The 72,089-nt window shown below is 45.5% G+C and overlaps 1 protein-coding gene across 1 annotated transcript; it reads right to left on the bottom strand.

Annotated features, from left to right (window-relative positions):
* Positions 1 to 42,478: 42,478 nt before the first annotated feature.
* exosc1 (exosome component 1) lies at positions 42,479 to 42,897 on the bottom strand. Its single transcript, XM_068032515.1, is given in 3 exon segments — positions 42,479 to 42,704; positions 42,706 to 42,834; positions 42,836 to 42,897. Coding segments are annotated over 3 exon segments (417 nt in total).
* Between the last annotated feature and the right edge of the window lie 29,192 nt (positions 42,898 to 72,089).

Here is a 72,089-nt window from a genome sequence, read left to right as displayed (position 1 = left end):
TATATAAATGATTTGCAGGAAAATGTAGCTGGTCTGATTAGTAAGTTTGCGGACGACACAAAGGTTGGTGGAGTTGCGGATAACGATGAGGATTGTCAGAGGATACAGCAGGATATAGATCGGTTGGAGACTTGGACGGAGAAGTGGCAGATGGAGTTTAATTCGGACAAATGTGAGGTAATGCATTTTGGAAGGTCTAATGCAGGTGGGAGGTATACAGTAAATGGCAGGACCCTTAGGAGTATTGACAGGCAGAGAGATCTGGGTGTACAGGTCCACAGGTCACTGAAAGTGGCAACGCAGGTGGATAAGGTAGTCAAGAAGGCATACGGCATGCTTGCCTTCATCGGTCGGGGCATAGAGTATAAAAATTGGCAAGTCATGTTGCAGCTGTACAGAACTTTAGTTAGGCCACACTTAGAATATTGCGTGCAATTCTGGTCGCCACACTACCAGAAGGACGTGGAGGTTTTGGAGAGGGTACAGAAGAGGTTTACCAGGATGTTGCCTGGTCTGGAGGGCATTAGCTATGAGGAGAGGTTGGAAAAACTTGGATTGTTTTCACTGGAACGACAGAGGTGGAGGGGTGACATGATAGAGGTTCACAAAGTTATGAGCGGCATGGGCAGAGTGGATAGTCAGAAGCTTTTTCCCAGGGTGGAAGAGTCAGTTACTAGGAGACATAGGTTTAAGGTGCAAGGGGCAAAGTTTAGAGGGGATGTGCGAGGCAAGTTTTTTACACAGAGGGTGGTAAGTGCCTGGAACTTGCTGCCAGGGGAGGTGGTGGAAGCAGATACGATAGCGACGTTTAAGAGACATCTTGACAAATATATGAATAGGAAGGGAATAGAGGGATATGGGCCCCGGAAGTGCAGAAGGTGTTAGTTTCGGCAGGCATCAGGATCGGCGCAGGCTTGGAGGGCCGAATGGCCTGTTCCTGTGCTGTACTGTTCTTTGTTCTTTGGAAATACAAATGCACTACATCTGCTGGTTCCCCTTTATCCACCCTGCTTGTTACATTTTCAAAAATATCAAACATGATTTCCCTTTCATAAAACCATGTTGACTTTGCCTGATTGCATTCTGATTTTATTTTATTTAGAGATACAGCACTGAAACAGGCCCTTCGGCCCACCAAGTCTGTGCCAACCATCAACCACCCATTTATACTAATCCTACATTAATCCCATATTCCTACCACATCCCCACCTGTCCCTCTCTTCCCCTACCACCTACCTATACTAGGGGCAATTTATAATGGCCAATTTACCTATCAACCTGCAAGTCTTTTGGTGGTGGGAGGAAACCAGAGTACCCGGCGAAAACCCACGCAGACACAGGGAGAGCTTGCAAACTCCACACAGGCAGTACCCAGAATTGAACCCGGGTCGCTGGAGCTGTGAGGCTGCGGTGCTAACCGCTGCGCCACTGTGCCGCCCATTTTCTGAATGTCCTGCTCATAGTTCCTTATAATGGATTCCAGCATTTACCCAATGACAGATGTTAGACTAACAGGCTTGTGGTTTCCTAATTTCCGTGTAACTCCTTTCTTGAATAAAGATTTTCAATCAGTTTCCAATCCGCTGGGACCTTTCCAGAATCTAGGTAGCTTTGGAAGGTTAGAACCAATGCATTCACTATCTCTGCAGCCACTTCTTTTTAGACCCTCGGATGCAGACCATCAGGTCCAGGGGACTTGTTAGCCCTTAGTCCCATTAGTTTTCCTAGTACTCAATTACTCTTTCAATTACTAACCCAATTATTTCCTCCTTCACTATGACTTTGGCAGCATCTTCTTCCTTGGGAAAGACAGTAGGAAATACTCATTTAGTACCTCAACCATGCCATCTGCCTCCATGCATAGTTCCCTTTTTAGTCCCTGATTAGCTCACCCCTCGTCTTACTACCCTTTTACTCTTTATATGCCAAGAGAAAACTTTGAGATTACCCTTTATGTTAGTTGCCATTCTCTTCTCATACTCTCGCTTTGTCTCACTTATATCCTTTCTCACTGCTTCTCTCAACTTTCTGTATTCAGCCTGGTTCTTGCTTTCTTATCATTCTGACATCTGTCTTATGCACCCTTTTTCTATTTCATCTTATTTTCTATCTCTCTCAAGGTTGGAAATAATTACAGATTTGATTTGCTGCATTGAGATTCTAATGTATGGTTTAAATAATTGCATATTCATCCTTAATATCTGAGCTCACGCTGCTGACAGGAACCTTACTCTCTGACAGCAAGAAATCAGAAAATTTGCCCGATTGTGGATTCCAGGCAAACCTGTCTGCTAAAGAACATCCATTGTGTAGAACCAAAAATATGTTCATTATGTAGAGAACATTTATATGAAGTACAGAAAAACAATTTTCATATACAAGTTGCAATGCAATTTGGATGATGCAGTAACATAGTGGGGGAGAAAGTGCATCTCTTTTTTCGGTGCAGAAAGAGGATGAAAAAAAATCCATTTTCACAGGGCTAGAGTATTTTGGCTGTGGTGATATTCAGATGTCCCTAGTAGTTGCCTTGAATCAGTGGTAGGCCCTAGTCATATGATAAAGAGTGGTCGAACACATGTTTAATGACCTTGCTTTGAAACAGGTTAACATTGAGATGAGCATGTGGCGGGAATGCTGTACCCAGGTTTTCCTCTTTTTCTTAAGGCCTAACTAATGGTCCTTAAAGGGATTGCTGGAGGCTGCCAGCAAAAAGATACGTTTCTTCTTTTAACTTTTTTAACTTGCCTTTATGTGGAGTCAGGAAAAGCAGGAGTGCTCCTCCTGGTTCTATGGTAATTCTGAGAGCTGTTGCTAGGCTACACTTGCCTCTCATCTCTTCCCTCCCAGGACCTACATGGGAGCTGCTGCCAGTGTTGTATCCACCCCAAATTAGTGGGGAGCCAACCAACAATTGGTGAGGAAAACCATGAAAGCTGCACAATGGGGATCTCCTTTGGAATTCCTCTGTACTCATGCTATCTAGAGAAAAGGGAGAAGGAAGAATATGAGGATAATGAACAGGAAGCTCTTTTCTAAACAAATGCAGTTAGGCAGCCCAAGTGGAGGAGAGCACTGACTTGGAGGTACCCAGCTGAATTGCTTCAAATTTCCATTTGGACATTCCTGAGTCTCAGCAAGTATCAATGCTTTCAGTGGCTCCAGTTTAATAGGGAGGCGGAGAGTTATACCAGAGGATCTGAACCCACGGTCCTGAGTTTCCACCACACTATCTGTGCCAGTGAAGATCAGTATGATAATCAATTTCTATGCTGTGGAAGTCTTCAGGAGCTACCAGGTGTATAGCTTGCATAAAATAGTTGGCAGTGCATAGGAGCATCCACTAGATTATGGGTGTCTTGTTGTCAGATATCAATACATCATGTTCCCAATGGATGCCAGGGAGTAGCAAGAACATGTTCTTGGTTTCTTCTGACTTGCACAAGGTGCAGGACATTAATGTTTGACTCGCATGTGATCATTGTTACAAAATTATGCAAGTGAATTACATAGAAATTACAACACTATTTTATTGGCTGCAAACTGCTTTGGGATGTTCTGAGGTCCTGAAAGGTACTATATAAATACAAGTCTTTCTTAGTAATGCAGAAACAGGTCATTCATTGCATCCAGTCCATCTTGGTATTTTCCCTCCACATGAGCAGTCGGCCGAATTCCATGTTCTCATTTCCCTCTTCTCCCCTTTCCTTCGACGATCTATCCAACCCATTCTTAAATGTTGACATAGTTTCTGTTTCAATCACTAACTTTAGTGGTGCATTTCACAACCTCACAATTCTTTGTATATGAAAAAAACTCCTGCTTTCTGTCCTTTCATTTAAATTTAATCTTACATCTGTACCCTTTCATTCGAGACCTCTCAGCCACCGGAAACAATCTGTTTCAATCTATGCTGTCTCATTCATTTAATATTTTAAGCCTTTCCATAAAATCATCTCATAATCTCTGTTCTAATGAAAACAGTCTCATTTTTTCCAACTTTTCCTCATTTATGTATTTCCTCAGGCCAGGTAGCATGCGAGCGAATGTGCATTTCTGTGCTGTACCCTCTCAATTGTTTCAATATCTTTCCTGTAGTCTGGAGCTCACAACTGCACACAAAACTCCAACTGTGATCTTACTAAGCTTCTATATAGAAAGAAAGGACCTGCATTTGTAAAACGCTTTTCATGACCTTAGGACTTTCCAAAGTGCTTTACAACCAATGAAGTACTTTTGAAGTGTAGTCACTGTTGTAAGTAAGGTTCATCACTGCATCTCAGCTTTGATATTGTGTACCTGTTACTGTAAAAGCCAGTATTCCATTAGCTTTTTTATAGCCTTGCCCAATTGCTGTTGCATGTCACTCAGCCTCCCACCCCCATTCAAAGTGTAATTATTACCTTTATTTTAAAAACTGCAATTATCACACTTACTGACATTGAATTCCATTTGTTACCTATTTATATAGATCCATTATACCATCTTGTTAATATTTCCTTGTAGCTTTCTTTGGTCCTAGAAATGTTTACTGTGTCTCCTTTTAGTATTGTCTGCAAAATTGGACACCACTCCATCTAGCCCTATATTTAAATAAATTATATATACCCGAAACAGAAAAAAGACTTACATTTATATAGCACCTTTCATAACCTTAGGGTGACCCAAAACACTTTATAGCCAATTAACTACTTTTTGAAGTGTAGTGACTGCGGTAATGTAGGAAACATGGCAGCCAATTTATGCACATCAAGCTCCCACAAACAGCAATGTGATAATGACCATGCAATCTATTATGCTAGTAATGTTGATTGAGGGATAAATATTGGCTAGGACACCACGGGTAACTCCACTGTTCTTCTTCTAAATAGTGCTGTGGGATCTTTTGCACCCACTTCCAACCACTCTGAGAAGTTTAACTCCAACTATGTTTCCTCTCTTCAAACCAATTTTTGATCCTATTTGTTATCTTTCCCCTAATTCCATACCCCTTAATCAATTCCAATAGTCTCCTGTGTGGCACCTTGTAAAGGATTTCTAAACATTCATTACATTTTTTTTATTCATTCATGGTAACTGGGCGTCACTGGCTATGCCAGCATTTATTGCCCATCCCTAATCGCCCTTGAGAAGGTGGTGGTGAGCTGCCTTCTTGAACCGCTGCAGTCCTTGTGAGGTAGGTACACCAACAGTGCTGTTAGGAAGGGGCGGTAGTTCTGTGGAGAGACTGGAGAAGCTGTGTTGTTCTCCATAGAGCAAAGAAGGTTAAGAGCAATTAGATAGAGGTGTTAATAATCATGAACGATTTTGCTAAGAGTAAATAAGGGCAGGGGTGTGGAATTAATGGATAGTTCTTTCAAAGAACCAGCACGGACATTCTAATTCACCCTCTGAAAACCCTTCATAATTTTAAAACATCTATTAATTCTCCTTTTAGCATTTTCTGCTCCAGTGGAAACAGTCCCAATCTCTCAAATCTCTTCTCATAATTGTAGCTTTAGGCATTCCTGTCGAAAATTTTGCATTTGGCCATAAACGTCTAATTATACTGCTTTGTAATATTACAATGAAGTTTTGCCTTTTTATGGAGGCAGTGCGAAGGCTTACCTTAAAATCCAACTGAAAAGCTGCATGAGGCACAGAATAGATGGAGATCCCATGAGATTTATTTATTTTATTTATTAATTTAGAGATACAGCACTGAAACAGGCTGACCAACAACCACCCATTTATACTAACCCTACACTACCCCCATATTTTCTACCACATCCCCACCATTCTCCTACCACCTACCTACACTAGGGGCAATTTACAATGGCCAATTTACCTATCAACCTACAAGTCTTTTGGAGGTGGGAGGAAACCGGAGCACCCGGCGGAAACCCACGCAGACAGAGGGAGAACTTGCAAACTCATTGCATTGTGAGCAGTGAATACAATGGGGTTGGTCCGATTTTCCTTACCATGTCTCCCCAATCCTAGTTCTGATCCTCTGCAAGTAGCGATGAAAACAAGAAACAAAATCTCTACACTTTCCAACTCGACTATGGAAATGGGCCAATAATGCTCCAGTGCTGGAAGTCAGGTGCAAGATGCCTAGCAGAGGAGGGATTCTAATGGTACCCAGGGTCTTTGTTCAGAATCCTGATGGCTTCCAATTGGTTCAGTGTTCAGGGCCAGATAGAACGTCCGGCATCACACACTGACATCACATCAACCCCCTGTAGGTGGGGCTGAGGGGAGTGAATTCCCACACTGGGAATTTTCTGAACACCAGTCTCCTGAACTCAAACTATCTGAACATGGAAATGAACACTTTCTACAGGTCGTCTGAGCAGTAGAGCCTGCTTTTTTTGTGCGATTTGTGGAACATTCCTTGCTCTAGTCCTACCCGAGCCCCCTCCCTCACCTATTTTACTGGTGCATTGATGATTGTATCAGTGCCATTTCCTGCTGTCACTCTGCACTGGAAAATTTCATCAACATTGCTTCCAATTTCCACCCTTCTCTCACCTTCGCATGGTCCAGCTCCAGCTCTTCTCTTTGTCTTCATTTCTGGCATTAGGCTATCAGCCAATATTCATTATAAGCCCACTGACTCCCACATTACCTCAACTACACTTCCTTACACCCTGATTCCTGTAAGGAATCCATTCCATTCTTCTAGTCTCTCCATCTCTGTCACATGTCTGGTGGTGCAACTTTCCATACCAGCATTTCTGAAATTTCTTCCTTTTTCCTCAACTGAGGATTCCCCCCTCCACCATCACTAACAGGTCTCTTGACCATGTCCATCCCAATTCTCACACTTCTGCACTCACCTCTTTCCCTCCCTCCCAGAACCACGATAGGGTTCCCCTTGTCTGCACCTTCCACTTCACAAACCTCCATAATCAATGGATCATCTGCTGCCATTTCGGCCACCTCCAACATGATGCCACCACCAAACACATTTTCCCCTTTTCTTTTAGCATTCCAAAGGGACTGTTCCCTCCGTGACACACTGGACCACTCCTCAATCACCCCCAATGCCCCCTTGCCTTTCCACTGCACCTTCCCATGCAAGCACAGGAGATGCAACACCTGCCCTTTTACCTCCTTTCCTCACCATCTTAGGCCCCAAACACTCCTTCCAGGTGAAACAGCGATTTACATGTACTTCTTTCAATTTAGTACATAGTATTCACTGCTCACAATGCAGTCTGCTCTACTTTGGAGAGACCAAATGTAGATTGGAGACCACTTTTCAGAACACCTACATTTAGTTCACAGGTGTGGCTCTGAGCTTCCGGTCGCCTGTCATTTTAATTCTCCACCTTGGTCTCATACTGATCTCAGCCTCCTACAGTGTTCCAATGAAGCTCATTGTGAGCTCGAGAAACAGCACCTCAACTTTCAGTTAGGCACTTTACAGCCTTCTGGACTCAACATTGCGTTCAACAATTTCAGACCGTAATCTTTGCCCTCGTCTTGTTTCCTTTCTCTTTGCAGGTTTTGGTTTTATTCCCATTTTTCTCTTGTTTTTGCTTTTGGAAACAGCTATTCATCATTTTGCCATTCACACCTCCTTTAGACACATCTTTTGTTTCTTTACTTGTCCCATTACCATTCTCTTTGGGCTTGCACCAGCAACATTTTTGGCATTTAATCTCTTGTACGACCAGGTGAGAAAGGGGTATAGGGTCCCTTCTCAGCCTTTACCTGGTCTTACCGTAACACGGTTTTGTTTTAAACACACCATTTGTTTAGCTCCCCCTTAGTGAAACCTTGTTCACCGCTTTCCAATTATAAGGCAAAGAAACTAGCAAGACAGGCTTTCTTAGGTTTAAAGAGAAAAGGTTGAACTTTATTAAACTTAAACTCTAATTCAGTTAACGACTACGGATTTGCAATGCGCCCAAACTAGCATGCATATGCGATACACACATGCAGAGAGAGACAGAAAAGAGCAGAAGAAATAAAGTGGAAAGGTCTGAGGACATATCTGAAGATGGTTTTGGTTACTGTTCTTCGAGCTCACTGTAAAGTATTGTAGGTATGTCTTGCTTTTCGTTGGGACCCAGTATTCTCCTTAAACCTTGTTCGATGTAGGAGACATTTCTCTGTTGAAGTTCATGTGTCCTCAGTGGGTCCAGAGGCTTGTGAGAAAGAGATGGGAGCAGACAGGAGAGGTCTTCTCACTCCAGGATTAAGCAGTCTTTCTGAGTTCAAAAACTCTGTAGCTAGTTCAAAAAACCCTGGACCAGTCAGTTAGTCATGTGACCAACTGGTTTAACCAGTCCTGGCTTCTTCTGACTTGCACAAGGTGCAGGACATTAATGTTTGACTCGCATGTGATCATTGTTACAAAATTATGCAAGTGAATTACATAGAAATTACAACACTATGGCTTTTGTGGATTGTATCACCTCAGCAGACTCTGGAATACTCTTCCTTACACTTTCAATGTCTGGTGATCCAAATCCATTGTGGGCTGAATGTCAGGGAATGGTCCTTTTGTATTCACAAGCACTGTCTGTTAGTATGCAAATGTTTTTCAGCTAAGTGTCTGGCAGCCCTTGTAACAGGCCTTCTCTTTGTCCCAGCAAGTTTAAAATCAATGTTTTATTTATTTTATTTATTTAGAGATACAGCACTGAAACAGGCCCTTCGGCCCACCGAGTCTGTGCCGACCAACAACCACCCATCTATACTAACCCCAAAGTAATCCCATATGCCCTACCACCTACCTACACTAGGGGCAATTTGTAACAGCCAATTTACCTATCATCTGCAAGTCTTTGGCGGTGGGAGGAAACCGGAGCACCCGGAGGAAACCCACGCAGACACAGGGAGAACTTGCAAACTCCACACAGACAGTACCCAGAATTGAACCCGGGTCCCTGGAGCTGTGAGGCTGCGGTGCTAACCACTGCGCCACTGTTTCTATGACAAAATTAATATGCCTCATTTTCGGCAGGTGTAAGTCTGAATGACACTCTCCTGTCTTTCACCCATCTTTTTTGCTCTTTTTCCACCCTCTCTCCTTTCACTTGCTCAAAACCTAGTACATTTCTAATTTTCCCAATTTGGATGAAAGGTCATTAACCTGAAAAATTACCAATCTATTTTGATCGTGTTCATTGAGGGATTAATGTTGGTAAAGACACCAGGACAACTCCCTACTCCTCATTGAAAAGGTGTATTCACCTGAACAGGCAGCTATAGCGTTAATTTAACAACTCTTCTGAAAGGTAGCACCTTTGATGAAAGATGCAGCACTCTCAGTGATACAGTGAAGTGTTAGACAAGATGAAGTGCTCAAATCTTAGAGTTGGGACTAAGCTTAGGTCTATCAGTGAGCCAGGCCAGCACCAATAGACAATAGGCATTAGACAGCACTATTCCCTTCACAAGGCTGTGATTTTATGATATACATTGGATCCTGGAATTTTGTGGCAACATCACTGGAGTGAAAGGACATTACTTCAATGCCTTGGGTAGTGTGGGAAATGAGAAATTATCACACTAACGCCCTGCAAGTGATTTGAACCAGTGTAGATAGAAAAAAGAGCTGAGAACAGTGCCAGTACACTTCTGAATGAAAAAGAAACAAATAAAGACTTTAATTCACAGATTCATGTATGGTACTACAGGGCTCCAGTTTACTTTATGCATTGCATTTAAAGTAATTATTTGCACTATGGAAAACACAAAAATAATCACCATAGTGGAGAAAATTGCTGTGTAGTCATAAGAGCCGAAATTTTAATGTAACTGATGTGGCTGGAATACAGCGGGTTTGAGTTATTTGACGGCTTTAGAAAAATGTAGTGATTATTTTACTAAACTAGTAAACCAGAGGTCTGGATTAATGCTGTACAGACATGAGCTCAGCTCCAACCATAGCATTTAAGGAATTTTGAATTTAAATTCAGTTCATAAATCAATCTGGAATAACAAACCGGTATTAGTAATGGTGACCGTGAAAATACTGGATTGTCGGAAAAAGCCCATCTGGTTTACTAATGTCCTTTAGGGAAGGAAATCTGCCATCCTTACCTTGCCATCTTGGTTAAACATGATTTCCCTTTCACAAAACCAGGTTGACTCTGCCTGATTACCTTGAATTTTTCTAAGTGCCCTGCTATAACATTTTTAATAATAGCTTCTAACATTTTCCCTAAGACAGATGTTAAGCTAACTGCCCTGCAGCTTCCTGCTTTCTGTCTCCCTCCATTTTTGAATACAGAAGTTACATTCGCTATTTTCCGATCTAAAGGAACCTTCCCCGAATCTAGGGAATTTTGGAAAATTAAAACTAATGCATCACTATCTCACTAGCCACTTCTTTTAACACCCTAGGGTGAAGTCCATCAGGACCGGGGACTTGTCAGCCCGCAGCTCCAATAACTTGTTCAGTACCACTTCCCTGCTGATTTTCTTGAGTTCCTCCCTCCCTTCCATTTCCTGACTTATAGCTAATACTGGAATGTTACTTGTATACTCAGTAGTGAAGAACATATGACACCCATATCCCATGAATGATTTTGTACTCCATTGACTTCAAAGGATCGTCAAATTGAGTAGGGTGTAAAACAGGCCTCTGAGCCGAAGCCACTTCATTCCCATGGGTGAGGTTTAAATCTGGTCTATAGTTTAAATAAAATTGAATATGACTTGAAAATAACTGAGCCTAGAAGTAATTATTCAGTAGTAAAAATAGTTCTTAAAGAACTGCTGGGCTCCAAGCAGTAACAGGATCAGCGACTGGAGACTTGTAGGGCAGACCTAAGGCCAGGCTGACCCAAAACAGAGTTAAACCAATATCCAACCACTAGATTGATCGAAAAATCTATAGTTTCATATAGTTCTTCTTCCAGATCAAGCATTAGAGATTAAGATTAGCAAGCCGACCACAGAATCATACAGGGGAAGGGTGATGGGGGCAGCAAGATTGCTAAATTCCACTAAAACAACTGCAGTTTGAGCCTCTCCCTATGTGTTCAATTAGAAATAAGTCACATGCTTAAATCCAATAGCCAATGACAAATTTGCAAAGAACAAATGATTACATCTTATGTCAGGATTCCTGGAAAGGTGCTTATAATGATCTCCAGTCACTGAGTCAATGATCTAATGCTATCTAAGGGTTGTAATTTTGCTCGACCCTGTTTTATTGCAGCCAATATTCAAAATGAAAATGTGTAGGCTAGAACTACTTGACAGCACAAAGAATTCTGAATTTAGTATGACATATGGAGGTAATTTGAATGCAGCCCATCAGGCATGAAATCCAAGGCATTGGATGTCATGCCAGTGCTCAGTATTATTCTGTATTGACTTCAATGGAGAATAAAATCAGGCAGGGTGTAAACCAATGTTGTAAATCCAATCCTATTGTCTTAGGTTTAAACTCCCCAAAAGCTTCGCAGTGATTATGAAGAGTAGCATGTAAGTGGAGTACACAGTGGGCTGAATTTCCTTGGGGCTGCTCTTGGTCTGCTGCCATAACTTCAGTAGATACTTCATTTATGCATGTGAGCCGTATTTCTGTTGAACTTCTACCAACGTTACGGCAACAACGAGAGAGAATGCCGAAGGAACTGTATCTCCCAAGGTTAGTCAATAGTGTTCAGACCTCTAGGAGAGGTACTGGGGATGGTGTAAAAATTGTATTGGGCCATGAACTTAACAGACCAATAGGCCTCAAAACAACTCAGTCCTCATAGCAGCAACAATAGGTGGGCGGCAGGATCACTCTGCTAGCTGACCACTCAGTTCGCACCGAAAGTTAAAATTGTCCCCACAATTTCATCATACTTTGGATACTTTTTATGTTTCATCTGCAAATCAAAGACTATACCTAGATATGACTAAGGCCCTGAATTTTGCCAGACTTTGTGCTGCTTCTCCACTCTGACTTCATTGGAATTGAAGTAGAAACCCTGTTTACAGGCATAAATGGGGCATCTGCCAAACTTCCACTGAAGTTACAGCAGCACAGTGGCAGAAGGTCCATGATAATTCGTGAGCCTAAATATTCTCATCTCTTGCTTTGTTGGCTCCAGATCTGAATATTTGACTGCTCTCCTGGCCGGCATCTCGCCTTCCAACTTCCGTATACTTGAGCTCATCCAAAACTCAGCTGCCTGCACAAGAACGTAGGAACATAAGAAATATGAGCAAGAGCAGGCCATTCAGCTCCTCGAGCCTGCTCTGCCATTCAATAAGATTGTGGATGATCTTATTGTGGCCTTAGCTCCACTTTCTTGCCTGCCCCCCATAACCCTCGACTCCCTTATCAATCAAAAATCTGTCTAATTCAGCCTTGAATGACCCAGCCTCCACTGCTCGCTGGGAAGAGAATTCCAAACAGTAACAACCCTCTGAGGGAAGAAATTCCACCTCATCTCTGTCTTAAATGGGAGACCCCTTATTTTGAAACTGCGCCCCTAGTTCTAGGTTCCCCATGAGGGGAAACACCCTCTCAGTATCTACCCTGTCAAGCCCCCTCAAAATCTTATATGTTTCAATAAGATCACCTCTCAATCTTCTAAACTCCAATAAGTATTGGCCCAACCTGCTCAATTTTTCTTCATAAGACAAAACTCTCAGCCCAGGAATCAGCCTAGTGAAGTTCTCTGAACTACTTCTAATGCAAGTATGTCCCTCCTTAAATAAGGTGACTAAAACTGTACACAGTACTTCAGGTGCAGTCTCACCAATGCCATGTAGAGTTGTAGCAACACTTCCCTACTTTTATATTCCACCCCACTTGCAATAAATGCCAACAATCCATTTGCCTTCCTAAATACCTGGTGTACCTGCAGGTTAACTTTTCGTGATTCACATACAAGGACACCAGGCCCCTCTGTACTGTAGCATTCTGAAGACTATCCTCAAGTAATTAATATTCTGCTTTACTATTCTTCCTGCCAAAGTAGACAAACTCACATATTCCCACATTATACTCCATCTGCCAAATTTTTGTCCACTGACTTAACCTAGCTATATCTCTTTGTAAACACTTTGTGTTCTCCTCACAATTTGCTTTCCTATCTATTTTCGTATCAGCAACAAATTTGGCTACTGTACAATCGGTTCCTTCATCCAAGTCATTAATGTAAATCGTAAGTAGTTGCCTGCATTTTAAATTGTGCCAGATCCCATTCACCCATCACCCCTGTGCTCGTCAAACTGCATTGGCTCCTGGTTAAGCAATGTCACAATTTTAAAATACTCATCCTGGCTTTCAAATCCCTCTCTGGTCTCATCCCTCACTATCTCTGTAATCTCTTCCAGCCCCCAACCCTCCAAAATCTCCAAACTCCTCTAATTCTGACAACTTGCACATCCCCAATTTTCATCACTCCACCATTGCTGGCTGTGCTTTCAGCTGCCTAGTCGCTAAGCTCTGATTTCCCTACCTAAGCCTTTTCGTCTCGCTACCTCTCTATTGTCCTTTGACATTCCTTAAAACCTACCTCCTTGATCAAATCACTTGTCCTAATATCTCTTTATGTGGTTCAGTGCCAAATTTTGTCAGATAAGTTCCTTGGGATGTTTTACTATGTTAAAGGCACGATATAAATGCAAGCAGTTTTTTTGTTGTTCTTTGATAGATGAATGCAATGCCAGTGATGAGTGTGCCTCCCCTTGTATTATCTAGTACCCCTTGTGGGCCAGGAGGAGCAGGACTATAATCTTTTCACTTCAGTCTTGTCATGAGTGCCGGCCTCTCCAACCCTCCAATTGCTGAAAAGCGATCTGAAGGGTTCTCTGCTGTAGCCTCAAGCGTTGGTTTACCCTCCCGACCACTGACCAGACTGTCAGTTTGACTGGCTGCTGGGTAGGAAATGGGTAGGAAAAGTCAGTGGAGAGTAATATTGGGTGGAGTTTAGAACCTACATTCTACCTGAACCTGTAGGTTCCCACCCAGCAAGTTAGGTTAAAATAAACACCCCTCACTTAGATACAAAAATACAGCTGAATTTTATGACCCCAGCGCGTGTCCTGGTAGCGGACCGGAAATGGGTTCTGTCACCGCATGTGACACGTGTAGCCGATCGACTGTGATCACACGGTACGCGGCTACTTACCATATGGAGGCTCGAGACCCATCCAATTACATGATGGGGGCGGGCTCCGAGGTGATGATTGCAGTGTCAGATGACTCCAATGCAGGTGCTGGTGCCATATTTAAAGCGCTGCTAGCCTTGCTTGTATTGCTCTTTCAGTGAGCCAGTGAAGATGGAGTGCTGCTGGAAGACCTGGACCCCCACCTGCACAAGGATTAACAACTGTTGGGATGGAGTAAGAGAGACCTGGCACCATGTCAGAGGCAAGACATTGGGTGGCCCCACTGTTTAGCCATGCGTCCCTGGAAATTCTTCTCCAGGCTGCAAGGGAAAGGCAAAAGGTCCTCTTTTTAAAGGATGGCAAGAAGAGATCCTCCCTCCTGACCCAGCAAGCCTGGACAGAGATCACAGAGGGGGTCATCAGCCATGGGGTCACGCCACTGAACAGGGTCCAGTGTCGTAACAGTCAATGACCTCCTTTGTTCTGCCATGGTGAGTGCTCCATACCTCTCTCCTCTTTGGGGCTTGCATGTGGCTACATGGGAGGGAGCCGACATGGGGAGGGAGTAACCACTAAAGAACTGGCGAGGGGGTGAGGCATCACCACATCCTGGCAGATGCATGGCTGCAGCTCGGCGACAGGGCACTTTCTTTCACAGCTCACCCCTATTATGTCCCCTGACATGGGGTGAAGCCATGTAGGAAACCCCATCAGGGGACGAGGGGCTGCCACTATCATAACTACCCTGTTGCTCTTCCTGTGAAGTGTTACTATGTCCCTCTTTCTACTTGCAGGACAAACAGGCCCATAACACTGGGGAGACCTCGAGGATGAGTAGAGACCTCCCAGATCTTCGGCCTCTGTCGTCAGGTGAAGAGAAGGCACAGGAGCCAGCAAGGGCCCAGGGTGACCATTCAATAGCGAATGGTGAAACTGGAGTCTCAATACAAGAGAGTGAGGATTGTGTGTATGTATTCTCCACCACACTTCTGAAGATCCACACCATGCATGATTGGCATCAGGAGATCTACACAACCTAACCAACACATGTTTGTGTTCCCTCATGCAAATCGTGCCTGCTGACGCTGCGACAGGGAGACAGCCCTCGACATCTGAGGAGAAGGAGCAGTCAGAGGATGCACCATCACATCATTCTCCTGCATCTTCCATCAGGACATATACTTTCACCTCGGTGGACTTAGATTCAGGGTCACAAGCTGGTGAGAGCACCACACACGTGCCTGAGCTGCTGATGGAGGGTGTGACAGCAGAGGCCTCTGACAGTTGGAGGACTGTGGATAGCCAGGCCCATGCTGAGCCCCAGGCTGATGATGAGCCTCTGGTGTCAACAGCAGAGGAAATACTGGAGTTGCAGAGAGAGGAAAGGCAGCATTTTGCAGAGTTGCAAGAGGCAATGCATGGCTATGAGTGAACGATGGAGCAGTCCATCCATGCCTTGAGTTTTGCCATGTCTCAGGTGTGTGAACGTACGGCTTTGTCCATCAAGAGGTTGGCGAGCCACATGGAGAACCAGACCCCACAGATGAGCGCAGACCTGCAGACCATCACCTTAGCCATGAGCTCAACACAGCAGTAGCAAGGTGAGAGAAGGACAAGGTGCCTGGAGTCTTCTCCAGGTCCGCGTCTTTCTCTGGTCAGCAGGGATGTTCAAATGAGCCATGAAAGGGAGGAGGAGAGGGGCTCCCCTCAGGGCGCTCTGAGTGTGGACAGCAGCTTCCCAGCCCCTCCACCAGTGAGTCCAGCTCCAGTAGTCGTGACATCTGAGGAGTGTCCTACACCTGTGCAGCAACCCCTCAGCCAGCCAGGGCCCTCCACACCTTAGGCAGCCAGAGGACATCTGCCGAAGTCATCCCAGGCCAAGGGGCAGCCTGATCAGGAGCCTGCCTCCACCCCAGTTGCTGGTGCAGGGGTCACACCTCATAGAATGTATAAAGAAGAGCAGCCCAGAGGCACTTGGGGATTCACCGATGTTTTGCATTTGGCCTTTATATTGTTTTCTGCACTTTTGTCATAAATAGAGTTCACATTCATTGTTGTGAAATGCTCATTCTTTCATGCCTGAATTGGGAGATGCTGCATTCACCCTTGCTCCCTCATTGGCCTGTCAGTGTTGGCACAGGCCGGTTTTGCTAAGTGTCTCAGATGTGCCAGAGTGCTTCGTGAAGCTGGGCTCTAGGCACAGAATGCAGACAGGAGGGAGACACAGGCAGATTACAGTGGGGTGAGTCTGTATTGAGTTCACGTTGAGAGGCCATCATGGTGGCAGAAACCAGGTATGTATGAGATTGCCTCTTGCCTCTCTTGCGTGGCTCGCAATGTGCCTGGCCTCAGATGCAAGAGGTTCAATATCCAGTGTTGCCTGCTCAGTAGCCTCCTCCATATCTTCCTCATCAGTTGAGGACTGGCGAATGTTATGTCATCTTCATGTAAGACCCCCACCCCTCTGCCACGCCGCAGAGTTAAGAGTGGGTAGGGCACAGCAGACCACCATGATATGTGCGACCCTCACTGGGGTATACTGCAGGTCTCTGTCACATCTCCAGCTGAAATGAATCACACTTGAAATCACAGCTTTAACTTTAACAAAGATTTAAAATGTGTTTTATTAAATAATTCTGTTAGAGTTCTGTTCACTGTTCTCACTACAGCAGTATAAGCTTATCTGACCTTACAACAAACCCCAGGTAACAGCACTGTGGGTGTACCTACCTCACATGGACTGCAGAGGTTCAAGAAGGCAGCTCACCACCACCTTCTCAAGGGCAATTAGGGATGGGCAATAAATGCTGGCATAGCCAGCGACTCCCACATTCCATGAATGAATTAAAAAAAGGTATTTTCCCCAAAGCACAAAGCTACTTTCAGTTTCCCTTCCAAGTACCACATATTCTCTGATACTTAAGCCCGCATATACAATCATGACATTCCTCCCTTATCGGACCCAAACATGTCCATGATTTTTGAACATAATCACAACACATAATTTTCATTTCATTTTGGTGGTCTTCCTGTTGTCTCAGGAACTCTGGACACCATGTCAGGTGGCATTAGGAAATGTCATTGGCCCCTCTGGAACCAATGTTTCTCCCTCTGGATAGCAAAGAGCATCACTGGCTTCGATATCTGAATTGCTGGATTTCAGTTTTGCCTCAGCTTCTACATCTGGTTCATCTGCTGTTGTCTCTTTGTCACCATGATACTTTTTAACGCATGAAGAATTTCTGTCATTACAGTACTTCTTCTGGCAACTGTACAGTCACACTGTTTCCCTTCTTGGCACAGCTTGGGATAATATGGTGTCCCCATTTTATTCAGACTCTCCCGTCTCAGCAATACTTCATCACCTGGCATCATATCAGAATGTTTAGCTCTCCTTCTGTGGTCTGCATAAAACTTTGTAGCACCCTTTTTCTCAGCATCATGATCTCGAACCTCCTGATCAACTCTAATGTCCCTCAGCTCTGGTATCTTGGTGCGTATTTTGCATCCAAATAACAACTCAGCTGGGGTCTTCCTCATCATCTTGTGTGCAGTTGCTCTATACATGGCCACATATGACAACAACACCTCCTTCCAGTCTTTACCCTCAGCCTCAGCAACATTCATCTGTTTCCCTAAGATTGTTTTTGTCTTTCCACTTCCCCTTTTGCCTGTGGCCATTTAGGGGTTACTCTGTGATGGTGAATGCCAGTGACTTGCATGTAATCTGCAAAGGTCGGTGAAATGAATTGTGGTCCTTTGTGACTAGTAGAACATGCCTTGCAAATAGTTGAGTCAATGCAAACACTGTTTTCTCTGCCATTGTGGACTTCATCACCATATACTCATAATAATGGCTGTAATAGTCAATCACCACTCGTATGGACTCTTCTGATGGAAATGGACCTAAGAAGTCAAATGCAACATCCTCTCATGGTCCAGCCAGTAACAGTGTACTGCGCACTGGTTCTGGTGGATTGGGTCTACTGACAAGGTGACATCCATGACATGTTTTGACAAACAGTTGCACATCTTTTTCCATCTCTGGCCACCGTACTTTGGTTTTTAAGTTTTGCTTAGTACCAACCAATCCCAAGTGATCCTCTTGAGCTAGTGTCACCAGTCTAGGCCTATAAGTCTGTTACCTCTGAGAATACACTTCCCAATTGTGCACCGTCATCTCGTAAAACGATGTGTGTCTTGAATGGGCAATTCTCCCAATTTCCAGCTTGGATTCTCTGTCTGATATCATTCAATTCTGGATCTTTGCCTGATTCTGTTTCAATCTCTCTAGTTGTCATTGCTCTGGGTGTAAAAGAACGGCCACGAACTGCACGAACGATTCAGCTTCCTTCTCTAGTGAAGATCTGTGTGTTTGATCCTCCCTCAGTAGTCGTGACAGCGAGTCAGCAATGTTCATATTGCCAGCAATATGAACCACCTTGTACTTGTATTGCTGGTGTCTCAAAGCCCACCTTTTGATTCTGGCACATGGTTTGGATCTGGGAGAATAAATCATCTGTAATGGCTTGTCATAGAGTCATAGAGTTGTACAACATAGAAACAGGCCCTTTGGCCCACCGCATCCATGCCGACCATAATGCCTATCTATACTAATCCCACCTGCCTGCATTAATTCCATATCCTTCTATGCCTTGCTCATTCAAGTACCTGTCCAGATGCCTCTTAAATATCGCTCCTGTTCCTGCCTCCACCACCTCCTCAGGCAGCTCATTGCAGATACCCACTACTGTTTGTGTGAAAAATTTACCCCTTTGATTCCCTTTAAACCTCCTCCCTCTCACCTTAAATCTATGCCCTCTAGTTTTAGTCACCCCTACCATGGGAAACAGACTCTGGCTATCTACCCTATCTATGCCTCTCATAATTTTATTTACCTCTATCACATCCCCTCTCAGCCTCCTTCGCTCCAGGGAAGCTTGTCATCCGTCATTAATTCAAACTCTATGCCAAACAAATATGCATGGAATCTTTTACATGCCCACAACAATCCTAGAGCCTCTTTCACTGACTGAAAAGATATCCTCTCCACATCTGTCAAAGTTCTGCTCACATAAGCAATGATTCTCAGGCCCTCAGCATGATTTGCACCAGCACTACTCCTTATGCTACTGGACTAGCATCTGCAATGACTTTCCTTGGTGCTTTTGAATCATAGTTTCCCAGTGTTTGAGCACTTGTCAAACTGTCTTTCAAAGTCTTGAATGCTGCTTTCTGTTCTTCATCAAATCTGAAATGTTCATTCTTTCTGGTTAACTTCCTCAATGTATTAGCCAGAGTAGCAAAGTTTGGGATATACCTCCCAAATAGCTCACACGTCCCAAAAAACCCCTCACTTCACTAGCGTTTTGTGGTTCACATGACTCTCTCTGCTGTTGCTTCTATCTTGTCTTTGGCAGGATTGATTCCACTGCTCGTGAGTTTATGGTCCATGAAATTTACCGCAAGTCCTGCTGGCTGCAATCTAGCCAATACTAATCTCAGCCTCTCGTCATGTTCCTCTCTATTGGCTCCATGTATAATGGTGTCAACTGAGATATTGGCTGTTCCTGGGATCCCTTGTATCACCTTATGAACTTTGTGTTGATAAATCTCTGGTGCTGCATTGATGCCAAATAGCAATCTCTTGTATCGGTAAAGCGCACAATGAATGAAAAAAGTTGTCATCTTCCTTGAATCAGGATAAAGCTCCAGCTGGTGGTATCCCCATTTTAAGTCTAATTTAGAGAATACTTTACTTGTTGACAACTCTTGAAAGATTTCATTCACAGTGGGAATTGGGTGACATTCTCTCACTACTGCTTCATTTACCTGTCGCATATCAACACAGAGTCTGATGTCACCATTTGGTTTAGGCTCACCCTCGGTGTTTGTCGTTCAGCTGGCTCTATGATGGCTTGGTCAACCAGTTCCCTGATCTTTGCCTCAATGTCCCCTCTCAGACCAAAAGGTGGTCTGCGTATAGGCTGAGCTGCAGGTTTCATGTTCTCATCAACTGTTAATCTCACTTGGCAGTTGTGCAATATCCGAATTCCTTGAACTCTGGTCCAAACTCCTCTTGGACCTCCACATAGGATTTCACAGAATTCACTTTCAATCCAATGTGTAGCACCCCCAAGGCTTGGCCAGTTTCTCTACTCAGAAGAGACTTACCATCCTCCTCAATCACTACGAATTCTGCCTCCACACTCTGATCTCCAGCTCTTACACTCACTGTGAAGCATCCAACAGTTTGAAGTGGGGTTTTAGATGTGTAAGTATAATGCTTTTGACACATTTGTGCATTTGATTGTCTTTGTCTTCAGTTCCTCCCACAGTGTTCTGCTGATGACATTACTGTCACTGCCTGAATCTACAATAATGCTCACTTCAACACCCCCAACAATCACTGGAACATTCTCATGGTTGCTTCCATTGACAGTGAGTCCTCACTTACTGCATCTTCTTCAATTCATCTCACAGTTATTCTACTTTCACTTCTCTTTCCTTTACATGGTTTGCCAGGCTTGCCACTCTGTTCAGCTTTGCTTCTGCACTTCTTGGCAAAATGGTCTCTGCCACCACATGTTCAGCATATCTTTCCCTTGGCAGGGCAGCAATCATCTCTTCTATAGTGCCCCAAGCTACCCCATCTGAAACATTCTCTCTCATACTTCTGCTCTTTACATTTATGCGTACCTGGATTCTGTTGTGTCGCTCGATTAACCTCAGATTTTGTCATGCCGTTGCGTTAATGGGACCAAATTTCATGCTGTGAACTTGTCCATCCATTGCTTCCAATGCAGCCTTTATCTTCAAAGTGTCATCCAGCATTAAGTCACCTCTTCTTTCCAGCAGCCTGCGTCTTAACTTATCCGACTTGCAATAATGGATCACCTGATCCATTATCTGGTTATTCAGATCCGTCACAACATAATTGCATCCATCTGATGCTTGCTTCAAATGAGTCACAAATTGGGCTACTATTTCCCCCTCTTTCTATCTCATTTGACAGAAAATATGCCTTTGGAATTTAGCATTTGACGTCACTACATACTGGTCCTTCAAAGCTTTCACTGCACGTTCATAATCTGCCTTTTCTCCCGGGTCAGGCAACATCTTGAAAGTCTCCCTCACTGACCCGCCCACATTGAACAGCAATAAGCCCATCGCTGTGCTTTTTGCACCTCCGTTGCCCATCCAAAAACAAACCGCGACTGTCAGCATATGCTTCAAACTCCTCCAACCACGCTTTCCATTTCACACTGACGGAACTGGCATCACCTGTTGGATCAAACAGCTCAATTCTCCGGACTGCAGACAAAGGAGCTCTAGCAAATGCCATGATACAACTGTAAATATCTCCAAATTTACCTTGTTGCTAATGTCACATTTCAGGTTGAAATGAATCACACTTGAAATTACAGCTTTAACTTTAACAAAGATTTAACAATTTTTTTATTAAAGACTTCTGTAGAGTTCTGTTCACTGTTCTCACTACAGCTGCATATGCTTACCTGACCTTACAACAATCCCCAGGTCAGGTGTTTTCTCCAAAGCAAAAAGCTGCTTTCAGTTTCTCTTCCGAGTACCATATATTCTCTACTACTCAAGCCCACACATACAATTATGACGGACTCCACTGGATCGATTGAACCACCAGATTCTCATCTGCAGCAGCCTAATGGCCTACTCGATGGTCGCTCAGGTGGAGCTGTGGCAACTGTTGTTCCTCTCCTCCACTGCATTGCAAGGGCTCCTCACAAGCGTGAGTAGTCATGTCTTTAATGGGTAGCCCGTGTCCCCAGAATCTATCCCTGAAGGTGAGCGGGGGTGGAGGGAGGGGTTCCTGAAAAGTTGTGGCACCTGGGACTGTCAAAGTATGTAAGAATCGTGGCTGCTTCCTAGGAAGTGGGCACACACATGCAGGAAACGCTTTCGGTGGTCGTAGATCAGTTGTACATTAATTGAATTGAAACCCTTCCTGTTAATGAAGGCTTCTGGCTGGTCCGTAGGAGCCTTGATGGCCACATCCTTACAAGCCAGCATCTACTCGATTAATGAATGGAAGTTAGCTCAACACTGTCCTTCATCACTCTTCAATCTACTTTTCCCAATCCAGAACAGCAGTAACCAGGTACCAGTATAACTAAAGCAAAATACTGCGGATGCTGGAAATCTGAAATAAAAAATAGAAAATGCTGGAAGTACCAGGCAGAATAGGCAGCATCTGTGGAGAGATAACAGAGTCAATGTATCAAGTCGATGACCTGAAACAGTTAGAGAAATAACAGGTTTTAAGCAAGTTCAGAGACACGGAAAGTGGGGGATGGAAGGAAAGAAAAAAAAGGGAAGTTTTGAGATAGAGTGGAAGATAGGAATGATTAAATGCTAAAAGGGATGATGGTTCAAGGCAAAAGAAGTTGGTAACTGGATATGTAAAGAAACAAAAGATGGATCTACAGGAGATACAAATGGCAACAGCAGAACTATCACCAAAATCTGATGTCTGAAAACATCGGGGCAGTGGTTATGATCTGATTTTTTTTATTTATTCGTGAGCATTGCTGACTAGGCTGGCATTTATTGCCCATCCTCAATTGCCCTGGAGAAGGTGGTGGTGAGCCGCCTGCTTGAACTGCTGCAGTCCATATGGTGCAGGTACACCCACAGTGCTGTTAGGTAGTTTGGGAGCTTGGAAGTCCTCGAATGCACATATGATAGATATTATGATAGCATCTGCGGTTTTGTGGGACAAGTGGGGGAGTGTGTACAAGCTGTTGCCTGAACAGATGACTTGTCAAATGTTCTGTTAGGTGTATAACCTTGGTTTCAAAGCTTGTTTTTTTTTAGATGGAGCCTAACTGAAAGGGAATCTAAAACTGAAACATAAATTGAAACTAATACTCGAACAGAAACAGAAAACGGTTGGAACCAGATAAAAAGTACCCAGAGCCCTCCGAGCTCAAATTACGCAGGAGTGGAGTGTCGGAAGGCTGAAAATGTGAAGGCATTTGGTACCTAAATTTAATGAGGAGGGAGTCGAAATGAACTTTGTGTAATTTGTGAAAATTGCTTCAAATCTGGATTGGCCTAAATCATCTTGGACAATTCTCCTACAGAGTGTTTTCATAGGGAAAGCTTTGGAGGTGTACTAATTTCTTTCAGAAGAGCATTCACAGGACTATAACAAAGTAAAGACAGCTGTTCTCAATGCCTATCAATTGGGACCAGAGGCCTACAGACAGAAATTCAGAAATTTAAAAAGGAAACAGGGCCAGACGTATGTGGAATTTTCTAGGGAGATGGAAATATTGTTTGATAGATGGTATAGATCGATGAATCTTACATAAGACTTTGAAAGCCTTAGGGAAGTGATTCTGATGGAAGAATTCAAGAATAGTGTCCCTCAGGAATAAGGTCCCACCTGGAAGAACATAAAGTTTATAAAATAAAGGAAGCCACAGTAGTGGCAGATGATTATGAATTGATTCACAAGAACAGTAGTCACAGGCCCCAAATTGGAAAATGTCAGAGAAATTGGAGAGATAGGAAGTTTGATAATGAAAAGAGAACTTGTTCTATTGAGAAAGATTGCAAAGGTCAAGACACAGATGCTCCTTAGGTTAGAAAAAGCGAAAGCCCCGAGGACATGTTTGAGGGGACTGCCATGTTATTTTTGCCATAAGAAAGAATATGTGAAGGCTGAGTGTTGGAAGTGGAAAAACAAACCTATCGCATGTGTACATTTCAATTGTTTCCCCCAGGAAATACTGTCTTAGCGGGTGACATGCATGATAGGCAGATAGTTTCTCCAGCATGCACTGATGGGGCTGGATTTTATGCGCCCCCTTGGGATGGGAGCAGAGGCGGGGGGAAGCCCCCCTAAAATTGCGTTGAAAGGTGGGGGGGGGGGGGGGTTGCAGACTGCCCGTCGCCTTCCCGACACCTTCCAATTTAGTCCAGGGAAGGGGAAGGACGGCCTTCCCGTTCCAGGCCAACTGGGGCCCTTAAGTGGCCATTAAGGGCCTCTTATCGCCTCCGTCTCAATTTAATAGAAGGCAGTGTTGTGTTATTGCCTTCTTCAGCAGTAAGGTACCAAACAATCATGCTTTTAAAGGTAATCAAAGAGTGTGTTCTTTATTATTAAGTAACAGGTTTACAAGAGAGCTCTATAATACATTTGTCACTAGATGACGAACACCACTGAAACAGAACTATCATGTGCTGATTGATGTCACTTCTTGTGATGATGCATGAAGTACTGAAACTGTTTAAGTGGTATCACAACAGCCGGAGGGGCCCGCAGCCACGGGGAGATACCGCCAGGTAAATCTTGGCCGCCACCTAGCGGGGTTGGGGGTTCCCTACCTTGGGGCAATCGAGGCCCCCCCAGCAGCGATACCCATGCCCCTAGGAAGAACCTCCCACCCTCAATAGTCGCATGCCTGACCCCCACTGTTTCCATCCCCCACCCGTCGCTGGGGCCTGCCTGAATGACCATGGCAACCCCAACCCCACTGCTCCTAGTGGCATTGATGGTACATTATATTAACACTTTAAAGGGATGGGGATCCCGCCTCCTGAAACTTTGAGTTAATAAGACCAGAGGATCTCTCTGAGGATAGGGGGATGGGCACAGATAGACAAAGACGGGGTTCCCGCCTCCAGCACAAAATCCCCCACCAAAGTCCACTGTGTGTATGCAAATGGTAGACAAAACGCAAGATGCACACACATATTACAGTGTTATTTCAGAAAATAAGTTTTCCTTTTCATTATTTTTTATCCAATGATGATTTCCATTATACACATTCTGGTACTGAGGCAAATTTTGCTTTTATATGTAATTTATTCTGGTTGCATTTGTCATATACATATGGGCTGTCATTACAGGTAAAAAAAAAACAATGCAACCCAACCTGTAAAATTGCAGGTAATGTTAAGATTGGTTAAGTCATATTGTATTGTGAAGTAATATGGTGCAATGGTCAGCACTGCAGCCTCACAGTTCCAGCAACCTGGGTTCAGTTCTGGGTACTGTCTGTGTGGAGTTTGCAAGTTCTCCCTGTGACTGCATGGGTTCCCACTGGGTGCTTTGGTTTCCTCCCACAGCCAAAGGCTTGTAGGTTAATAGGTAAATTGCCCTTAGTGTAGGTAGGTGGTAGGAGAATTGAGGGAAGGTAGGGATCTGGTAACAAATATGGGATTAATGTAGGATTAGTATAAATGGGTGGTTGTTAGTCATCACAGACTCAATGGGCTGAAGGGCCTGTTTCAGTGCTGTATCACTCTGTAATCATTTTTTAAGTGGGGAGGGAGTGTAGTGTATGGTAAGAGCTGGTCATATTGTAATACTGCCCTCTCTGTTGGGAGGACTGATGAATAAAGGAGGTATAAAAAGTGGCCGATTAAGTAAAGTCTCTGTGTGAGTTATTTCCAGTCAAAACACCACAGATGCCACCTTCCATTACTTTGCTGATGATTGAGAATAGTCTGATGAGGCGGTAATTGGCTGGATTAGATTTGTTCTGCTTTTTGTGGACAAGACATTCCTGGGAAATGTTCTACATTGTTGGGTAGATGCCAGTGTTGTACTGGAACAGTTTGACTAAGGGCACGGCTAGTCCTGGAGCACATGTCCTCAGTACTACAACTGGGATGTTGTCAGGCTCTGTAGCCTTTACTGCATCCAGTGCCTTCAGCCATTTCTTCATATGCAGAGGAGTGAATTTAACTGGCTGAAAACTGACATCTGTGATGCTGGGGACCTTAGGATGAGGTCGAGTTGGATCAGCTACTCTGCACTTCTAACTGAAGATGGTTGTAAATGATTCAGCCTTGTCTTTTGCACTGATGTGCAGGGCTCCCCCATCATTGAGGATGGGGATATATTTGGAACCTCCTCTGGTTAGATGTTTAATTGTCTACCACCATTCACACTGGAGGCCTGCAGAGCTTTGATCTGATCCGTTTATGTTGGGATTGCTTAGCTCTATCCATAGTATGCTACTTCTGCTGTTTGGCATGTGTGTAGTCCCGTGTTGTACCTTCACCAGGTTGGCACTTCATTTTTAGGAATGTCTGGTGCTGCTCCTGGCATGTTTTCCTAAAATCCTCATTGAAGCAGAGTTGGTCCCCTGGCTTGATGGTAATGGTAGAGTGGGAGATATGCCAGGCCATGAAGTTACAGAAACAAAAACAAGAAATGCTGGAATCACTCAGCAGGTCTGGCAGCATCTGTGGAAAGAGAAGCAGAGTTAACGTTTCGGGTCAGTGACCCTTCTTCGGAACTGACAAATATTAGAAAAGTCACAGATTATAAACAAGTGAGATGGGGGTGGGGCAAGAGATAACAAAGGAGAAGGTGCAGATTGGACCAGGCCACATAGCTGACCAAAAGGTCACGGAGAACAGGCAAACAATATGTTAATGGTGTGTTGAAAGACAAAGCATTAGTACAGATTAGGTGTGAATACACTGAATATTGAACAGCAGCAAGTGCAAACCTGAAGAAAAACAACCTGAAAAAAACAGTGGGTAGTTCCAGATTCTGGTTGAATACAATTCTGTTGCTGCTGAGGGCCCACAGCACCTCATGGATCCCAGTTTTGAGCTGCTGGATTTGTTCTGAATGTATCCCATTTAGCACATTGGTAGTGCAGCACAACAAGATGGAGGGTGTCCTCAGTATGAAGATGGGCCCAGTTTCCAAAGGACTGTGCGATGGTCACTCCTATCAAGACTGCCATGGCCAGATGCAACTGTGACAGGTAGATTGAGGTCAAGCAGGTTTTTCCCTTTTGTTGGTATTTCACCACCTGCCACAAGCCCAGTCTAGCAGCTATGTCCTTCAGAACTTGGACAACTTGGTCAGTAGTGGTGCTACAGAGTCACTGTTGGTGATAGTCATTGAAGCCCCCACCCAGAGTACCATTCTGTGCCCTTGCTAATCTCAATACTTCTTCCAAGTGTTTTTCAACATGGAGAAGTACAGATTCATCAGCTGAGGGAGGGCGTAGGTGGTAATCAGCAGGAGGTTTCTTTGCCCATGTTTGACCTGATGCCATGGGACTTCATGAGGTCCAGAGTCAGTGTTGAAGACTCACAGAGCCACTTCCTCCCGACTGTATACCATTGTGCCGGCATCTCTGCTAGGACTGTCCTGTTGGTGGGACATGACATAGTCAGGGATGGTGATGGAGGAGTCTGGGACATTAATTCTATGGTATGATTCCCTGAGTATGACTGTTGCTTGACTAGTCTGTGGGACAGCTCTCCTAATTTTGTCACAAATCCCCAGATGTTAGTGAGGAAGTCTTTGCAGGGTTGACTGGGCTGGGTGTGCCTTTGTTGTTTCCAGTGCCTAGGTCAGTGCTGGGTGGTCCATTCTGTTTTATTATTATTTGACTTTTCTGTAGCAGTTTGATATAACTGAATGGCTTGCTAGGCCATTTCAGAGGACAGTTAAGAGTCAACTCCATTGCTGAACTTAATGTTGCGTCTGGAAGACTGTAAAGTGCCTAATCAAAAGGTGAGGTGCTGTTCCTCGAGCTTCCATTGAGTTTCAATATAAAATGTAGAAGGCCAAGGAAACAGAGGTTCGAATGGGAGTGTGGCAGTGAATTATCATGGCAAGCAACCGGAAGCTCGGGTCAGGCTTGCGGACCATATAACTATTGGGAATCACTGGGTATGCATATATATATATATATATATATCGTACACAGACACAGATATAAAGGCACCTCAGTGCACACACATTCACTTGGCACCTTTACAGGCAGGTGAGTTCGTGGACAAGCATACAATGTAAAACAATCACCAATTGGACCTCATTGTTTGCCACTTGGGTTCTGGTTAAAATGTGTCCAGTAAATAAATAAATATATTGAATTGAATTTCCCCAAAATCGGTGTAGCTGAGACTAGCTGATCCATAAAATGTTGGGTTAAAACACAAACCCTCATTTTAATCAGAAACAGAACCTGAGTTTCTTATGAAACGAAGGTAAGGGTTATGCAGCAGGTGTTGTGATCAAGTTGACTGTACTCCATTCCTGAAAGTACATTGGTCATTGGCTGCAAGGATTCTGATTCACTCCTATGCTGTCTGCAATATACTCAAATTAAAAATCCAGCAAATATTGAAGAAAGTTCACAACAGTGAGAATGATGTGTTAGATGGCAAAATTCACTGCACATGACACCAATCTCACCATTGCAGGAAATTCTGAACCATCATAATAATGCTTTAAGCATGTCTTAATTGCCAAGAAGTAATTCCAGCCAGTATAGATAGTACAGACATATGCAGAAGATACTTTGCATCCATATGGAATGAACAGTATTAAAGGAAGAATACAGATGCTGCTGCACATATCTTTTATTTTACAGAAAAGATCCTGTGACTGGCCTGAATTCTTTATTATGCCGATTTATCTGTATTATGCAATTGTCTGAATTATACTAAGTAAGATGAGCTGTGAAGTGAATAAATAACATACAGCCTAAAGGAGATCATTAGAAGACATATTAAACTGAATTCAGTTTAACCAGATGTGACATTTTCAGCTCTGTTTCACTAGTATACGCAATGCACAGGAACACTCGAACACTCTCCTAACTGACATAGATGCCATAATGATTTTCATGACATCATAATGTTCCAATTATGTAGCCATTGTGTGGGAGGCTTCCATTAAATTTCTTACAGTTGCAGACTGCACAGACATTTTAAATGTGTTCATAAAGATTATCTCTTGTCACTGTTTCTAAAGAAAGAGTAAACACATTCCAAGAGTATTTGCAATTTCATCAGAATTAGCAGCTGCTGCAGATCTTTCCCAAGGATTTGCAGTTTCAGAAGAGGTTCAGAGTGGGATGCTATATAATTGCATTGGGAGTCAGTTTTATCTTCCCTTTGGCCATCAGTCTGTACCAGGACTTTGTATGTGGCGAGTATGCCAGTTTTCCAAGTTTGCTCCCCACTGGCAGCACGAACTTGGGAAAATTATGCGATACAAATCCCAAAGATGGCCAATGACAAACTGTGGATAATCCTGAAATCAGACCTAGAAAACAGCTCCAGGACAGGGACACCTCCATCAGTGACTGTCAAGGTAATGGCTTTCATGGAATTGTACACTACTGGGTCCTTCAAAGAACAACTAACTTTATCTGCTGAATCTCCCAATCAGAAGTGCACAATTGCCTCATGCAGATCTCAGATGGCATATTTGCCCATGCCACTCAATTAATTTATTTCCTCAAGTAAAACAGTTTGCAGCAGGAGAGAGCCGTAGTCCAGCTATCACAACTATTGCTGAGATGGCTGTCTGGACTTGTTTTTTGTGTAACATATCTGGGAGGTAATTTTCAATGTTACTGCCTGGGCAGTGTTATGACCAAGGCAGGAGGAGAGCACGGACTTTTCTAGTTCCACTTCTCTACAGGTCACAACATATATTTAAATGTTTACCCAGTTACCGACATGGTCAATCATAGACTCTACTCCTTATCACAGAATAAAATATACCAATTAGGTTTCTTTAATAAACAACAAAATTATCAGTTTATTATAAAACAAGACATAATCAGTAATGAAGCAAAGCATAAAAATACAGATTGAAATATGAAAGTTCCCTTTTACCTTAGCCCCCTCACACACACACAAACACACCAGTTAACTGAAAAAAGAGATTTTCACTTTAGAGCTCTGTTACAAAACAAAAACAAAAAATATACTTTGGCCAAATGCTTGCTAATTCTGGAAGGAAAAAGAGAAGATATAGAAAGATGTCAGTTGTCGATTTTTGGTTTGGCGTCCAAAATACGCATATACATCTGTAATTGGGATCTATCAGGAACAGTTCTTTTCAGGCGACATTGAAGATCAGTTTGGTAGGCTTTCCAGGAGAAATGTGATAACAGGGGTTTCTGGCAGGCTTTTTGGAAGAAATGCAGCATCAGTTTCTCTATTTCTTCCACTTGATTCTCAGGAAGTTCTCAAAGAGATGGAAGAGGGTGCTGAAGGTGATGCTCTCTTGGCTGGGTTTCTCTAACTGCCTTCAAAACAGTTCACACCCCAACACACTGTCCAAAGCAAAACCAAAAACAATATCTCAAGAGTCAAGCCTCCTGACCCCGATAAATCTTGACCTGTCACTTCTCCGTAAACATCTCCCCAAGTCAAAAGCCCCTGCTGGATCATTATCTGAAGACAGGTGACTTCCAGTAAATATTGTTTTCAAACAAGACCACTGAGTGTCCTTTCAATGACCCCAGTGAAGAAGAAAAAAACATCCACGGAATCCTTTTCAGTTTTCCCAAATAAAACAATGTCCATAATTCTAAAATACATCATTCCTCAAAAAAAACTTCACAAAAAATGTAGAAGCACCATCATAACAGTGGTAACATGACAAAATGGATTGCCCACCCTTTATAGAAGTTAACCAATTTTAATTCCATTGATTTCAAACCTGGGATTCTATAAAGGATAATGTGCCCTAACTTGTTACCACCCAAGGGCTGATGTTGAAAATAATCCCCTGCATGGGGAAACTGGGTGTAGAATCATGGAAGGACATCTTTATCATCTGTGCCAGCAACTTCCACTTCCCTACTGCTGGATGTTCCCTCAGCAGGGCTATAGATCTGTATAGACCTGTATGAGAACAGACTCCTGGACAGCTATAGGATCATTGAAATATCACATCCTGACTGAAATTCAGCAGGAAACTCCCGGCTGAGGGAAGCCTTGCCCTGTAAGGGCCAGACAGAAGTTATGCCACTTACAAAATAATGTGGAGGCTGCAAAAATGACAGAGGGCCCATGAGGTAACTGAGTCTTTCCCTATTTCAATGGTAGTTCCACTAGTCTACCGCCAAAGTTGCAGTGTGAGAACGGTTGAAGCCCTGAATTTCAGAGCCTATACCTGTGCATTTAGCAAGATGAATAGCTGTGTGTCAGACTGCCAGACTGTGAAGCTCTCTAATAACCACGCTATAACACTAACAGAATGTCATTGTATCCCTGTAGAGTGTCATCTTCATGCCTCTTCTGTGAAATAGAAAGGCAATGCATTGAGTGAGTTTTTCTAGATTTGGGAGAATGCTGGAGGCTAGTACCTTGAACATTGGCCTGGATTATGTAGAGGAAATGACAGTGAGACTGTCAGCATTCGCCTCCTCTACTTCGGTGAAACTGACAGCAACTTCTGGAGTCCCAACATAACAGAATAATGCAGAAATTCAAAAGATGCTGTCAGTGATTCTACGCTTCTCCAGAGGGTGCACTGTTGAGTCACCCCTAAACGATAATCAATGAAAATCAATTGAATTTGACAGGAACGTTCTCTATTACTCTGTTAGGCTTACTGTAAAAGCCCTTGAAAAAGTTACACCTTGTTGAATGAGGTGTAACTGGGTTTTTAATGACAGCTAACTTCATAATTACGGCTAAACACCCTCACTGGCCCTGAGAACAACCTTTATATTTGTGGAATGTGAAATTTCCCTGTAATGATAAACAAATTCAAAATTTTTTTTAAATAAGGAAAATCATTTATTAGAAGTTTATTTGAGCTTCTTTCGTAATCCAATCATAATCATTTATTTTGCTATCTAAAAGTTTAAATTAAAAGTGAAGGTTATTAAATATTTCTAACTTCCTGGTTTGCAGTGTGTGAATACTTCAATGTGATTGGCTGCCTATCAGCAACTTTAGTAAATTATATACTTTCAAATTTATATTATTTGTTGCAAAACATTAGTTCCTGTTTCGTGTTTAATGTCATTCTTTCTAATTAGATTTTCGATGGTTTTGACATTTGGTTTATAAATAGTCTGAGATCCAGGCAATTCGATTGGAAAAGTTGGAGGCATATGTCAATGATTTGATAACATTACTTGCACTTCTAATCATTGCTTTAAACTGGTTATTTGGAAATGCTGTTGAAACTCTCATCCATGTCTTTGCGACCTCCAGACTTGAATATTCCGATGTACCCTTGGTCAATCTCCGATCTTCCACCCTACATAATCTTGAGCTCATCCAAAACTCTGCTGCCTGTATCTTAACTTGTAACAAGTCTTGTTCACTCATAACCCTGTGATTGCTGACCTACATTACTAAACGTGCAGCTGCTCAGTTTGCAATATTGTAGAGGTGGCAGCTGGATTTCATTTAGATGTAATATTTTTCATTTCCTATTTTAATTCTGTGTTAAAAAAGTCCTTGAATTTCCTGAAAACTTGCAACATTCTGATGCAGAACTTCCAGGAAATAATGGCATGAGAGACTTATGTAATTACTTATGCCACACCAAAATTTCCTGAGGCATTTAGAATCATAGATTCTTTCAGTACAGAAGAAGGTCATTTGATCAGTCTTGCCTGTGCCAACTCTTTGAAAAGACTCTAATTTGGTTCCGTACCCCAGCTTTTTGCCCATAACCTCTCAAATTAGTCATCTTTAATTGTCCAATTGGGCGTGAAATTTCCTCACAGTGCTACAGAGGCCTTGCGGTGCTCTATCTATCTGCCCCGGGCTGCCAGCAGCTACCTGCATGACCCATGCAACATTGCTGAATAAGAAGTACTTGGTGTTCCCTGCGTGCACCAGAAAACTTTGAACAGTCACTCTCCTGCTGTCACATAACCCAATCAGCGGATGTGATGCCAGGATTCCAAATTGGGTCAACAAATGTGCAAGCAGCACTCTGCAAACAACAAGCATGAAGCTGCAAGATGGGCCTGCACTAGCATTATTTAAAGGGGAAGACACCCAATTTGTTTTTATTCATTCATGAGATGTGGCCAGCATTTGTTGCTCATCTCTAATTGCCCTTGGGAAGGTGGTTAGGAGCTGCCTTCCTGAACCGCTGCAGTCCATGTGGTGTAGGTACACCCATAGTGCAGTTAGGAAGGGAGTTCCAGGATCTTGACTCAGCAACAGTGAAGGTATGATGATATAGTTCCAAGTCAGGATGGTGTGTGACTTGGAGAGGAACATGCAGGTGATGGCGTTCCCACGCATCTGCTGCCCTTGTCCTTCTAGGTGGTAGAGGTCACGGGTTTGGAAGGTGTTGTCAAAGGAGTCTTGGTGAGTTGTTGCAGTGCACCTTGTATATGCTAAACAGTGCTCTCACTGTGTATCGGTGGTGGAGGAAGTGAATGCTTGTTTTAGTGGATGGAGTGCCAATCAAGCGGGCTGTTTTGTTCTGCATGGTGTCGGGTTTCTTGAGTATTGTTGGAGTTGCACTCATCCAAGCAAGTGGAGAGTATTCCATCGCACTCCTGCCTTGTGCCTTGTAGATGGTGGACAGGCTTTGGAGAGACAGGAGGTGAGTTACTTGCTGCAGAATTCCCAGCCTCTGACCTGCTCTTGTAGCCACAGTACTTATGTGGCTGCTCCAATTCAGTTTCTGATTGATGGTGATCCCCATGATGTTGATAGTGGGGGATTCAGCGATCGTAATGCCATTGAATGTCAAAAGAAGATGATTAGATTCTATCTTGTTGGAGATGGTCATTGCCTGGTATTTATGTGGCGCGAATGTTCTTGCCACTTATCAGCCCAAGCCTGAATTTTGTCCACATCTCGCTACATATGGACACAGATTGTTTCAGTAATCGAGGTGTTGCGTATGGTACTAAATATTTTGTAATCATCAACGGACATCCCCACTTCTCACTTATGATGGAGAAAAGGTCATCGATGAAGCAGCTGAAGATGGTTGGGCCTAGGTCATTACCCTGAGGAACTCCTGCAGTGACGTTCTGGAGCTCAGATGATTGACCTCCAACGACCACAACCATCTTCCTTTGTGTTAGGTATGACTCCAACTAGTGGAGAGTTTTTCCCCTGATTCCTATTGACTTCAGTTTTGCTCGGGCTCTTTAATGTCACACTTGGTCAAATGCTGCCTTCATGTCAAGGGCAGTCACTCTCACTTCCCCTCTTGTGTTCAGCTCTTTTGACCATGTTTGAATCAAGGCTGTAATAATGTCAGGAGCAGAGTGTCCCTGGCAGAACCCAAACTGAACATCGATGAGCAGGTTATTGCTCTGTATTTGCCACTTGATAGTACTGTCAACGACAGTTTCCATTTCTTTGCTGATGATTGAGAGGAAGCTGATGGGGCGGTAATTGGCTGGATTGGATTTGTCCTGCTTTTTGTGGATAGGACATACCTGGGTAATTTTCCACATTTTTGGGTAAATGCCAGTGTTGTAGCTGTACTGGCTATTGTACTATTGCTGGGATGTTGTCAGGGTCCATAGCCTTTGCAGTATCTGTTGTATATTGTTGTTAGTGTAGCTCTGGCATCGTTTACAGATGTCTCAGATTCTTTGTAATGCTAAATACTAACTCGTTTATATACATAACTATTTGCACTCATTAAGCATGGCCAGCTAGCAACTCTCATGATGCTTCTAGCTTCTTCCAAGCCTAATACCCATGTAACTATTACATCATCATCACTGCAGTGGGAGTGGTTACTCTCATTGTCTCAAACATTAACGCTTTCAGACTCTTATACTACATCTGCCCCCAAGTCTTTGTCCATATATATATATACTTGAGAGATATATATATATACATCCATTCATTTTAACTTTACATACTACCCCATCTCCTCCTAAGTCTCTGACATCATAAATTCAGTCTATCAGGAGGTTTCCCAACTCTCCCTGAATGTGTTCTTGTCCATCTCGGAAGACCAGTAATCTTTCTTGGAAGTGTTGTTTGACAACTTGGATGGCCTTGACTTAAGTTTGTAGTATCTTGTTGTCTCCGGGTTTCTTGATCATCATCTGATTCTTCCAGATATATAAGTGGTTGTTGTGTTTGAGGAATAGGGATAAGGTTTCTCCTATTTTGGCATATATTACCCTTGGGAGTGTGTACTACATAAGATCTCAGATGAACTTCATCTCTCTGGATGACTCTCCCTTCACGTCCTATATCTTGTATCCATACTTTCTCTCCATCCTTTAGCATTGGTAGGTTTCTGATACAAAACCTCTTATTGTAATTGAGAGCTTGTTAGTTCCTGTAGGACTTCTCTCTGTCTTGAACTTTTTGTAGTCTTGTATATCTAGCCCAGGAAGTACTTTTGGAAAGTTTGCTTGAGAGCAGCTGTAGGACTCTGGCTGTTTGATTTCATTCACATTTTTCATTAAATGTAGGTCTAAGCACACATTTCTGCTTAATAGAGAAAATTCTTGTTTTTTTTGGAACGTATAGGGTTTTCATTATCTGCCTTCCCCTTTATTAAAGTATAGCTTGTAACTTTCCCTTAACCTTCAGTTCAATCCCTCCTGGACCGTGTAACTGAGTGTCAGCAGATTGTAAGCAATGTGTTAACAACCATGGCTCTTGGTATTACAGAAATATGACACTTGCGCCTGTGTCCAATTTGAAATTAATAATATGTCCATTGACATAAATGTCTGCCATCCAGAATGCCTGATTGGGGGTCATTAATTTCCCCGATGAAATCTCCTGGTATGTCTTCCAATGGAAGTTGTTCCACTTCAATCACAGCTCTACGTGTGAAGACTTTTTGCTTGACATTTCTGTGAGAAGTGGTCTTTCTCTGGTACATCTTTCTGAAATGGCCTGCCTTATTGCAATTAAAGCATTCAGCTTTATTAGCAGGGCACTGCTCACGTATGTGGATCTTACCGGCTCCAGAGTGCTGGCAGGGTTTCACAGCGTCTTGCACCTTCCCCCCAAGTGTGCCTTCTTATCTGCAGTGTGCTTTTCCGTCCTAGGCTTCAGGAACTGTACCGTCATCAGATTCTTTCTGATCTAAGGCTTCCCTTCAGCCTAAAGGATTGTTCTATTTTGTCTTCTGACCTCTACCTGTCACACCATCTGAATCGCTTTCTCAAGAGTGAGGTCATCTTTTGATTGTAAGAGATCTGATAAAGCCTCATCAGTTATTCCCACTACTATTTGGTCCCTGATCAACTCAGACTTCAGTTCTCCATACTCACATCCCTCAGCCAATCTGTACAAATCGTAATGAAAGTGTCCACTGATTCGTCCAGCTTTGGACTCTTTTACTAAACTTTGCTCTTTCCTGGGTCTTATTACTTCTTAAATTAAAGTATTTGTTGAAGGTTTGTAACACGTCCTCAAACTTGTCTGGAGCCTCATTTATACCTTGCCTTATGATTATGTCATCAGCAATTGCACCCATGGAGTATAGAAGAGTATTAACTTGCTCAGCCTTAGAGATTTGGTGTGTAGTTGAGAAGCTATTCTAAATCTGGGAAATCCTTTTCTCCATATTGACAAATTCTGTACCCGATTGGGTCCTTCTGAATTCTGGAAGCTTTCAGGCATCATGTATTTCAACATTTTTTTCTAACTCTTTTAGAGTTATATAGCACAGGAACAGGCCCTTTGTCCCATCGTGTTCGTGCCAGCCATCAAGCCTATCTATTCTAATGCCATTTTCCAGCACTTGACTTGTAGCCTTGTATACTATGGTGTTTCAAGTGCTCATCTAAATACTTCTTAAATGTTGTGAGGGTTCCTGCCTCTACCACCCCGACAGGCAGTGTGTTCCAGATTCCTCTGGGTGAAATAAATTTTCCTCAAATCCCCTCTAAACCTCCTGCCCCTTAAATCTATGGCCCCTGGATATTGACACCTCCGCTAAGGGAAAAAGTTTCTTTCTATCTATCCTATCAACGCCCCTCATAATTTTGTATACCTCAATCAGGTCCCCCCTCAGCCTTCTCTGCTCTAAGGAAAACAACCCTAGCCTATCCAGTCTTTCTTCATAGCTGAAATGCTCCAGCCCAGGCAACATCCTGGTGAATCTCCTCTGCACCCTCTCCAAGGCAATCATATCCTTCCTATAGTGTGGCGACCAGAACTGTACACAGCTATGGCCTAACCAGCATTTTATACAGCTTCGACATAACCTCCCTGCTCTTATATGCTATGCCTCGGCTAATAAAGGCAAGTATCCCATATGCCTTCCTTACCACCTTATCTACCTGTACTGCTGCCTTCAGTGATCTATGGACAAGTACACCTCTGTACTTCCTAGGGTCCTACCATCCATTGTATATTCCTTTGCCTTGTTAGTCCTCCCAAAATGCATCACCTCACACTTCTCAGGATTAAATTCCATTTGCCACTGCTCTGCCCATCTTACCAGCCCATCTATATTGCCCTGTAATCTAAGGCTTTCCTTCTCACTATTTACGACACCACAAAATTTTGTGTCATCTGCGAACTTACTGATCATACCTCCTATATTCACGTCTAAATCATTAATGTACACTACAAACAGCAAGGATCCCAGCACCGATCCCTGTGGTACACCACTGATCACAGGCTTCCAATCGCAATTTTTCTTTGCTTTAATGGAGGTGTTCCCGCTTTTTTGGAGGTTTCCTGTTCTTTTTGGGAATTCCTGTGCTTTTCTGAGGTTTCCTGCTCTTTTCAGATGTTCCCGCACTTTTCTGAGGTTTCCCGCTTTATTCGGGTGTTCCCGTGCTTTTTCTCTGCAGTCTGCTCAAGTAATGGCCACCGACTTCAGACTCGGCCTCACAAGGGATAGACTTTTTTTTTCATCTCACCTGCCCAGTGCACCGTTAAACATTAAATGCACCTTTTCTAAAACGTTTCTCACCCGATCCCCAAGTGTCACTCAGTAATGTGACTCACAGCCTGATCGCTGACATGGTTTCTGCTCGCAGACCACCATGATTCTGTTGTGCAGCCTGAAAATCTGCACTGCTGATTCACTAACTGTCTGTGACTTCCATCGGCTATGGAGCAGCTCTGGAGCTCTTCGCAATCTCCTTTTGAGATCTACCATCTTCTTGGCGCTTCTATATGAGATGAGGTCTTTCAATAATTTCTAGGATTATGTACTACTTTATCAAATAAGTTTGGAAAGTCCATATAAACAGGGCTGACTTTAGTGGAGCAGGGAGGGGACCCAAACGAGAAAGCAAGGGGAACCCCGCCTCAGCCCTTCGGAACCACCTCGGTGCAGTTCAACGGCGCTTGGAATTTAACCATCCTTAGTTGTATCAGCCATGCCACCAAGAGTGGTGGCCACTGCCCATACTACACCAAGCCTGTTGCTGGAGCCCCGGACCCCAGCTAAGTGTGGTGGGGTTTCTGGGGCCAATCCGGTAGAACCTGGCGAAGTGGGGGATGGCCACCGAGGGCAGGGGGTGTTCACGGAGGGGAAGCCTTTTCCATCAGGGGCCCTCTTTGGGCACAGATTACCCATGGAGGAGTTCCCCTCCCCACAACAAGCCCACATGGAGACCGCCTTCTTTCACTGGGCAACCTCCCTACGTGGCAAAGGACAACACCCCACCCCCCGGCTACTGATTGGCCACTTAAGGGCCTCAATTGGCCTCTGGTCAGGAAGGCCGTCTTCAGCCTTTCCCATCCCTGACTTAATTGTAGTGTGATGGGAAGGTGATGGGCTGTCCGCGCCCCTCCCCCCACCTTCCCTTGCAATTCTATCAGCCCATTAAATTCTACCCACAATGTCTACTGCATTATTTGTATCAATTTGCCCTGTTAGTTCATCAATATATTTTCTTAACTTATACTTTCATCTCTGTCTGTTAATTCCATCTTTCTTTTCATCCCTTTACAGCAACAACTTATATTGATAGAGCATCCACCAAGCCACATAAGGCAATGTTAGGGCTGATGGCCAAAAGCTTGGTCAAAGAGGTAGGTTTTAGGAAGCATTTTAAAGAAAGAAAGATAGAGAGGTGGAGAGGTTTAGGGAGAGTATTCCAGAACTTAGGGCCGAGGCAACAAAAGGCACAACCACCAATGGTGGAGCGATTAAAATTGAGGATGCTCAAGAGGCCGGAATTAGATGAGCTTATTTAGCTCAGAGGGTTGCGGGGCTGGGGGAGATTACAGAGATAGGAAGGGGCGAAGCCATTTGAAAACAAGGATAAGAAGATTAAAATTGAGGCATTGCTTGATTGTGAACCAATTTAGGTCAGTGGGCGCAGGGGTGATGGGTGAACGGGACTTGGTGTGAATGAGGGCACAGGCAACAGAGTTTTGGATAGCTCCTAGTTTCCAGAGGATAGAATATGGGAGATCAGTCAGGAGTGCATTGGAGTAGGCAAGTCTTTTTTTTATTTGTTTCATGGGATGTGGGTGTCGCTGGCTGGGCCAGCATTTATTGCCGGCTGTGTTTGCTGAAATGCCACCACTAGGTGGCGCTGCAATGGCACATGCGCAAACGCAGCCTGTGCCACTAAAACGTCACAGTCTGCGACGTCAGGCAGCTGGCAGGATTAAAGATGGCGCTACTCAAATAATCACACGATGGCAACCTAAAGACATGGCAGCACAAAATGGCCGGAGGGGAGAGAGCGAGCGGGCAGGGGAGGGGAGGGAGCGAGCGGGCCAGGGAGGGGAGGGAGTGAGTGGGCCGGGGAGGGGACGGAGCGAGCTGGCCAGGGAGGACAGGAAGCGAGCCGACGGGCGGGCAGTGAACGAGCGAGCGAGTAGGCGGGTGGGTGAGCCGGCAGTTGGTGGTATGGCGAGCGAGCGGTGAGCGAGCGGTCGGGGCTGTGAGCGAGCGGGCCGGGGGCTGTGAGCGAGTGGGCGGGGGGGGGGGGTGAGTGAGCAGGCGGGCGTTGGGAGCGGGCGGCGGGGGGAAGGAGGAGAGCGTACCCGCCACCAGCAAGTCTTCGGCCGCGCTCTCCCCGCACCCACTCTCTCCCCACTCCCCAGACCCCCTCTCCCCCCACCCCTGCTCTCTCTCCACTACCCAGACCCCCTCTCCCCCCACCCCTGCTCTCTCCGGCCCGGATCCCCCACCATCTGCCTGCGTTACACGATGACGTCATCTGCGCATGCGTCAACCAGTCCTGGCACTGCGAAACGCAGTGCATGCGCAGAGGGTTGGAACCAATCTGATTGGTTCATGCGCAGATTGGTACAGTCGGTTGACGTAAGCTGCCGGCTGCGTTGTCAGTAATCACTTTGTTTATTGCCCATCCCTAATTGCCCTTGAGAAGGTGGTGGTGAGCTGTCTTCTTGAAACGCTGCAGTCCATCTGGTGTGGGTACACTCACAGTGCTTTTAGGAAGGGAATTCCAGGATTTTGACCCAGCGACAGTGAAGGAACGGCGATATAGTTCCAAGTCAGGATGGCGTGTGGCTTGGAGAGGAACTTACAGGTGGTGGAGTTCCCATGCATCTGCTGCCCTTGTCCTTCTAGTTGGTAGAGGTCGTGGGTTTCGAAGATGCTGTCGAAAGAGCCTTGGTACGTTGTTGTAGTCCATCTTATAGATGGTACACAGTGCTGCCATTGTGCGTCGGTGGTGGAGGGAGTGTATGTCTGTGGATGGGGTGCCAATCAAGCGGGCTGCTTTGTCCTGGACGGTGTTGAGCTTCTTGAGTGTTGTTGGAGCTGCACCCATCCAGGCAAGTGGAGAGTATTCCATTACACTCCTGACCTGTACCTTATAGCTGGTGGAGTCAGGAGGTGAGTTACTCGCCACAGGATTCCTAGCTCTGACTTGCTCTTGTAGCCATGGTATTTATATGGCTACTCCAGTTCAGTTTCTGGTCAATGGTAACCCCCAGGATGTTGATAGCGGGGGATTCAGCGATGGTAATGCCATTGAATGTCAAGGGAAGATGGTTAGATTCTCTTGTTGGAGAGGGTCATTGCCTGGCACTTGTGTGATGCGAATGTTCCTTGCCACTTATCAGCCCAAGCCTAGATATTGTCCAGGTCTTGCTGCATTTCTACACGGACTGCTTCAGTATCTGAGGAGTCGCAAATGGTGCTGAACATTGTGCAATCATCAGCGAACATCCCCACTTCTGACCTTATGATTGAAGGAAGGTCATTGATGAAGCAGCTGAAGATGGTTGGGCCTCGGACACTACTCTGAGGAACTCCTGTAGTGATGTCCTGGAACTGAGATGATTGACCTCCAACAACCACAACCATCTTCCTTTGCACTAGGTATGACTCCAACCAGCTCCAACTGACTCCAGTTTTGCTCCAGCTCCTTGATGCCATATCTCAAGTTTAGCTCTTTTGTCCATGTTTGAACCTAGGCCGTAACAAGATCAAGAGCTGAGTGGCCCTGGCGGAACCCAAACTGAGTGTCACTGATCAGGTTATTGCTAAGCAACTGCCGCTTGATAGCACTGTTGACGACACCTTCCATCACTTTATTGATGATTATGAGGTTCTGTCTGCGTTTCCAGAGGCACTGTGCACCATTGGACAGATTGGAGGAGTCCATCTGTACCTTGAGTGTCATGATGTCTCAGGCTTTTGCATTGATGTCCACATCCATAAGAAAAGTGGCCACCTGCATGGAGAATCAGGTGCGGCAGGCAACCGAGGGCATGCTGGCCCTCACCAATGGCCTGCACACTCAAACTATCACTTTAAATAGGATCGTGGAAAGACTCACCTTGGCCGTTCAGAGCTAAGTGCTCGCTACTTCTTGACTAGCAGGTAAGTTCAGGTTGGCCATAAAATGGAAGACGGAGAAAGGGGAGGTGGAAGTGTGGACTCTGCTCAAGGTGTTTCCACTCTTCCTCCTTGTCCCCCTCGACCTTGCCCCCAGATAGAGCTCTACATGCTGCTTCCTGTCCCGATGACCGAGTCTGTCCCTCCACAGGTGAGGGTGAGGCAGTCTTTTGCAGGGCACTCACAGACTCCAAAACACAGAGGATATCAAACATGAGCAGCTGAGCAGACAGAGCAGGGGAATGAGCAGCTACCTCTCCCTTTGCTGAAGCCACAGGTGTTGCATTATGTAGAAGTATTCGGAAAAGGAAGAGAAAGACTTTGTACTTGCACAAGGGGTGTCACTTGGATATTTACAAGTCTGTCACTGTGTCAATTTTGTTGTCCATGTTAAAGAACCATAAACTTTATTTCAAATCTCCATTGTCCAGTCATCACCATTGTTGCTTCTCACTTGCCAAGTGCCATCAGTCTTGGGGAAAATGTTATGGCCAGAGTAAAAGACAAGCAATGGGTGTCAATGAAATGAAAGGATTATTGACTCTGGGAATGATTTGTGTTTGGTTGGGCGGGGTGGGCAAGCCACCTAGTGGGTTCAGCACTATTGCACCATATGGCTTCCCAGCTTCAGGTTAGTTGAATCGTGCCTCTATGAGTCAGGCAGAGGCATCTCTGGCAGTTAGTTGAGCGGCTGCAGGGACCCTGGTACATCAGGCTCCTCCTCCTCCTTCTGCTCCTCCTGCTGCACCTCCTCTTCCTCATCCTCCTCCTTCCAAGATGCAGAGGTCATCACATTCTTTCTCCTGCAGATCCATTCCTCTCTGCAGCCCATTGTGCAAGACCACAACCATTTGGGACACCCTTGCTGGTACATACAGAAGGGTGCCTCCCTTAAACAATGTCCCCGGGTCTGAAGCATTTGTAGACATCTACTTTGTCCTTTGCTGTTGCTTGAATATCTTTTCTGCTGATGGTTCCCTGAAAAGCCCCTTTCAGTGGAATGGATTGTACGAATAAAATATGAACTTGAGCAAGCCGAGTATTATTACTGGTTAGCTTACACATTACAACAACACCGACTTCTGGCAGGAGTTGAGGATCTGAGTTGTGCACAACCTGGCACCATTCCATTGTTGTTTTTCTTCTTCACATACCCAGCTAATGACGTAAAAATGTATCTGTGTCTGGAGTTCGTGCCATTACTAGGAGTGCAGTCTTCTATGCTGCACAATCTCACACCTGGGATGCTTCACCGGTGCCATCACAGCTTTGCGAAGCTTTAGAAGCCACACCACAATTGGCTGAACCATGAGCTTGGAGTAAGGAGTGAGACGATTGGCTGAACCCCATTACTAAGACGATGGCCAGAGTGGCATGTGTCTAGGCATCTGAATCGCATCTTCAGCAACCCAATGGCTTGCTCAGTAATTGCTTGTGTGCTCTTGTGGCTCTGATTGTATCTTTCCTGATCATCAGATGTAGGGTTCCTCACAGGTGTCATCAGCCATGTCTTTAGAGGGTAGCCCTTGTCTCCAAGGAGCCATCTGCTGATTCTGCTGGGAGGTGCGAAGACCTGTGAGAGATGTGATGGTGCAAATGAAGGCATCATGGCATCTTCCAGGATATCTTGCCCAGATGTGCATGAATACCTTGCACTGGTTACATTTCAGTTGATCATTGATGGAGTGGAATCCCTTTAGATTGATAATTACTCCTGGATAATCTAAGGGCACCTTGATTGCCACTTGGGTACAATCTATGACTCCCTGTACTTGTGGGAATCCAGCCTTTGCAGCAAATTTGAGGGCCCTCTCGTTCTGACTGGCCTCATCAGTAGCCAAGTGGACGTAAGTGATGACCCTGGGAAATGGCATCTGTCAACCGGGAGATGCACTTGTGCACAACAGATCATGAAATCCTGCAGATGTCAGCAGCAGATCCCTGGAAGGAGCCGAAGGCATAAAAATTCAGGGCTGTGGTGACCTTGACAGCCACTGACAATGCGTGGTCCTCGTCTCACTAGGAAGGAGGTCTTGTCCCAGAGGCTATAGATGTCGGCAATGACCTGCCATGAAAGTCTGAGCCTCCTAAATAATTATTGCTCAGTCATGTCCAGAAAGCTGATCCTCTGCCCGTATACCTTGTGTTCAGGATAACGTCATCTTCAAGCTCTGTGTCAATCCCCTCTGTTCTGTGGAGTGCAGATAGTTGAAGAGAAGGCCGTTGCTGTGGTGGGAGTTGCTCCTGCTGCTATTGGTGTTGCTGGTACTGCTCCTCTTGTTACTCATCAGGAGGTCTAAGGTATAGCAGCAGAAGCTGCTGTTATGCTGTTGTGAAGGCTTGTGGCAGGGAAGTTCAGAACAAAGTTAAAAAAAAGTCCAAGGTATCAAAAATGACCTCCAAAGTAATGGAAGTCAACAGCAAAGCAGTGAAATTAAACTGTCAGATCAAGGCCCGTGAGCAAAAGCCTTTCACTGAAGTAAGGAAGCAGCTGTCCTGATTTAGTATGTCAAGGCTTTTTGGCCTGTCCGTAACACAGCCCTGCCAATTCCTCCTGTGCTCTTGACCTGTTGAGCCTGGCAAGTTTCAGACACTCTGGGGAAACCTATGTTAAAGCAAGAATGTAGGGTTAAATCTTCCATCAATTACCACTGTGCATATGATAAATATGATAATTGCTGACCTGCCAGTCACAAGTGGTTTCCCCCGCGCCTCACAATGGCACCGGTCAAATGCAAAAGTCAGCATTTTTTGATGTTTTAACCCCTGCATGCACCAACATCCACCACCCCCTCCCTTACAGGTGAAAATTACTCTGTGTGTGCCTCAATAAGGATTCTTAAATCTGACTGGCTGTAGAGACATATTGGGCTGGATTTAGTGCTGGCGGCAGATGTCCCACCGTGGGGTCCGAAAATGGGGGCGAACCTGCTTTGGCGGTCAGCAGATCCCGAGGCTGCATCTTGTCAGCAGCAGCCAATTAATTAAGCTCCCTATCAAGGACTGCTGCCTGCCAGTCACAGCGCCAGCAGTTCATAAGTGCCACCGGGAGCGGCATCTGGAGGAGGAGGGCACATCGATTGATGAGCGCCCTCATAACCAGGTAAGTGAGGTCTGGGGGCGCGGGTCAGTCAAGTAGGCCATGGTAAGTAGGTGGGGGAATTGGCGAGGGCAGATGGCGTCATTGCCAGTTCTGAAGAAGGGTCACTGACCTGAAATGTTAACTCTGCTTCTCTCTCCACAGATGCTGCTAGAGCTGCTGAGTATTTCCAGTGTTTCTTATTTTTATTTCAGAGTTCCAGCATCCTCGGTATTTTGCTTTTACTTAAGTTGGGGTCTGGGTGAAAGTGTCGTCCACCACCCTTCCCACTGCTGGAAAGATAGTATGGTGGCAGAAAGACAGCGTGCACACCTCTCGCTGCATTCCCTTGCCATTTTGCCAGCTTCCCCGTCTCCCAGCCCCGCCCAAAAGAACTGGTAAAATCCAGTTTACACAGATCCAAGATCTCCTGTAGAGGGCACTGCACTGAAAAGGCTCTCTAATTACCCTCAGTATCCACACAAAAGCTCAGTAACAACTTCTGGATAGCTGTAAGCGTAATGAACAATGACTGCTGTCCGTTCGCCGCTGACCTCCAAGCTCATGTGTTAGCTAAGTAACAGTTATCGGATATTTCTGAACTGCTTGTGAGTATTTCGCACTGCATTGACTATTACTCTTAACAAGAAAACTGTCAACATTTTTAATAAAAATGTAACTGACTAGTAATAATGGATGTGTAGGAGTAAGAAGCTATAACTGAAGATAGACAACTTGATTGAAGGATTTGACCGAGCAGCATTTTCCTTAAATCAAGCTGCCTTTTCTCAATTATACTCAATGGTACTCCTACATGTACGTTATTTAAACAAATGGCATAAAAAGAATATACATTTAGTCATGAGCACTGATGTTTTATTATAGAAAATGTTGCCATCATTTATCTTAGGAAAGAAAATTATAGTCTCAAAAATCCATTTCTGTCCCCATAGACTCCCACTGTAATTTTGTCAGGAGCTGCATTGCACAAACAGAAATGAGGCCAGGCCAAGAATATGTTGGTTCCCAGTCTTGCTCCTGGAAGGACAGACCCACCAGAGGCAGCACAGTGGTGTACAAGCAGGATGAGTGGCCCTGGGAGTCCTTAACATTGAATCCGGAACTTATGAAGTCTCATAGCACCAGGCCAAAGATTGGCAAGGAAACCTCCTGCTGATTACCACTACAACCCTTCCTCAGTGCTCCTCCACATTGAACATCGAATACAGGAGCAGGGATGGCTTGCTGCAATTATACAGGGCCTTGGTGAGGCCACATCTGGAATATTATGTGCAGTTTTGGACTCCTTATCTGAGGAAGGATGTTCTTGCTATAGAGGGAGTGCAGCGAAGGTTTACCAGACTGATTCCTGGGATGACGGGACTGACGTATGAGGAGAGATTGAGTCGGTTAGGATTATATTCGCTGGACTTCAGAAGAGTGAGGGGTGATCTCATAGGAACCTATAAAATTCTAACAGGACTTGACAGGGTAGATGCAGGAAGGATATTCCCGATGGCGGGGGAGTCCAGAACCAGGGGTCATAGTCTAAGGATACGGGGTAAACCTTTCAGGACTGAGATGAGCAGAAATTTCTTCACCCAGAGAGTGGTGAACCTGTGGAATTCATTACCACAGAAAGCAGTTGAGGCCAAAACATTGTATGTTTTCAAGAAGGAGTTAGATATAGCTCTTGGGTCCAAAGGGATCAAAGGGTATGGGACGAAATCGGGAACAGGTTACTGAGTTGGATGATCAGCCACGATCATAATCAATGGCGGAGCAGGCTCAAAGAGCCGAATGGCCTACTCCTGCTCCTATTTTCCATGTTTCTATGTAACTGCATTCGTAAGAGGCACTGAGGATAGCAAGGGCACAAAATGTACTCTGGGTTGGGGACTTCAATGCCCATCACCAGTACTGACTCAGTAGCACCACTACTGAACAAGCTGGCTGACTCCTGTAGGACATATCTGCTAGACTGGGCCTGTGATAGCTGGTGAGAGAAACAACGCAAGAGAAAAACCTACCTGACTTTGTCCTCACCAACTTACATGTCTCAGATGCACCTGTCAATTACTGTATGGGTAGGAGTGATCACTGCACAGCCCTTGTGGAGATGAAGATCCCACTTCACACTAAGGATACTGTTGTGGGAATCAAACTAAAATCAATTAAAGACTCTCCACACCGTCTGATAGAGGTTAACATTTTACTGTTTATTTTACTTGCAAGGGAGAGAGAGATCCTGCATCCTTTGCATTCCAGTGCAGCTCTTGCTCTCAGTCTGTCTCACAGGCAGCAGTGCTGAGAAGGACAATACAATGTGCTAACAGTCACGTACACATTACCCACAATGCTGCTGGTGTACACATTTCCCATAATGCTGCCATGTCTGCTGAATATACTGAGTGTATTTTCACTCTTTCAGTCCCCCCTTTTGGCACTTGGCGACTATCCGTCCTAGATGGCCATGCTAACTATCTGCCACTGCTCTGGACTGCCTGCCCCATGCCACTGGCCAGGCGGCTAGATAGGGTGGTCCAGGGCTTTGCTTTTTGCTACTCTAAATTATGCTAAGGCTTTGCCTTAGTTCTTATCAGTTCTTTATACTCATGTACAGTGTCTTTAGGCTTCTGCCTCCTTCTCTCCCTTTTGTATGACTTACAAGCCAGGATTGCTCATATTAGGGACAAGACAAGTTGTACAACCACCAGGGCATGGACACTATCCTGACCTAGGGGTGGATGTTTACATGACCTACATCCTCCTGGATCTCTTGAAGTTCCTCCTCCAACTGGTAATACCACTTGACCATCCCTTCTAGCTTTGTCCGGAGGGGGTTCAGCCTTTCTGGCAGTCTGGGCAATGTTGGTGCTGTAGGGGGAAGGTATTGGTCCAGGTCTCCTCCGAGGTTGTCCGTGGCATGCAGACGAGCCTCATCTCTCTTGTGTAGGTAGACCTCCCCTATCGTGGTTGGAGCCCGTGGGGCTAGGCAGAAATTAGGGCTTGGTACTGGGCATCTTAAGGGTCTATATAGATACTCCATTTCTGCAGTAGTCACACAGTACTCCCCTTTTCCCCTATAGCCATTTTTTGTGGGCTCAATCCTCGAGCTGCTGACGTATATGGTGTAGTTTGCCATCCTACTAAATCCGCACAATGCCTTCTCTTCCCTTCGACGGGATGGGGCATATGGTATATGCCTACCACCCCTGAATATCACCCGGTCATGCTCCCATTCCTGTCAATGGCTTGGTGGGCACCTGCTGGTACTGTATGTACTTGCCCCCTCTTATTACTCCAATGTTTTCAACCGTATATCGTGGCTAGGCTTCCTAGTCTTTTGGTACCATCAGTATTAGCCCTACCATCGTCAGAATTACAGCAATACATCCTGGATTACAGGATACACTCTGGTTAGAACCTTGAGCCTGCAACCATTCATATTGCCCGGACGCTGTGCCATTTCACTTAGTTGGGTGCTATTAATCCAATCTGGGATTTGTTTTTCCTGTATCTACCTGAGGTTGTGCCTGACCTGTCCCAATATCCATGCTCCGTATGCATGGCAAGCGGCGGTCTTTTGTTTCTCTCTCCCTTGCTCCTCTGTACAGTCTATCAGGGAATTAATGGTATGGGCATGGCCCTCGATAATGGTTACCCCCTCCAATAGTTCCTCTATGATCTGTTTTCCCAGTGCAGTCCCTTTCTGGCCCGCATCATTGGCCCTAAGACTCAGCTCCCTCAAGTGTTCTTTGAGGGTCTGGGTCTCTGTGCTTAACCCTGCAATGTCTAGCAAGTTGATGGTTAATGTGCCTGCTGCCCACTCAGTGGGAATGGGACCTGGACATCATTCACCAGACTTCGTTTGTGCCGGCCGAATGGGTCTTGCGCCCTCTTGGTGTGGTCATATGCCCCAACGGCGCCTGCTGCCTCCTTCACTACTCTATCTACCATTCTCTGGTATAACGCCTCTATCTTGGGCCAATCGCACCACTGTGGAAGGGTCAGTTGCATCAGGTCGATTACAATTGGCATTAGCTCCTGGTGTACATTATCATATAATTCGCCCCGTTCACATCGCATTACCAGCCCATTAGATGGGCCGGGGTCCATGTTGCGCATGCCCATGGGGTTGTTGTGAGGGCTAGAGTACTTGTTGGTGACTCAGGTGTGAGGGTCGGCCCCTCCCACCCCCGAAGTAACACAGTCTGTATTCGGTTCTGTCCTGCCTTGTCCTCACCCTGACAGATGAACATGAAGGTCTTGCAGGTATTGAGTTTGTAACACGTCAACTTATAGTCGTCGTCGTTGCATGGCCATACCAAGACCCCCTCCATGATGGCCCTGCAGGACTTGGACCCCTTTGGGCATTCAATACATACCCATTTTCCCACAGTGTGACATTAACTATTGTGAATTTTCTCCCGCTGGTACTGGTCGGACGACATCGTCCAGATGTCCTCCTCCGAACAAATCTCCACTACAACACTAAACGTTATGTGGTCTGTCATTCCCTGTTGACGCATTGGCAATTGCAGTGATTGCCAGGAGAAATGTTGGGGCCCACATCCTGTAAAAACAAAATATTACGGGGCATTCTGCATGCCCCCGGAGTTAGTGCGTTTTAATTGGGTCCAACGTTTCCATCGACCTTTGCCTTTCATTTCCACGCACGCACAGGTGTCACTGGTCTTAATTATTGGATATGGCCCCGTCCAACTTGGGGCAAACCCCAGCTTCTGGGGTAGTTCCTTAACTATTACCATGTTCCCTACCCCAGGCATGTCTCACACCTCTGGCTCGAGCTTCTGATCCTTTTCCTCCTGCTGATCTCTAGCCTCCTGCCTAAGATCTTTCAATTGTTTACAGAATTCCCTCACATATCTCTGCACCCTATCCCTCAACGGTCCCAAGTCCTGTCCCCCCATGATGATAGTCTCAGCCAGCCGCATGGCTCTCCCGGTCATTAACTCATAGGGTGAGTCCTGTAGTCCGATTGGGGGTCGCCCGCAACTTCATCAGGACCGTTGGCAGCCGGTCTGCCCATCCCTGCCCGGTCTCCTTGATGGCTTTTGCTAGGGCTGTCTTTAGGTTCCTGTTCATATGCTCCATCATTCCTGAGCTCTGGGGGCAGCAGGGTATGTGGAATCTCTGCTTGATACCTAACAGTTTACAGGTTTCCTGAATGATCCTTCCCGTGAAGTGGCTCCCCTGGTCAGAGTCCAATTGCACCGGGACACCCCACCTGGGGATGACCTCCTTGGCCATTATTCATGCCATGGTAGTGGCAGTGTAGTTGAGGCCTCCACCGACATGTGAATTGATCCAAGAGTACCAGATAATATGTTGCCCCCCTACTCGGTGGTAGGCGTACCGTAAAGTCTATCTGTACATTCTCCTGGGGACCTCTCGGCCTAGGCTGGTGTGACAGTCTGACCTTGAGTGGCTTCCTGGGTTGTACTGAGTGCATGTCACACACTGCTGGTAATATTTTGCTACGTCTCGCCTCATCCCTGCCACCACCAATCCCGGGCAAGGGAGTGCATCATAGATTTCCTTCCCGTGTGACTGGGCCCATGGTGCAGGTTAAGTAGCATTCTGTGGACGCATTCCAGCACCACCACCCTCTCATCATGCCGCCACATATCGTCTGGCCCGGACACTGCCCCCTTGTTCTCCCACAGCGTCTTCTCCCCCTTCGGTGTGTCGGCATGTAGGCAGGGTCTGTGTTGTTTATCGCAACGCTTAACTTCAGCTCAGAGTCAGCGGCTTTCTTTGCCTCCTCGTCCACCCTTCGGTTCCCCTCCTGGATTTTGTTAACTACCTTCTGGTGAGCTTTTACCTTAATAAGTGACGCCTCCTTCGGTAATCTGGCTGCTTCAATAAGACTCCGTATTATCTGCTCATGATTAATAGGCTGTCCCAATGAGGTACTAAAGCCCCGTCTCTCCCAAAGCCCCATATAATTGTGCACTACCCCGAAGGCATACCTACTGTTGGTGTACACATTTACTCTCTTTCCTTCTGCGTATCTTAGGGCCTCTATGAGCCACTTGGGCGGATTCGGCCCCGTCTAACCATCCCATTAGTATCAGTTCTCCGCTCCCTCCTCCAACCACCCACCCGGTTTTGGGCTCCCGTCCACATACCTCATGGATCCGTCTGCAAACAGGTCCAGGTCTGCCTCCTTAAGTGGGTCCTCCCCTATTGCTCCCAGGGTCTCGTACAAGTCCCCTTTGGCACATTTGTGAGGCTCCCCTTCCGAGATCAAGCCCCCTGTGGAGTTTGCTCCTGTGTCCCATACAATCTTCATGGACCTGTCTCTAGGTAACAAGATAGCCTCCCATATAAAAGCAAGAAATGCTGGAACCACTCAGCAGGTCTGACAGCATCTGTGAAAAGAGAAGCAGAGTTAACGTTTCGGGTCAGTGACTCTTCATCGGAACTGACAAATATTAGAAAAGTCACAGATTATAAGCAAGTGAGGTGGGGGTGGGGCAAGAGATAACAAAGGAGGTCTAGATTGGACCAGGCCACATAGCTGACCAAAAGGTCACGGAGCAAAGGCAAACAATATGTTAATGGTGTGTTGAAAGACAAAGCATTAGTACAGATTAGGTGTGAATACACTGAATATTGAACAGCAGCAAGTGCAAACCTGAAAAAAAAACAGTGGGTACGCAAACTGAACAAACTAAGATGAAATGAAATAAATGCAAAAAAAATTGTAAAAAATGTAAAAAAGAATGTTTAAAAAAAGGAAAAAAAAATAACTAAAAATGAAAGTAAAATGGGGGGCTGTCATGCTCTGAAATGATTGAACTCAATGTTCAGTCCGGCTGGCTGTAATGTGCCTAATCGGTAGATGAGATGCTGTTCCTCGAGCTTGCGGTGATGTTCACTGGAACACTGCAGCAATCCCAGGACAGAGATGTGAGCATGAGAGCAGGGGGGAGTGTTGAAATGGCAAGCAACCGGAAGCTCGGGGTCCTGCTTGCGGACTGAGCGGAGATGTTCCGCAAAGCGGTCACCCAGTCTGTGCTTGGTCTCCCCAATGTAGAGGAGACCACACTGTGAGCAGCGAATACAGTATACTACATTGAAAGAAGTACAAGTAAATCGCTGCTTCACCTGAAAGGAGTGTTTGGGGCCTGGGATAGTGAGGAGAGAGGAGGTAAATGGGTAGGTATTACACCTCTTGCGATTGTAGGGGAAGGTGCCATGGGACAGGGACAAGGTGGTGGGGGTAATGGAGGAGTGGACCAGGGTGTCGCGGAGGGAACGATCTCTTCGGAATGCTGACAGGGGAAGGGAGGGGAAGATGCGACTGGTAGTGGCATCACGCTGGAGGTGGCGGAAATGGCGGAGGATGATCCTTTGGATATGGAGGCTGATGGGGTGAAAAGTGAGGACAAGGGGAACCCTGTCATGGTTCTGGGAGGGAGGGGAAGGGGTGAGGGTAGAGGTGCGGGGAATGGGCCAGGCACGGTTGAGGGCCCTGTCAACCACAGTGGGAGGAAATCCTCGGTTGAGGAAAAAGGAGGTCATATCAGAAACACCGTCATGGAAGGTAGCATCATCAGAGCAGATGCGTCGGAGACGGAGAAACTGGGAGAATGGAATGGAGTCCTTACAGGAGGTAGGGTGTGAAGAAGTGTGGTCGAGGTAGCTGTGGGAGTCGGTGGGCTTATAATGGATATTAGTAGACAACCTATCCCCAGAGATGGAGACAGAGAAGTCAAGGAAGGGAAGGGAAGTGTCAGAGATGGACATCAGAGTATACAGAGTATACTGTATTCGCTGCTCACAATGTGGTCTCTTCTACATTGGGGAGACCAAGCGCAGACTGGGTGACCGCTTTGCGGAATATCTCCGCTCAGTCCGCAAGCAGGACCCTGAGCTTCCGGTTGCTTGCCATTTAAACACTCCCCCCTGCTCTCATGCTCACATCTCTGTCCTGGGATTGCTGCAGTGTTCCAGTGAACATCAACGCAAGCTCGAGGAACAGCATCTCTTCTACCGATTAGGCACACGACAGCCTGTCAGACTGAACATTGAGTTCAATAATTTCAGAGCATGACAGCCCCCCATTTTACTTTCATTTTTAGTTATTTTTTTCTTCCTTTTTTTTACATTCTTTTTTACATTTTTTACAATCTTTTTTTGCATTTATTTCATTTTATCTTAGTTTGTTCAGTTTGCTTACCCACTGTTTTTTTTCAGGTTTGCACTTGCTGCTGTTCAATATTCAGTGTATTAACACCTAATCTGTACTAATGCTTTGTCTTTCAACACACCATTAACATATTGTTTGCCTTTGCTCCGTGACCTTTTGGTCAGCGATGTGGCCTGGTCCAATCTAGACCTCCTTTGTTATCTTTTGCCCCACCCCCACCTCACTTGCTTATAATCTGTGACTTTTCTAATATTTGTCAGTTCTGATGAAGGGTCACTGACCCGAAACGTTAACTCTGCTTCTCTTTTCACAGATGCTGTCAGACCTGCTGAGTGGTTCCAGCATTTCTTGTTTTTATTTCAGATTTCCAGCATCCGCAGTATTTTGCTTTTTAGATTAGATTAGATTAGAGATACAGCACTGAAACAGGCCCTTCGGCCCACCGAGTCTGTGCCGACCATCAACCACCCATTTATACTAATGCTACACTAATCCCATATTCCTATCAAACATCCCCACCTGTCCCTATATTTCCCTACCACCTACCTATACTAGTGACAATTTATAATGGCCAATTTACCTATCAACCTGCACGTCTTTTGGCTTGTGGGAGGAAACCGGAGCACCTGGAGAAAACCCACGCAGACACAGGGAGAACTTGCAAACTCCACACAGGCAGTACCCAGAATCGAACCCGGGTCCCTGGAGCTGTGAGGCTGCAGTGCTAACCACTGCGCCACTGTGCCGCCCTCTTTTTTTTTATTTAATAAATTATAAATTAGATTTATAAATCTTTTATTTAAGATAGCCTCCCATGTTGCCCTTCGGGTGTTGGAGACTCTCAGTCTTCTTGTGTTCAGTAGTTCTACCAGTGTTTGTCGGGTATGTTGGACTATGTTCCCTAGCCTTACCACAGGCTCGCTAGTCCTGACTGCCCATGCCACACAGACTAGTGCTGCTACACATCGTGGTAAGCCAGCGGCTACTGAGTTCTGACTTGTAGAGTAGTATGCTGCTGGCTGCTGTTTATCCCTGTGCTCCTGGGTGACCATGGCACAGTAAAATTGTCCCTCACATGGAAAGGGCTCTTTGAGTTGGGAATTCCCCAATGCTGGAAGGCCCCATAAGCCTTATCATGTTCCTTTGTCCACCTTAGGCTTTCCTGTGCTCCTTTTTCCCCCTTTAGTAGGTCCTGTAGAGGTTGGGCCATCTGTGCATAGTCAAGGATAAAGTTCCTAGAAATCCTCATTCAAACTTTACATAATGTTAAATTGACATAGGCACATTCTCAATAATCACATTCACAATTCCTTAATTCCAAACAACTTAGAAATATTGATTCCTGTAATGGGTCCCACAAAAATATATAACAAGCAACAGACTCATGCTTTCACCATTAAATCCAGACTACAAAGTGTTAACAACTGTTAGCTCTACAGAACACAGATAAGGACATTCATTCATGGAAGCTTCCAACATCCATGCAGACTCGAATGAAAGACACAGTAATTTTCTTTTACTCACTTGTAAGTTCCTACCTGAGTTTTATTTTATAAGCCTCATCTCTCCTGCACTGTCACTGATATGCCATCAGCCAAACTGCTTTCATCAAGGCCTGTGTACAAGTAGACCCGTGTCCATTCTTCTGCCTCATCCATTGCATCATCCTCCTTTGTTTCTAATTCTCGTCTACTTAACTGGTTTTTCAAATTATTGCACTTAATTTCCAGGTTCCTGAACCTTAAATCAAGTTCTTTAACCTTTTCCTGGGCTCGTTTTGAGTACCCTAGATACCTGTTAACTTCTAGCTGGTGTACACATTTCCCATAATGCTGCTATGTCTGCTGAATATACTCAGTGTATTTTCACTCTTTCAATACCCTGCATTGTACTGTGTGGCACTACTACCATGCTAAATGGGATAGCTTTAGATCAGATCTAGCAGCTCAAAACTGGGCATCCATGAGGTGCTGTGGGCCATCTGCAGCAGCAGAATTGTATTCAACCATAATCACAAACCTCATTGCCCTGCATATCCCTTGGACTACCATTATCATCAAGTCAGGGACCAACCCTGCTTCAATGAGGAGTGTACGATAGCATGCCAGGAGGAATGGCAGGCATGCCTACAAATTAGATATCAACTGCTGAAGCTGTAACATACTGAAAAAACAGCGAAAACAGCATACCATAGACAGAGATAAATGATCCCCCAACCAACAGATATGATCAAAGCTCTGCAGTTCTGCACATCCAGTCGTGAATGGTGGTGGACAATTAATCAACTAACAGGAGCAGATGCTCCATGAACATCCCCATCCTCAATGATGGCGGAGCCCAGCACGTCAGTGCAAAAGACAAGGCTGAAACATTTGTAACGATCTTCAGCCAGAAGTGCCGAATGGATGATTCATCTCAGCCTCCTTCTGTGGTCCCAAGCATCTCAGATGCCAGTCTTTAGACAAGTCAATACATTTCACCTCATATCAAGAAATGGTTGAGTGCACTAGATACAGAAAAATATATAGGGCCCCCTTCTGTGGTCCCAAGCGTCTCAGATGCCAGTCTTTAGACAATTCAATACATTTCACCTCATATCAAGAAACGGTTGAGTGCACTAGATACAGCAAAATATATAGGGCGCTGACAACATGCTAGCTGCAGTGCTGAAGACTTGCTCTCCAGAACTTGCCACGCCCCTAGCCAAGCAGCTCCAGTACAACTACAACACTGGCATCTACCCATCAATGTGGAAAATTGCCCAGGTATGTCCTGTCTACAAAAAAGCAACACAAATCCAACCGGGCCATTTACTACCCCATCAGTCCACTCTCGATCATCAGCAAAGTGATGGAAGGGGCCATTGATAGTGCGATCAAGCGCCACTTGCTCAGTAATAACCTGTTCAGTGATGCTCAGTTTGGGTTCTGCCAGGGCCACTCAGCTCCTGACCTCATTACAGCCTTGGTCCAAACATGGACAAAGGAGCTGAACTCAAGAGGTGAGGTGAGAGTGACTGTCCTTGACATCAAGGCAGCATTTGACCGAGTATGGCATCAAGGAGCCCTAGCAAAACTGGAGTCAATGGAACTCAGGGGGAAAATTCTTCGCTGGTTGGAGTCATATCTAGCACAAAGGAAGATGGTTGTGGTTGTTGGAGATCAATTATCTCAGTCCCAGGACATCACTGCAGGAATTCCTCAGGGGAGTGTCCTAGTCCCAACCATCTTCAGCGGCTTCATCAATGACCTTCCTTCAATTATAAGGTCAGAAGTAGGGATGCTTGCTGATGATTGCACAATGTTCAGCACTATTCACTACTCCTCAGATAATGAAACAGCCTGTGCCACATGCAGCAAGGCCTGGACAACAGTCTTCAGCCAGAAGTGCTGAGTTGATGATCCATCTTGGCCCCCTTCTGAAGTCCCCAGCATTACAGATGCCAGACTTCAGCCAATTCGATTCACTCCGCGTGATATCAAGAAACGACTGAAGGCACTGGATACTGCAAAGGCTATGGGTCCTGACAATATTCCAGCAATAGTACTGATGACCTGTGCTCCAGAACTTGCTGCGCCCCTAGCCAAGCTGCTCCAGTACAGCGACAACACCGGCATCAACCCGGCAATGTGGAAAATTGCCCAGGTATGTCCTGTACACAAAAAGCAGGACAAGTCCAACCCGACCAATTACCGCCCCATCAGTCTACTCTCAAACATCAGTAAAGTGATGGAAGGTGTTATCAACAGTGCCATCAAGCAGCACTTGCTTAGCAATAACCTGCTCAGTGATGCTCAGTTTGGGTTCCGCCAGGGCCATTCAGTTCCTGACCTCATTACAGCCTTTGGTCAAACATGGACAAAACAGCTGAACTCAAGAGGTGAGGTGAGAGTGACTGCCCTTGGCATCAAGGCAGCATTTGACCGAGTATTGCATCAAGAAGCCCTAGCAAAACTGGAGTCAATGGGAATCAGGGGGAAAACTCTCTGCTGGTTGGAGTCATACCTAGCGCAAAGGAAGATGGCTGTGGTTGTTGGAGGTCAAACGTTTGAGCTCCAGGACATCACTGCAGGAGTTCCTCAGGGTAGTGTCCTAGGCCCAACCATATTCAGCTGCTTCATCAATGACCTTCCTTCAATCATAAGGTCAGAAGTGGGGATGTTCGCTGATGATTGCACAATGTTCAGCACAATTCGCGACTCCTCAAATTCTGAAGCAGTCGTGTAGAAATGCAGCAAGAGCTGGACAATATCCAGGCTTGGGCTGATAAGTGGCAAGTAACATTTGCGCCACACAAGTGCCAGGCAATGACCATCTCCAATAAGAGAGAATCTAACCATCTGCCCTTGACATTCAATGGCATTACCATCGCTGAATCCCCCACTATCAACATCTTAGGGGCTACCATTGACCATAAACTGAACTGGAGTAGCCATATAAATACTTGGCTACAAGAGCAGGTCAGAGCAAGGAATATTGCGGCGAGTAACTCACCTCCTGATTCCCCAAAGCCTGTCCACTATCTACAAGGCACAAGTCAAGAGTGTGATGGAATACTCTCCACTTGCCTGGATGGGTGCAGCTCCAACAGCACTCATGAAGCTCGACACCATCCAGAACAAAGCAGCCCGCTTGATTGGGACACCATGCACAAACATTCACTCCCTTCACCGCCGACGCACAGTGGCAGCAGTGTGCACCATCTACAAAATGCACTGCAGCAACGCACGAAGGCTCCTTCGACAGCACCTTCCATACCCACGACCTCTTCCACCTTGAAGGCCAAGAGCAGCAGATGCATGGGAGCATCACCACCTGCAAGTTCCCCTCCAAGTCACACACCATCCTGACTTGGAACTATATCGCCGTTCCTTCACTGTCACTGATTCAAAATCCTGGAACTCCCTTCCTAACAGCACTGTGGGTATACCTACCTCACATGGACTGCAGCGGTTCAAGAAGGCAGCTCACCACCACCTTCTTAAGGGCAATTAAGGGATGGGCAATAAATGCTGGCATAGCCAGTGATGCCCACATCTCATGAATGAATTAAAAAAAAATCATCCAGCTTGGGCTGATAAGTGGCAATTAATACTCATGCCACACAAGTGCCAGGCAATGACCATCTCAAAAAAGAGAGAACCCAACCATGTCCCCTTGATATTCAATGGCATTACAATTGCTGAATCCCCCACTATCAACATCCTGGGTTAACATTGACCAGAAACTGAACTGGAGCAGCCACATAAATACTGTGGCTGCAAGAGCAGGTCAGAGGATGGGAATTCTGCAGTGAGTAACTCACCTCCTATCTCCCCAATGCCTGTCCACCATCTACAAGGCACAAATCAGGAGTGTGATGGAATAATCTCCACTTGCCTGGATGGGTGCAGCTCCAACAATACTCAAGAAGCTCAATACCACCCAGGACAAAGCATTCGCCTGATTGGCACCCTATCCACCACCTTCAACATTCACTTCCTCCGCCACCGATGCACAGTGGCAGCACTGTGTACTATCGACAAGATGCACTGCAGCAACTCACCAAGGCTCCTTAAACAGCACCTTCCAAACTAGCGGCCTCTATCACCTAGAAGGACAAGGGCAGTTGACGAAAGGGAGCACCACCACCTCCAAGTTCCCCTCCAAGTCACATGACATCCTGACTTGGACCTATGTCGCTGTTCCTTCACTGTCGCTGGGTCAAAATCCTGGAACTCCCTTCTTAACAGCACTGTTTGTGTACCCACACCACAAGGACTGAGGCGGTTCAAGAAGGCAGCTCACCACCACCTTGTCAAGGTCAATTAGGGATGGGCAATAAATGCTGGTCTAGCCAACAATGCCCACATCCCATGAAGGAATAATAAAAAGTCAGGAGTGTGATGGAATACTCTCCATTTACCTGGATAAGTCAAGCACCAACAGTACTCAAGAAGCTCGACACCATCCAGGATGAAGCAGCTCACTTGATCGCCACCCCATCCAATAACGTAAACATCCACTCCCACCACCACTGGTGCACAATGGCAGCATCGTGTACCATTTACATGATGCACTGCAGCAACTTACCAAAGCTCCTTTGACGGCAGTTTCCAAACCTGAGACCTCTACCACCTAGAAGAAAAAGGATAGAAGGTGCATTGGAACACCACCACATGCAAATGCCCCTCCAAGTCACATACCATTCCGACTTGGAAATATATCGCTAAACCTTCACCGTCGCTTGGTCAAAATCTTGGTGTTAAGACTAGGTGAGGAAGGGGTCTAGGGCTCCCCTCTCAGTCTTTTCCTGGTTTGGCCGTAACAGAGTTTAACTTTTAAAACACAGTGCTTTTAGCTTCCCTTCAGTAAGCCCTTGCTCTTTAATTGTAATTGCAAAGAAATCAAACAGACAGGTTTTCTCAGATTTAAACAAGAAAGGTGTAAGTTTATTAACCTTAAAACTCTAATTCAGTTAAAACTACTAAGAATACGTGAGGCGACCACACTGGCATGCATATGCGATAAATACACACGCAAATAGATACAGAGGAGGAGAAAGAATTAAAAGGGGGAGAAGGTTTGAAGTAGTAGATGGAAATTCAGTTACTGTTTTTGGGTTGGATGTAAAGTCTTTGATTGAAGTTAAGTCTTGCAGTTCTCGTTGGGGCCCAGTGCACACTTTCAAACTTGTTTCGCTGGTCTTCTATCTTGAGGCTTAAGTTACTTCGTGTGTCCCTGGAACTTTGTGTGAGAGAGAGAGGGAGGGAGGGAGAGAGAAGTGCTCTCTTCTTGAAGTTCAATTGCAGTCTCTTCCAAAAATTATTCTGTGAGCACATTTCAATTAACTCTAGGTTGGCCAGCAGGTTAGTCATGTGACTAGCTCCCTGTTTGAAACAGCCTCTCCTGTGAGGTTTGTGGATTCCTCCATGCTTACCAGACACTCTCAGTCAGGGAGGGGTGGGGGGGGTGGGGAGGTGGGAATGCTGGCTCTTACACAGTCAATGACTCTCAATGTCTTTTGATCATCACTATTAATAAAACCCATCTGGCTAATTGGATCAGGGACTACTCCCATTGTCTCTCCATGCAACTGCCTTTTAGAATGCAAATGTGTAGCCATGTTTTCAGCCACATTTTTGTGGTCTTTTTAAAATAAGTTATCTTCAATTTCCAGTAAGCATTCAAATAATGCTCCATATAACAAAATTAATATTTTTCCATCTGGCAGGTGTGGTTTCTGTCAGCCCTGGGATTCTGCACCTAATTTCACTGTGGGAGCCACTACACCACAAGGACTGCAACAGTTCAAAAAGGTGGCTCACCACTATCTTTTCGAAAGCATTTAGGCATGGGCAATAAATGCCAGCGACGCCCACATCCCATGAACGAGTAAAACATGTTTAAATGTGTATAATAATATCAATCTGAAATCAAATTTAAAATTATGTGCCAAGGACCAATGTTAGTGTTTTCCTGTTTACTCATTTAAATAGATGTTTTAATGAGAAATTCCATTAGGTATTTAAAACTATTTTGTTTATACTTCAAGGACTATTATAAAATTAGTGTTTTTCTTATGGAATGAAACCAATAAATGAAACACACTTTTCAATCAACTTGCTTCACGGAGTTTCTTTTTGAGCATAAATCTAAGGTTTGAACCCCGGTGACTCAATTTAAGATCCGCATGCAATAAATATAACATCACTCAGGCTTTAATTACATTTAGAGCTCTGAGTAGAAATGTGCACAATGCTTCTACTTTCTAACTCCAGCCTGGACCGAGTCATGCTACTTCAACAAAACCTTTTTCAATTCCACTCATCCTGTGCTTACAAATACTGCTGCCAAAAAAAATTCCTAAAATGCTACAATCCTTATCACTAACCCAAACACAATATTTATCAAGCCAATTTTATTTATGCGCAATCCTGGACAGATCCTCCACCACCATATCAGGAAATTGTAGCTGCACTCCCTATGATTTCTCATCCATAAAAATTAATGGAAGCAAAATGGTGAAGAGCATTCCCGTGATTTCCTGATTTGAGCTCCCGTTGGCCAAGGCTATGCACTGAGATACTTCAAGTCACATTCTTGATTTACTGATTGAACCCATAAATCATATAAGATAACAGTTGACTGCATTATTTTACGAGGCAGTAACAAGACTGCAGGATTTTAATAATGTCATAAACTATGACAGTAAACCCTAAATATTTCACTTATTATACTTGAGATTGCATTTCAGATTTTAAAATAGGCTCTATCAATATGACAGTGTATAATCACTATATCCACTTCCAATGTCGGTGGGAAAATACAATGGCTGAAAGCGGGAGGCAACCCTGCTTAGGCAGGCAGTGGGGACTGAGAGGCATCTTCCCGGCGGTGGCCAATTAACTGGCCTCAATGGCGGGGGTGCCGTCAAAGAGGGGTAAGTTTTTTTAGGGGATGCTGGGGCCAGACAGGCAGGTCCCGGAGGTCACATGGAGGAGTTGTAAGAAACAGGCATCACTGTTGCTGCAGGGGTGTTCATTGCCACTGGGGGTGGGGGGGGGGAGTGCCTCTATGGGCCATGAAGTACCCAAAAAGGAAGCCCTCACCACCCACCCCACCCCACCCCCCCACTCTGCCGGAGCCCGCTAGGAGGCTGCCAGGTTTCACTGGATGGTCTCCCCACGTTGGACACCCCCCACTAGCCCCCCCCCTCCCCCCCCGACAACCCCCCACCCCACTCCACCAGCCGATGCAGGCAAAATGCCATCAAGGCAGGCTGTGGCCCTAAATTGGCCACTTAAGTGGCTTAATTAGGCTCTGGGTGCGTGGCTTGTCTGCCACCTTTCCCACTGTTGGCAAAATGGCATGATGGCAGGAAAATGTTGGGCACTCCCCCTTCCTGTGCTATTTTACCAGCCTTCCCACCTCCCACCCTGTCACCAAAGGGCTGGTAAAATTCAGCCCACTGAATTTATCCTATTCACTGAGGTGAAACTGTGCTGTGTAATATTAGCATCTAAAGTATTAACATGTCCGTATGCTAATATGGCAATAGTGTGCTTTCATGTCATAAATATTATGCATATACTGAAATGTGTTTCTTGCCAGACAGTCTGTGCTGCCACTGCTGTGGGGGTAAATGTGTATCAATCAGTAGATCAATATATCAGCCTTGACGATTGGCAGTGAAAAGATCAGATGGGCTTTTAGAAGACATTTTTTAAAATAAGAAATTAATTGAAGGACCTGATATTTCACCTGGTATTTTTCAGTATTTTAATGTTTCTAGCTGATTCTGTAGATGAAGTAACTTTTCCCAGCAGAATTTCAAAGATAAATGAAATCAGATAGGGATGAAAATAAAACAGCAATTGAAGGCATTTAGCCTAAATAATAACAGTAATAAAAAATAAATAATAGCAAGACTAAGAGGAAGAGCAGGCAGGGAGATGGTGCGGAGCACAGCAGGACAGGTGGTCTGAAGTGCATTTGTTTCAATGCGAGAAGTATAACAGGTAAGGCAGATAAACTTAGAGCTTGGATTAGTACTTGGAACTATGATGTTGTTGCTATTACAGAGACTTGGTTGAGGGAAGGACAGGATTGGCAGCTAAATGTTCCAGGATTTAGAAGCTTCAGGCGGGATAGAGGGGGATGTAAAAGGGGTGGGGGAGTTGCATTACTTGTGAAGGAGAATATCACAGCTGTACTGCGGGAGGACACCTCGGAGGGGTCGTGCAGCGAGGCAATATGGGTGGAGCTCAGGAATAGGAAGGGTGCAGTCACAATGTTGGGGGTTTACCACAGGCCTCCCAACAGCCAGCGGGAGGTAGAGGAGCAGATATGTAGACAGATTTTGGAAAGATGTAAAGGTAACAAGGTTGTAGTGGTGGGTGATTTTAACTTCCCCGATATTGACTGGGACTCACTTAGTGCTAGGGGCTTAGATGGGGCAGAATTTGTAAGTAGCATCCAGGAGGGCTTCTTGAAACAAATTGTAGATAGTCCAACTAGGGATGGGGCCATACTGGACCTGGTATTGGGGAATGGGCCCGGCCAGGTGGTCGAAGTTTCAGTGGGGGAGCATTTCGGGAACAGTGACCATAATTCCATAAGTTTTAAGGTACTTGTGGATAAGGATAAGAGTAGTTCTCGGGTGAAGGTGCTAAATTGGGGGAAGGCTAATTATAACAATATTAGGCAGAACTGAAGAATTTAGATTGGGGGCGGCTGTTTGAGGGTAAATCAACATCTGACATGTGGGAGTCTTTCAAACGTCAGTTGATTAGAATCCAGGACCAGCATGTTCCGGTGAGGAAGAAGGATAAGTTTGGTAAGTTTCGGGAACCTTGGATAATGCGGGATATTGTGAGCCTAGTCAAAAAGAAAAAGGAAGCACTCGTAAGGGCTGGAAGGCTGGGAACAGACGAATCCCTTGAGGAATATAAAGACAGTAGAAAGGAACTTAAGCAAGAAGTCAGGAGGGCTAAAAGGGGTCATGAAAAGTCATTGGCAAACAGGATTAAGGTAAATCCCAAGGCTTTTTATACATATATAAAGAGCAAGAGGGTAACTAGGGAAAGGGTTGGCCCGCTCAAGGACAGAGATGGGAATCTATGTGTGGAGCCAGAGGAAATGGGCGAGGTACGAAATGAGCACTTTGCATCAGTATTCACCAAAGAGAAGGACTTGGTGGATGATGAGCCTAGGGAAGGGAGTGTAGATAGTCTCAGTCATCTCATTATCAAAAAGGAGGTGTTGGGTGTCTTGCAAAGCATTAAGGTAGATAATTCCCCAGGGCCTGATGGGATCTACCCCAGAATACTGAGGGAGGCAAGGGAAGAAATTGCTGGGGCCTTGACAGAAATCTTTGCATCCTCATTGGCTACAGTGAGGTCCCAGAGGACTGGAGAATTGCCAATGTTGTTCCTTTGTTTAAGAAGGGTAGCAAGGATAATCCAGGAAATGATAGGCCGGTGAGCCTTACGTCAGTGGTAGGGAAATTATTAGAGAGGATTCTTCGGGACAGGATTTACTCCCATTTGGAAACAAACAAACTTATTAGCGAGAGGCAGCATGGTTTTGTAAAGGGGAGGTCGTGTCTCACTAATTTGATTGAGTTTTTTGAGGAAGTGACAAAGATAATTGATGAGAGAAGGGCGGTGGATTTTATCTATATGGGAAAAAGTAAAAGCCTTTGACAAGGTCCCTCATGGCAGACTGGTACAAAAGGTGAAGTCACATGGGATCAGAGGTGAGCTGGCAAGATGGATACAGAACTGGCTCTGTCATAGAAGACAGAGGGTAGCAGTGGAAGGGTGCTTTTCTGAATGGAGGGATGTGACTAGTGGTGTTCCGTAGGGATCAGTGCTGGGACCTTTGCTGTTTGTAGTATATATAAATGATTTGGAGGAAAATGTAGCTGGTCTGATTGGTAAGTTTGCGGACGACACAAAGGTTGGTGGAGTTGCGGATAGTGATGAGGATTGTCAGAGGATACAGCAGGATATAGATCGGTTGGAGACTTGGGCGGAGAAATGGCAGATGGAGTTTAATCCGGACAAATGTGAGGTAATGCATTTTGGAAGATCTAATGCAGGTGGGAAGTAAACAGTAAATGGCAGAACCCTTAGGAATATTGACAGGCAGAGAGATCTGGGCATACAGGTCCACAGGTCACTGAAAGTGGCAACGCAGGTGGATAAGCTAGTCAAGAAGGCATACAGCATGCTTGCCTTCATCAGTCGGGGCATAGAGTATAAAAATTGGCAAGTCGTTCTGCAGCTGTACAGAACTTTAGTTCGGCCGCACTTAGAATATTGCGTGCAATTCTGGTCACCACACTACCAGAAGGACGTGGAGGCTTTGGAGAGGGTACAGAAGAGGTTTACCAGGATGTTGCCTGGTCTGGAGGGCATTAGCTATGAGGAGAGGTTGGATAAACTTGGATTGTTTTCACTGAAACGACAGAGGTGGAGGGGTGACATGATAGAGGTTTACAAAGTTATGAGCGGCATGGACAGAGTGGATAGTCAGAATCTTTTTCCCAGGGTGGAAGAGTCAGTTACTAGGGGACATAGGTTTCAGGTGAGAGGGGCAAAGTTTAGAGGGGATGTGCGAGGCAAGTTCTTTACACAGAGGGTGGTGAGTGCCTGGAACTTGCTGCCGGTGGAGGTGGTGGAAGCAGGTCTGAGAGGCAGGGAGCTGCAGCCACAAGGATCCATCCAGCAGCAACCTCATGGTCACCAGCAGGGGCAGCCTCGGGGGTGGGGGGGGGGGGGGTGGTTGGTGGATGCGGGAGAAGGCTGCAGAGGAAACCACGAGCATGCTACAATGCAAAGAAGAAGGTACCCTGTACAAGGGTGTACAGATAGAGCTACCTCCAGATGTCAGAATGGAAGTGTTACCAAAAACTGTGCCTCTCCCAAGAGGCTGCCACAGATCTTTGTTGCATGATGACGGATGAGCTGAGTCCCATTGGTATTGATGGACACGCAGGACAGGGTTGGTGAAGATCGTGGTGGCTCTTAATTTCTACGCCTCCAGTTCATTCCAGGGGCCCACTGGAGACATGGGTGGCATCTCCCAGTAAGTGGCACATCATTGCATCAAAATGGTGGCTGATGCCCTCTTCAGGAGTGCCAGCCAACACATCCATTATTGCATTGATTGGACAGTCAGTCTGAAAGCCATCGGGTTCGATGCCATTGCTGGATTCCCCCAGGTCAATGAGTGATAGACTGCACGTAAGTGGCTATCACGGCTCCCACAGGCCAGCCAGCGGCCTTCATTAACAGGAAGGTATTCCATTCCCTCAACATCCAACTGGTCTGTATCCTTATGGTGAGTGGAAGGTACCCTGGAAGCAGGCACAACGCCTACACACTCAGGTACTCCTAGGTGCCCAAGCTTTTCGCTCCTCCTGGGCCTTCAAGGCGAGATTCTTAGCAACAAGGGCTACCTTTTAAAGAGATAGCTACTAACTCCAGTGAGGAACCCTCGGACGGAAGCAGAGGAAAAATACAACACCAGTTACTTGGTGACCCAAGTCACCAACAAACAGACCATAGAACGCCTGAAGGTAAGAATCAGGTGTCTGGATCGTTCCAGAGGGGCACTTCACGATATCTCAGTGAGGGTTTCCGTGTTCGTGGTGGTCTGCTGCACTTTGCACAACCTGGCGCTGCAGATGGGGGAGGTCCATGCCAATGAGGATATAGTGGACCACGAGGCATCCTCAGATGAGGAGGATGATGAAGAAGATGATGAGCAACCACAGCATCCTGAAAGACATGAAGGATCGCGTGGAAGGCTCAATGACATAGGCGCTAGGGAGGCTTGGGAGGTGCTTATCCATCCTTCCCACATCATCCTTCCAATCAAATAAACTTCCACCTTCACCCTCCACTGTTGCTGTTTACCTCAGTTAAAAGCCCAGGTTCCTGCACCCAGTGCCACCTGGTGCTCCTGCATGGTCAATACAATGACCACAGGTGATCTGGTCCCTCACGAACAGCCTTAGGCCGAGCCATGGAGCTACTGCACTTCCAGAGAGCCTCCAATAATAGATGGAAATGTCAACATAACACAGAACACCTTTATTACAAACATAAGCAAACACAAGCAGTTACTCCTTAACAATCTATTCACCTGTGAAGCCCAAGTGCATCTAGTGTGTTTTCTTAATTCTTCTATGAATACTCTTATGTGGTGCTCCTCTTCACTGCCAGCTGCTGTGGAGGCAGGCTGCTGACCTTACTGCCCCTGTGCCTTGGGATAGCCTTGGCAGCCGTCCTCTGGCTACGTGAAACCTGGTGGGCCCTGGCATGTTGAGGGGCTCCTGCCTCTTCTGTTGTCATGACTAATGGAGCTGGTGTCACTGGCAGAGGGGCTGAAGAGCCGCTGTCCACAACAGGAGCGCCCTGAGAGGAGATTTCAGATGCAGAAGGCAGCTGTCCCTCTTCCTTCACCAGACACACGTACCTCCCTGCTGCCCTGAGATGGAAGAGGATCTTGTGGAGACTCCAGGTGCCTCGTCCCCCACACACCTTGCCATTGCTCCATTAAGCTCATGGACAAGACAATGACATGCAGGTCTGTATGCATCTCCCGCATCCACTGACTGGTCCGCTGGATCTGGCTCTCCATAAAGAATCGCAAACCTTTCCATAGAGGAGGCTATGTGCGGAGATGAGAGGCAAATAGCAGCTCTCATGGCCTGGATGGACTGCTCCACTCTCCAAGCCAGGATGCGCATACCCTCCGAAATCTCCACCAGATCTTCACACACTTAGTGCTGTACATCCAGCATTTACCACCTTACTGATGACTCCAAAGGCACGTCATCATCCTAAGGTTCAGCATCAGCCTGCCCTTCCACACTCCTTCGAGTGTCAGTGGCCTCGGCTGTTACAGCCTCCAACAGCTGGTCAGGTACGTGTGTGGTACTCTCAGCAGGTTGCGACCCCGAATCTAAGCGCGGACGTATACCCACCAATGTGAGAGTATCTGCACTGGTGGAGGGTGGGGTGGGTGGGGGAATGATGCGTCACTGGAGATGGACGGCTGTCCCCTGGAGATGGCAGCTCTCTGTTTTTGTGAATGACCTGCATGAGAGAACAGAAAAATCAAAGGGTTTTGCTCTTCCAAACACCTGCTTCCTGACTCGCCTGGTCTTCAGATTGATGTATGTTGATTAGAGGACACAGGAACACCCTCCCTCATGCCCGGTCATGAGGCTATTCACCCTCTTATGCCCATGCTCCTGCCACACTGTCCATGATGGAGTGGCCGCCAGGCTGTCCTGCCAGTTCCAGAGCTTCCTCTTCCTTGAGTGTAAGGATGGCGAGAAATGGCACCCTACAGCCAGTCTAGGCACTTTCTTGGCATTGTGGGCTGTCTTCGCCTGCAGGAACAAAGAAGAGGAAAGTTAGTTGCCCCACAATAACAGGAACAGCGCGTAAGCAAGTGGCAGCCGAGTTGTCTATTTTGGGGCCACTCAAATACGTCCGGCATTTGGTCACTGTAGAGCAACGCTACAAGGGTCGCCACTGACAGACGATTATCCTTTCACTACATCCATTCCTTTTATAGGAGCTGCTACAACCTGACTCCATTGCCACTGACTGGGTGGGCTCCACCTCCACAACAACTGCACCCTCACTCTAATCCATTTGTTAACCCCTAAGGGGAGCAAGGTGTGAGGTTCTCACCTTGGTGGAACGAGAAAGGTCATTCACACATTTGTAGCACTGCAGCCAGATTCTCCAGACGACCCTGATGGCTTCTGCTCTCCTCCACCATCTCAGTCCAAGCTTGCTTGGTTAGACGGGGAGGTCTCCTCATCCTGTACCTGGGGAAGAGGACCTCCTGACTTTCCTGAGTAGCCTGGAGAAGAACATGCAGGCAGTTGTTACTGAACCATGGGGCCACCCATGATCTTCCTGCTGCCATGCCAACAAGTGCCTTTTTCCTCTTACCTTTGCAATGCCTGCTTTGCTGACCTGTTGGCCTTTTCCCACGGCAGGCCTAAACTGCTGGCAGGGTCTTCAGGGAAGGCTTACTTCAGGTAAGGCTTCAGTCAGGGAAGTCTTCCACTGCGTTCCAGTGCTTGCAGCCCTTTAAAGATGGTGATAGTGCATCCATTGGTGTCAGCTGACACCACGGCCACTGCCTCAATGTCCATCTCCATCCCCGGAATGGCCGGACCCGTACCTGCCGGCAGTTAATTAGCCCGCTGGCGTGAGGTATCGGTGCAATCAGGGATTGGGTTGGCAGCACCAGTGCCACCTGCTTCCAGTCCTGGCGGCTGCCCCTCGGCTCTGCACGTAAAATCCCAGCCAAAATCTTATTCAAGATCCTGGCTCTACTGTCTCATTTTGCCTTATCTAAATTATCTTCTCCCCTTTATGCTCCAGACCTGCAACTTCTGCTGTTCTAACACTGGATTACTGCTTACAGTCTGCTCCCCCACGCTGCCATCAAATATGACATCACCACTCTTTGGAAAACTCAACCAGAATTACTTTGCCATACCACCCACTCACCCTGCTCCTTCAAAAGCATCTTAAAAGTCTAATGCTTTTATAGTGCTTTCAATCCCTTCCCCCATACCTTTTATTCTTGCCTGGTGCTCAGATCCTCTGCTCCCTTCTTGGAAAATGATTTGAGATGTCTTTTTACATGAGAGGCACTATATAAACACAGTTTGATACTGCATTAGTTATTGCTTCAATTTATTTTCACATACTTTCTTTCGTCAAATTTAGGTGAACTGTAATTTTGAATGCAGAATAAATAGTAAACAAAGTGGTGTAAGTGTAAGCTGGAATGCGACAACTAACCTTAATTAAGTCGTTTCCATTTTTAATAGACTAAATACTGTCTTTAGTTATCTGAATTATAGGCTAATATTTGATAGCCAACTGAATTTCCTTATACAAGTGCAATTTAGGTCTAATTATTAAGTCAAACACAACACTGCACAGCTTCCATTGCTTAGGCCAAGAAGTCTTATACAAATTCATCACGGCTGCAGGGTTTTAAATTCCGCGTCTACATCAAGGATCAATCCCATCAATTGCTCTCTGCACATTATTAGGAATTGAGTGCATGTTTATCAATCACTACAGATCTTTCTCACAGCACTAACACAGATTGTTATAAAAAGCACATATACATTTACCACTGTGGCTTCAGTTCACTCAACAACAGCCACAATGAAAGAAAATTCAGAGCAGGGTGTCCATAGAGACATATTTTCCTCTTCTTGTGCCTGTGCATATTGGATCAGCTGGGCGCAGGACAGAAAAAAGAAATTAGGTGGCGAGAAGCAAATGCAGATATACCATTTGTAAATAAAAGCAAAATACTGCGGATGCTGGAAATCTGAAACAAAAACAAGAAATGCTGGAATCACTCAGCAGGTCTGGCAGCATCTGTGGAAAGAGAAGCAGAGTTAACGTTTTGGGTCAGTGACCCTTCTTCAGAAGGGTTCCGAAGAAGGGTCACTGACCCGAAACGTTAACTCTGCTTCTCTTTCCACAGATGCTGCCAGACCTGCTGAGTGATTCCAGCATTTCTTGTTTTTGTATACCATTTGTAAAGTCTAGGCTTGGGTAAACAACATAAAAGCTGATTCTATTCTCCTGTGCCCTGACTCCTTGATAAAAATTCAGCAAAAAGATCCATTACTTTGAGGAGTGGGAAGGTATCGTTCTCATCACATTTATAATATACTTTACTTGATGGATCCTATCACATGTTGAATAATGCCGTATTATTAACACTTCAGCACAATGATCAGAAGAACAAGAGCAAAGTATTGCGGATCCTGGTAAAAGGTCATTGAACTGAAATGTTAACCCTGGGGGAAATTTTACGGGGCCTTCAAGAGCGGGTGGGATAACTTAATTAAATGCAGGGGGGTGATATTTTGCATTCCCGATGGCAGCTTTAATTATTGAGATTAAGACAGTGACGCTTCCTGTGGTGGGCTGTATCTTTTCATCCATTTGCATACAATGAATACGCACTACCTTATAATTATTTCAAATTAGGTTCTACCTGTCAGATTCAGTCAACGGCACATGGGAATCTTGTGGCACCCAGGTCACTTTTGTTTAAAGGTGGTGTGCACCAGTCGGCTTTGTGCAGTTGTGTCTGAGGTTAGTGGTTTTCTTTCTTGAACTCTTCGGCACAAGAAAGGGCAACATTGGAAAGGACCAGCAAGGGCGATTCCTTTGACGGGGAGACGGGAAAGGTGTGGAAGGGGTTGGGATTATAGGGTGGGGTCTCAGGTGCATGGAGGTGTGGGGGAGGGAGGCCAGGGAGGACACAGGGTGGGGTTTCGGGTGCATGGAAGTCGGGGCAGGGAATGGTCTAGCATTGAGGTTGTGGACTAAGGTTGTGTTGTTGGTGGGGATGGGGGCGGCGGTTGGTGTTCTTTGGAGCAGATAATGTGTCTGAGGTTCATGATGGGCCTAAAGGGAGGGGCAAGTACTATCAACGTTGGGGTTTGGTGGGGCGAACTCAGGGTACAGGCTGGTGGAGGGAACGGTCATAGTCATGGAGCAGTTGGATTTGGTAGGGGGCAAGTCCAGAGTCAGGATTGGGTATTGGATGGAATCATAAGGAGGGGCATGGGATTTGGCAACAACATTGAGGTGGAGAACAGGAGGATCTAGAATGAGAGTGGGCATATCGACGGTGATGGGTGTAGGCAGAGGGGTGAGAGATGGCATGCAGACATCAATAATGATGCGCTTCACGGTAATGGGGGGAAGTTTAGGGGTCACAGAGGGAAGGTTCAAAGTAATGTTGGATGGGTCAAGGGTGACAGGAGCAGACTGGAAGGTGGGGAAACTTGCCTCGAATCTGATACGCAACATTGTTCAAAATGAGGTGAGAAATCACGTGGGCAAGCCAGGAATGCAGATTGAAGTGGGAGGAGGCTTGTGTTGGGTGGGTGGATTTTCAGGTGTGTACAATGGTAGATGCATACAAGTTATCGGCTCATGAGTTCAATAGTTATGAGCATCGTGGGCAAACAAGTTTTAAGTTTAATGCTTGTTTCATTCTAACAGTTCCAAAGCTACAATGACATGGGTCTCATACACCCAATATTTTTGCTACATCGGGAAGATGAGCAGAGGATGTGACTTAGGAGGGCTCTTGCCACTCAGCGGCTGATGCAGCAATGCCAGCAGCAGGCAGCACAAGAGGGGGAGGCAGCTCAGAATGAAGGCCTCCAGGGAAGGCCTCACAGAAGATGGGAACTGGTGTGTCAGCGCATCCTCCGGACAGAGACAAACTACCTTCAGATGCTGGAGAGGCAATGCCAGAGACATCTGAGGATCTCACATGAAATGGTCACTGAGATTTGTGGGATCATTCAGGAGCTTCAACCACATGGTTTTGGTGGGAATCCTATGCCAGTTGCCCTCAAGATTATTGCTACACTTAACTTTTTCGCTAGCGGTACTTGTCGGCGCTCAATGTCTGCCAAACACAGGTTCATAAAAGGAGCGACTAATTCCCTATTCTGTCATACCAATTATTACATCTATTTCCCAGTAGACGAGGACAGCCAGGCAGCAAGGTCAGCGGCCTTCAGCCCATTGCTCATTTCCCCAGAGTCAAGGGGTGATCGACTGCACTCATGTGACTATTAGAGTTCCCTGGGACCAGCCAGCTGCATTTGTGAATTGCAAAGACTTTCACTCTTTGAATGTTCAACTGGTTTGTGACCACAGGCA

Source organism: Heterodontus francisci, chromosome 1, assembly GCF_036365525.1.
Source record: "Heterodontus francisci isolate sHetFra1 chromosome 1, sHetFra1.hap1, whole genome shotgun sequence".
In the NCBI taxonomy this organism is placed as follows: domain Eukaryota; kingdom Metazoa; phylum Chordata; class Chondrichthyes; order Heterodontiformes; family Heterodontidae; genus Heterodontus; species Heterodontus francisci.
Note: the sequence above shows the minus strand (reverse complement) of the source record. Positions and strands in the feature narration are given on the sequence as shown.